Source organism: Sardina pilchardus, chromosome 7 (assembly GCF_963854185.1).
Source record: "Sardina pilchardus chromosome 7, fSarPil1.1, whole genome shotgun sequence".
In the NCBI taxonomy this organism is placed as follows: domain Eukaryota; kingdom Metazoa; phylum Chordata; class Actinopteri; order Clupeiformes; family Clupeidae; genus Sardina; species Sardina pilchardus.
Window position 1 is genome coordinate 35,514,617 of NC_085000.1, and position 62,500 is coordinate 35,577,116.

Sequence of the window (62,500 nt, forward strand, 5' to 3'; positions counted from 1 at the left end):
AGTTACTCCCTCCCCCTTCCCTCCCTGGCACAAGCACATCCTAGCAGCAGGTTCCAACCTTAATGGCAAGTAGGGTTGGAGGGGGGGGCAGGTTATGGGATAAGGGGGGTGAGGTATGGCTAGTTCCAGAGGCTATTGTCTGTTCAGTGTCCGTATGGCCCAAGGGAAGAAACTGTTTGTAAGTCTGGTGGTACGTGCCCTCATGGACCTGTAACGTCTCCCAGAGGGGAGCAGGTGAAACAGTTGGTGGACAGGGTGGGAAACATCCTTGAGGATGCATCCTGTCCTGGTAATGCAGCGGTGGTTGGCAAGATCCTCCAAAGGAGGCAGGGGGCAGCCTATGATCTTCTGGGCTGTGCCTATAACCCTCTGCATAGCCCTCCGTTCTGCCGCTGTAGTTCCTGAATACCAGGCTGTGATGCAATATGTGAGGATGCTTTCAATGACTGACCGGTAGAAGGACACCAGCAGCTTCTGTTCAAGATGGTTTTTCCTGAGAATTCTCAGGAAGTGAAGTCGCTGCTGGGCCTTCTTTGTTATTGCTGTGGTGTTTGTGGACCATGACAGTTGCTCGGAGATGTGTACCCCTAGGAATTTGAATGAGGAGACCCTTTCCACACAATCCCCATTCAGGTTGAGTGGAGCAGGTGCTGGGCTATTGCGTCTGAAGTCTATGATGATCTCTTTGGTTTGTTTGTATTCAGCAGAAGGTTGTTGGAGGCACACAGAGCTGACACACACACACACACACACACACACACACACACACACACACACCACGTTGACAGCTTCAGAACCTCATCCCTGTACTGTGTCTCGTCACCGCCAGAGATCAGTCCGATCACAGTGGTGTCATCTGCAAATTTTATGATGAGGTTGGAAGAGTGGTAGGGGGTAAGATAACTCAAACAGTTAAGGATGGGATTTTCAGGAAAGGTCTGAAATGACCCACGGAACAAACGATTAAATGGGAGTTATCCAGGAGCCTAGGTCTGCGCTCTCGGAGTGTTTTTTTTAGTTTTGTAGGACTCACTTGCACCATGTCGCTTCACATCGTATTCTTCACCATGCCCCAGAGAAAAACGCAAATGCAAAATGCCCTCTCTGCTTCGCCGTCTACAGGTCTTTGCCAAGAGTATGTTGCGGTCCATTCGCTAAAAGTGCATCTTCTCTTTCTCGTGGCCACACTGGCCATGGCTGCTTAACCTGACCGAAGAGCGTGCTCTCCAATTTGAGATCTTTGACAACGTTGCGGAGGCGTTCGTGCACCAGGCAACAGTTTGATTGACGTACGACTCAGCCTATCGACTACCGATTTTATTGCTCTCCTTTGAACTATTGGACATAAGTTAACACTACGCCTGTGGGCGTGTCTGTGTATTTATTTTCAATTGGCCAGGGTCGAACGAAAAAGCGGGACAGATGCTCAATTTGCGTGAGGCGGGACAAAGGGTAAAATTGCTGTACAGTACAACGTAAAGCGGGACAGGTGGTCACCCTAAGGTGACTGCACCTAAAATAAAAAAAATAAAAAAACGCTGTTCAACCCATGGTTATAATTAACCACCCACGGCTAGCCTATATTTAAACACGTTGGGCAGGACCATGCAAACTGAAAACACTCTGAGACAGGAACAATGAGACCAGTTTAGAACATGAGCATAGAAAATGTTGCCTGGACTGTACCATTTGTTAAATTGTTGAATTGAGTAAGGCTACTTAGGCTAAATAGCAACATGGTGTTCTTGAACAGTCCAATCATTGTAACATGGGATCAGGTGCTCTTGAACGTTTATCCAGGCCTGAAGGCAAGAGATCCTCCATCGTTAGCGTGAAATCTTTCAGAACTCTGTCCACATTCGTCTAGCAGGACAGCTCAGCAACGGCACTTCAAGTTCTGGACAGACACTGTTGTAACAGATGCCAGCTACAGTAGTTAGCTGTGCTTGTCGAACGTAGTAAAACCTTGCTGGATTGTTAGCGCACTCGACTCCCGATCCGAGGTGCTGCTGTTTCGCGGGTTCGAGTCCGGGCGTGTGCAGGGCTGGACCATGGTGGTTCCACACAACACAGGTTACACTGTGTCCACATGACTGTCTACTTTGCCTGTCATTTGAATTAAGGCCCAAAGTGCAAGTGGTATACTCTTCTGATCCCTCTTGATTTAAGTACCAGACAGCATGAAGGATGGGCATGAGATTTTCCAGACTCCAGTTAAACCTGCTGAGGTGAATATTGGACATAATGTGGAGATTCCTGACAGCGCTGACCACAGCTGTGTCTCTTCCTCGTTTCTGTGGGATATCCGGGCATCTCTGTGGTCCCGCAGAGTACGAAGTTCAAGAGGAATGCTGTCCTATGTGTGGCCCTGGTAAGCCTCACCTACAGTATGACACAACATACTCACTAACACATGACTCATGGACAACATGCGTACATCTGAGACTCATATTCAACTCATCATTTAACGCTGTGTTTTCCCTCTTCACTGTCTAGGATATTATGTGCATAGACACTGCACAGAGATCACCAGCACTTCATGTGCTCCTTGTCCCTCATCAACCTACATAGAAGTACCCAGTGGGCTGGTGAAATGCAGAGCATGCACAGTGTGTGACTCCAGTAAGTCCATATGTCCGTATTAGTCATTGAAATAAATACATATACAAATACATAACATACATACATACCTTAAAGCAACATTTAAGAGTTTTTCGTACCTTAAAATAATGTTTCCAAAATCATTTCAGCAGTTCATCAACTCGTAACAGGGTGAACGGCACTTCTGCATTCACTTTGCGGTCCTCTATCGGCTATAACTGCACTATGTAGCCTAACTTTACCAGATCGGGTAGCATATCTGTAGTTTGATGAGATGAGACATAAGAAACTACAAATTTGACTTGCCTCAATGTCGCAATACATCATACTTTAACAAAAATGACAAAATCATGCAACAAACTCGACCTTGTCTGTGGACATCGTTATATGCTGGATAAACAAATAGCATGTATGCGACAGAGGAAAAGTGCTTTAGTGTTGCTTTAAACAATATGTGAAAATATATAATAAATAAAAATAATGAATTGATATTTTAATTTGATCTGAAATAAGGACTGATTCATAACACTATTGAATGCAATATGTTTACTCATCGTGGATATGTTGTCATATTTGCTATTGGCACCCCAGGACCGTGGCTAGCTACTAAACCAAGCGTGCTTAGCACTCAGGAAATGGGCTAACTATGTTTTAACAGTATAGCTGTTTCCTTTACTGCACACCCTAACTCTAACTTACCGTCCCCAGGTGCAGGTCTAAGAGAGAAGAAGGCGTGTAGCTCCACCTCAGACATACTGTGTGAGCCTCTGGAAGGTCACTACTGCACTGACCCAATCAAAGATGGCTGCAGAGGAGCTGTGGAACACACCAAGTGCTCACCAGGACAATACATCAAACAAAATGGTCAGCACTTTTTTGAGTAGTTAATTTCATGTAATGAGCTCTATGTTCAGTATTCATGAGCAAATCCAATATGTTGCAGGTTCAGCATCTTCAGATACTGTGTGTGGTGACTGTGGTGATAACACATACTCAGATGGATCATTCACATCCTGCAGACCTCACAGACAGTAAGCACGTCTGAACATCTGCCACTTCTGCCACAGCACTTTTCAATGTTCTTCTGTATTCTACAAAGATTGTTACTTGAGCAACTTTGTGTCTATGGCCTAACATCCCTGCTGAAAACAGCCTGGCCAGCTGGTGGTTTGCTGGTTGACCAGCTTGTTTGACCACCCTATGATGGTTGACCAGCTAGACTCTTGCGAAAACACACCTTCAGCTGGTTTACCCAGCTTACAATGTAATTTAGCTGGTTTCAATTGTCATACCACCTCAAGCTGGTCATTTTAGTTGGTGTTGCTGGTCTACATTGCTGGTTGTTACTGGCCATGCCAGCTTATGTTGGTCAGCCTAAAAAACAGCATGACCATCTTACACCAACTATGTCAAACAGGCTGGTCACCAGCATGACCATCTTACACCAGCTGTATCCCACATGACAGGCTGGTCACACTAGCATGACCAGCTTCCTCAGATGGTCACGCCAGCATGTCCAGCTGGTGGCCTAACCAGCTACACCAGCAAAGACCAGCAAAAGCTGGAAGAAAACCAGCTAAGACCAGCTGAAACCAGCTACCAGCATACATTTCATGTCTTGCAGGTGTGGACCAGGATATCAGCTTATAAAGGAAGGGACATCATCATCTGATACTGAATGTAAAAACTCTTTGAATGTCATAATTCCAGTCACCGTCATAGTGGCCTTGATCATTATCACAATAGCAGCAGTATTCATTTTTAAAAGTAAGAAAGGTATTTTTTTTTAAATCTAATAGCATTGTTATTTAATGCAAATATGTCATGATGTCAAGATTTTGGGAAGAACCCTATTATTGCAGCTTCTTCTTCAGTTCAATGAGGAAAAGAGTGTTTTATCTCTTTCAGAGAACAGGAGAAGTACTGATGAACCTGCAAGAAATTATAGGTGAGATTGTGTATTTCGCTATCCCTGTGTTTGTGTGTGTGTGTGTGTGTGTGTGTGTGTGTGTGTGTGTGTGTGTGTGTGTGTGTGTGTGTGTGTGTGTGTGTATGTGACAGAAAGTGGTCACATAACATCTAAGGAAACCTACTGTAATCACATTCTCTTGGACAGAGACACCTTGAAGCGGTGGGAGTGTGTCTATGTTCCCACAGCCCTGTATGTTCCATCATGTCCAAGGGCTTTATCATCAATTGGCATCAGATTTTATCCCCATTCACTAACTCACTGACACCCCTAACCCTAACCCTATCTTTGAAATTAGAAAAATCTTGAAAGCACAGAGGACAGTGGGAACATAGGACAGTGGGAACATAGGGCCTGATTTTCACAATGTTCAGTAAAAAAAAAAAAATAGAAATGTGGGAACGTAGGGCTGTGGAAACATAGGGCTGACCCCGAAGCTAAAGTTTGAAGCTTGAAAGCTTATTTTCTACCTCCATGCATGCACAGTGTCATGTGTGAATATGTGTAGCCAGTGTAGTGGTGTTAACTATCTGATGTTGCAAACATACAGGGAATTATGAAGATGTGAAGAATGACATCTAACAGAGTAAGAGAATAAAAGCTGGTGTTGACTTACCACAGAAATCTGTGATCATGAATGTTGAGTCCTTCCTCCTCCTGTCCGTGTTTTGGACCCAACACCAGTGAGTCCTGCTCAGCAACCTCATGAAGAAAAGATGAGAACCATTAAATCCCCATGCTGGTTTTGATTGTCCTACCACCTCAAGCTGGTCATTTTAGTTGGTGTTGCTGGTCATATTGCTGTTTTTTACTGCCCATGCCAGCTTATGTTGGTCATTCTAGAAAACCAGCTTGACCATCTTTGTCAAGCTTGACAGGCTGGTCACCAGCATGACCATCTTAAACCAGCTGTATCCCAAACGACAGGCTGGTCACACCAGCACGACCAGCTTCCTCAGATGGTCACGCCAGCATGTCTAGCTGGTGGCCTAACCAGCTACACCAGCAAAGACCAGCTAAAACCAACTAAAACCAGCTACCATCCTAAGCTGGTTTCTTGCTGTTTTTTTTCGGCAGGGAAGTCTCTTGCGAAAACACACCTTCAGCTGGTTTACCCAGCTTACAATGGTAATTTAGCTGGTTTCGATTGTCATACCACCTCAAGCTGGTCATTTTAGTTGGTATTGCTGGTCTACATTGCTGGTTGTTACTGGCCATGCCAGCTTATGTTGGTCAGCCTAACAAACCAGCATGACTGTTGAGTGTTGAGCCCTTCCTCCTCCTGTGTCCGTGTTTTGGACCCAACACCAGTGAGTCCTGCTCAGCAACCTCATGAAGAAAAGATGAGAACCATTAAATCCCCATGCTGTTCCACATACTCACTGCTGAAACCTGCAGACAACTGTGCATGGGACAGTAAGAACTGTATGAACTATAATACAGGAGTGTGTGGAAACAGTGTTCAGTACTGAGGAACTCTACAGGAGTGTGTGGAAACAGTGTTCAGTACTGAGGAACTCTACAGGAGTGTGTGGAAACAGTGTTCAGTACTGAGGAACTATACAGGAGTGTGTGGAAACAGTGTTCAGTACTGAGGAACTCTACAGGAGTGTGTGGAAACAGTGTTCAGTACTGAGGAACTATACAGGAGTGTGTGGAAACAGTGTTCAGTACTGAGGAACTATACAGGAGTGTGTGGAAACAGTGTTCAGTACTGAGGAACTCTACAGGAGTGTGTGGAAACAGTGTTCAGTACTGAGGAACTCTACAGGAGTGTGTGGAAACAGTGTTCAGTACTGAGGAACTCTACAGGAGTGTGTGGAAACAGTGTTCAGTACTGAGGAACTAATACAGGACTGAGGAACCACTCTGTTTATGATGCTTTTCATTTAAGATTACAATGAGAACCAGCTGAACCAGCATACATTTGCCATGTGCTAATAATGGTATTATGACTTTTCACATCTCCTCATAATAGTAGTCTCATTAGCACTCCATGCACTTTACATATTATACATTATATGTTAAAATGTTGTCTGTCCACATTCCTTTATCCTATACAGTATGCTTGACTACAGAATATGCAGCATGTAACATTGCTATATGATGTAGGCCTAATATCTGTGTACTCCAGACTGATGTGTGTTAAATAATTACCTCCACCCCTTCTTCCTGTGCTTCCTCCTTCCATCTCTCCACCCATCTGACCAAAGGTTTCTTTCACTGATAAAGGATTTATTCTCCTGACACTGTTGCTTATGTCCTCTATTAGGTATACAGTACAAAGCTATAAATCTTGAATTTCCCCTTGGGGATCAATAAAGTATCTATCTATTAATCTATCTATCTATCTATCTATCTAAAGCACCTCACCAGAGTGTTGAATGTTTAGGGCTCTGAGGAATGCATGGAATTTATTAGATATCTTTATCTTCAAAACCCAACCCTTCTGAGAGTAGCTCCACTCTCAACTACCCAACACACAACACCTCTACCACCATCCCCCCTACCTACTCAACACATAATTACCTACCACCATCTCCTCTACCTACCCAACACATAACTACCACCATCTCCTCTACTCAACACATAACTACCACCATCTCCTCTACCTACCCCTACTGTAGTCACGTTTAACACACATGTAGCCTCCCTGCTGAAAAAAACAGCCTGACCAGCTTAAGGTACATGCCTCAAATTCTTATCAGCTAAATTATCTCCAGCCTACCTGTTCAAGCTGCATCATTTGGTTTGATAATTTGCTTCTAACTCACCACCTCCCCTCCAAACTCTTGTCCTCCTTAGAAACAGCATAAGGGGTGTACACCTGGATCCTTTTTTACCCATGTAAGATGTCACATCTTTGTGTGTTGGTGATGAAAGCTGCATGCTTTTAATAGGTGCAGTTGTTTTATTTCATCCACTTTGAGGTACACAGGTCATAGATATTTTCCTCAAAACCATCAAGTTCACAGCTCCCAAGTATCTGAACCTCACTGTAAAAAGATAAGATGAATGAATCTCACAAAACTGTTGGATGAGACTGCACCTTTACCTCTAGTTGGGAAAAGTAACAGATCCACTGATAAAATACTGTTGTCTGATGCATGTTTTTGTATACAGAACATTTCGATTCCAACTTCTGATTGAAATCAAAATTAAATGGAAATAATCTGAATATACTCAGACTTCTGTCATGTTGTCTGAGTTCTCTCTCCTCTTCTCTCAAGTTCAAGTTCAAGTGTGCTTTATTAGCATGACAAATGTTATTGCATTGCTAAAGCAGAACATTTAACATGTAGACATACATTTACATAAGGAATACTTGTAATGCAGTACATGGCAAGTAGATATGCATCTAAAATAAACAAACAAACTGTGTGTGTGTGTGTGTGTGTGTGTGTGTGTGTGTGTGTGTGTGTGCGTGCGTGTGCGTGCGTGTGCGCATGCGTGTGTGTGTGAGTGTTATTATTTAACCACTGTCCCTTGCCTCTCTCTACCACACACACACACACACACACGCACAGTGGTTTGGCCATTTTTTCACATGCTTCTTGTTGATGCTAAGCATTCTTTCACTTTCCATTGTATTTTGAGTATCTCATATCCTCTTGAGCTGGACACCTGCATCATATCACATGACTCTGTGATGAATCCAGCCTGGTCAGTAGAATTGGTTCTTGTTTCATATTCACTGTGTAATTCCATTTACAGAGATGGGACAAACCCACAGGAGTTGATTTATGGATGTTATCATTATCAATGCCGCGGCTTAACCGCAGAGAACGTACGCTGTGGTTCTTCAATTTACATGCTATTTATCACACCTTTCTCCGCCCCCTACCACAATTTGAGAATGTTCGCAACTGAACGGCATACTTCAGTCACAAGTGCAGTTGAATGAAATAAACTGATGACACCAAGGAATCAAACATTTAGCGATCATGAAATAATACAATACGTGATAAGATGTCAACAAGCAGACAGGGAGATAATGAAGAGCAGTAGTTCTACTCAAACTACTTGTGCACATAGGCTATGGCAGATTTAATTGTCAAATCTAGCAAGTAGGAAAGTGTAAGTGGATGATGGGAAAGTAAGACATTAGAAGGGGGGGGGGTAGGGGTCAAAGGACTTTGTGAAAAATGTTTTGAGGTGCTTTTGAACATGGGCAGGGACGGGGCAGAGCGATCATGGAGTGGTAGGGTATTCCAGTGTGGGAGCATTGACAGAAAAAGCCCTGTCCCCTAAAGTCTGCAACCTGGTGCAGGGGAATGGCCAGCAGGTCCTTGTCAGAGGACCGAAGGTAGCGTGACTGACTGTAGGGGTGGAGGGGATAAGTGAGGTATTGAGGTGAGAGTCCATGGATAGATTTGTAGGTGAGCAGGAGGATCTTGTAGGCGATGCGTGACTTGACTGGCAACCAATGAAGCTGTTGGAGAACGGGAGTTATATGCTGCCGAGGCTTTGTGTGGGTTAGAACCCTGGCAGCTGAGTTCTGAACATACTGGAGTCTGCTAAGAGCCTTGGTGGGCAGTCCAGACAGAACACCATTGCAGTAGTCCAGGCGGGAGGTTATGAAGGCATGGATGAGTGTCTCGGTTACTGAGGGTGTGAGTCTGGAATACCTAATTAGGTGCATTTGATGCTTCTCCTCCCACCTGTTTACACAAAACTCCCACGTCCCCCTGACCCTATAAATGCATACGCAGGACACGCAAACTCCCACGTACCCCTGACCCTATAAATGCATACGCAGGACAAAACTCCCACGTCCCCCTGACCCTGTAAATGCATACGCAGGACAAAACTCCCACGTACCCCTGACCCTATACATGCATACGCAGGACACGTACCCCTGACCCTATAAATGCATACGCAGGACAAAACTCCCACGTACCCCTGACCCTATACATGCATACGCAGGACACGTACCCCTGACCCTATACATGCATACGCAGGACACGTACCCCTGACCCTATAAATGCATACGCAGGACACGGAAACTCCCACGTACCCCTGACCCTGTAAATGCATACGCAGGACACGTACCCCTGACCCTGTAAATGCATACGCAGGACACGTACCCCTGACCCTATACATGCATACGCAGGACAAAACTCCCACGTACCCCTGACCCTATACATGCATACGCAGGACACGTACCCCTGACCCTATACATGCATACGCAGGACACGTAAACTCCCACGTACTCCTGACCCTATACATGCATACGCAGGACATGTACTCCTGACCCTATACATGCATACGCAGGACACGTACCCCTGACCCTATACATGCATACGCAGGACACGTACCCCTGACCCTATACATGCATACGCAGGACACGTACCCCTGACCCTATACATGCATACGCAGGACACGTCCCCCTGACCCTATACATGCATACGCAGGACACGTCCCCCTGACCCTATACATGCATACGCAGGACACGTACCCCTGACCCTATACATGCATACGCAGGACACGTCCCCCTGACCCTATACATGCATACGCAGGACACGTACCCCTGAGCCTATAAATGCATACGCAGGACACGTACCCCTGACCCTATACATGCATACGCAGGACACGCAAGAGTGCAAATTGCCATTTTCAGCTCCTGCAACAGACAGTCTGCGGTTTTACCCAACAGCGGCCTGTTTGTACCCTACATACCACGTCATGTATTTACGCGCATGTTACAAAACAAATACACCTCAAGTGGGCTCAAAAGTACAAGACAGTACATCTACCCCACAGTGTTTTGCTTAATGAGTAGTTCATAGAATGGACATCTGGGCATATGCTACGGGCCATGCGTATGGAAAACTTTTGAATGTTGTTGCTATTTATCATGGCTGCTATGTCTTTTTTTTTTTTAATTTGCTGACAATTTGTAGGGCCACAGTGATGAAACCCTTTTAGGTTCACCATGCCCTCAGGGTTAAGACAAGTACACCAACAAGAAGATGAAAAGCTGTACGGCACCTTTAAGCCCCTCTGTCTTCGTCTTAGTGCCCCCCCCCCCTTCCGACATCTCGCTTCATATGCCCATGCTGCGCCCTAGTGGCCGACCCTGTTACTGCCCTGATAGAGATAGAGTCTTTATTGTCCTATAAGGATATTCTTCTTCACACATCAGTCAATACATTCCATAAAAGAGATAGCAGCATTTGATGTTCACATCACATATAACATATCACACATCACACATCACACATCGTACATTGCACATCACACATAACATGTGTTGCTGAAGTGTGATAGGCCCATGCTGCACACTCATTGGTCTGGCCACCACGTCCTGATGTGGCCATGTGTGTGTAAGCTCGGCCTTTAGTGGGACAGCAGACCGCAGATGCTCTGACTGAAGGATGCCTAACAGTATCACTCTCACCAAAAACAGATGACTTCAGAATCATGTGATCAATGTATGAGCACTATCTTCCTGACTTGGCGTGTTAAATTGCTCTGTTGAGCTCGGGGGCAAAAGTACCTATTTGGTCTGATACTGTTACTGTTAGAGGTGTAATTCTATTAAAACTAATCTCTTAGGTAGAATGTGAAACATAAAAGTCCACCAATCCAACCTCGGGGATTCTGAAACCTCAGTGATATGAAAATGTTGGTGCCTCATAGTGTGGTAAAAAGTTTAACCAGAAGGCAACTCAGGGAGGAGTGTAAAGAGGTACCATCTTTAATCCCAATCGAAGATGAAAATCACGACTGAGGAGGACATGTCACCATCAACAAAGCTCCAGCAGCAGATCTGAAGTTTTGTGTATGTAAACCATATACTGTACATAATAATTACAAATGTAATGTTCAACATATTCAATTAGTAAACAATGTAAATAATGTGAAGTAAAGCGTAACCTACTGTATACACATTTACTCATTTCCATTCACTGAGTGTTCCTGTAACCTATACACATTTACTCATTCCCATTCACTGAGTGTTCCTGTAACCTATACACATTTACTCATTCCCATTCACTGAGTGTTCCTGTAACCTACAGTATACACATTTACTCATTCCCATTCACTGAGTGTTCCTGTATAACTTAAAAACAAACACTCAATAAAAGCTCAGCTGTTTGAGTATGAATTATCTCTTGTGTTTTATGTGTGCTTTGATCATTTTGTGCCTTGTACTTTGAGTGTGTTGTGATGCTTAAATATGAATATAGTGTGTGTGCTTTGATCATTTTGTGCCTTGTATTGTGATGCTTACAGTAAATATGAATATAGTGTGTGTTTTGATCACGTTGTTCCTCAGCGTGGGAAATGGGTGCTGTCTTCATGCTGTGCGGTGATGTGCTGAAAGTGTCACCTTAAACACCACCACACAATCTAAACAAGGAACCCCACCTGGTTTAAGTGTCACCTTAAACACCATCACACAATCTAAACAAGGAACCCCACCTGGTTTAAGTGTCACCTTAAACACCATCACACAATCTAAACAAGGAACCCCACCTGGTTTAAGTGTCACCTTAAACACCATCACACAATCTAAACAATGAACCCCACCTGGGTCACCTTAAACACCACCACACAATCTAAACAATGAACCCCACCTGGTTTAAGTTGTGTAATCTTGGCCAACTGAAATGGACATTGGTGTTTTCAGCCATCTTTGTACGTTTTGGTACTATTAGTTGTGCTAATATAGCAAAAGATTTTGGACAAAATAGTACAGTTATATGCTTGTATATTGTGTCATCATAACATGTTGTGTCTACACACACCTCACACACACTGGAGCAACATGTGTGTGTTCCCCCCTCTCTGCATGTTTACGTCTACACACGCCTACTCCTGGCACAACCCCCCGTTTTGGTCCAACCCACCAGACGCCCACACGTGCCGTCAGGCTCCAGTCTCCACATGCCCGTGTGTGTGAGCATGTGCAGTAGGTCTTTTTTATTTTCTCCTCAGTTTTTCTGTCGGCCTCACTAGATCCAAGCCATAGCCTTCTTGAGACAGAGTTTTCTGGATTGATTGCATGTTTCTGACTTTTACAATACAACCATCAACTCTTTAAGAGCTACTCTGAGTTTTTAGGAACCCATTCCATCAAGTGATGAGATCTGGCAATAGTGCTGAACTGTATGTAGAGTGTGTTACTCTCTTCAGATCAGCAGAGGGTAATTTAACTCTTAAAATATTAAAATGAACTCTTAAATGGGACTTTGGAATATACATTTTAACTAATCTTACACTTGTGACTTTATTGTGCATAAATTGTAAAATAGAGGTTCATATCAAGACGCTTGCATTGAAACCCAACTCTGTTATGACTGTGACTCTATTAGCGCTATAAGGCCATAAAAGCTGTAGTTCGATCAGGGAGACTATGTCACGTTATACATTTATTCATGATCTGACCAATAAAGTGACTTGGCACCCTGAAGTCTGAATTGAAAAGATTATGGCGGACTTGAGAGTTTCCACGGTAACTAGCAGGTAACTCTGTGAGATGAAACAAGCTTTTTCTCTCACTCCTCCCAGGTTCTATGAAAACAACTGTTGTGACCTCTGCAAATTCAACATGTCGCTGTGTGACACTGGGCTGCAGTTGGTTTTTGTTTACATGTTGATTTGCAACAAATACGCTACTATCAGTATCAGTGAAGCTGTAGAAACTGGAGCAAGGTGTGAACTTCTGTCCTCTCTGCATGATTTCACCCACACACCCTGGGAAAATCACAGCTTCTTGCCATCGGATCAGATTGAAGGCAGATCACTATGTAAGGAATGTCTTCACATTTAATAACCGTGGGATCATTTGGACTCATTGCTTCTAGATCAGTGACATAGACAGTTGCAGTTTATCTTGACTCTTTATTTGATGTCATTTTTATTGATTTGTTTACAACAGGGCCACAATGGAGAGGACTTTTTATGATCATGCCTACAGAGATTCCTCAAGTAGAAAAGAAATACTACACCCCTCCCCCCTTTGTAATTTGGCCCAGCCCTTTTTACTATGCCATGGCCATGTGCCACAAGGGTTCCATTGCCACGTGGGAGCATGCACAGAAGGCAGTTTTTTAATCTCCTTTACTGAATATTTCTCTCTGCTTTGCCAGATCCAAGCCATAGCCTTATTGAGACAGAGTTTTTACTTTTGACTGCATGTTTCGGAGCTTTGCTGTAGCCACAGTCACATGTGTTGGACCCTGACTGTGTGAGAGATGTGGCTTGGTTGGCATACTGTTCTTTGTTCTTTTGTATAGTTGGGGTTTCCCTCTTGCTCTGCTGATGGAGTTCTCCCATGGTCTCCATATTTGGACTGGAGTAATCATATCCTATTTTGTGGAAGCTGATATGGAATTAACTATTAACCAAATCGGTAAGCCTATATCCTCTTAACTCTACACTGTTACTGTTATCCTCTTAACTCTTACACTGTTAGAGTCTACAGTGTACACAGGAAAATCAGCAAGCTTTCAGTTAACCCTTTTAGAGCTAGTTTTAACACTATTCGGAGTTTATATTAAAGGGACGCTTCACCAATTAGCATTACTGTAAGCTTTGTATCTTTAGAAAACCAGTCATGTTTTTGAATGGTCGTGCATCATTCCCTCAGTTTGCCTTGAGATGGGAGAAATACGGATTTCAACGTTGGACTTTCTGCTTTTAGTGATGTAAAAATCATCATTTTACATCATTGAAAGCAGGAAGTCCTATATCATAGTTCACTGCATTGAAACTACAAATGCTTTCCTCATTTATCCAAGAGGGGGCGCTAAAATATATAGCCGCCATCTTTGTTGGAGGCAAAGCTAATGTGCTAGGCTCCTTATAGGTCGAAAGTTGAATGAACTATTATCTATGGCCCTTTGGTTTCTCACAGGCTTGGTCGTTGTTTTCCATAACACACTAGCATCCTGCTAATGAATAACGTAATTGACACGTTTGAAAGGCTTTTTAGAACAATTAAGGGACTTAAAAAATCTAATACTCAGCCATGTGTATTTTCTTTGACCCCCCTTTCGCATACAATATTCCGATTTCTACACAAAAACATATATCCAGAAAAAAGTGGATTTTAGGAGAAACTCCATTCACCTCCATTCATTCTCCACTTGCTCGCGATCGCCCTCTAGTTGCAGTACCATGCGGAAGTATTTAGCGAGTGGTCGTTCTCCCCCTATTAGACATTCTCTGGTAAGGCAGTGAAAGGCAGTGAAAGGCAAGGAATTCTGGGAGTTGTTGGCTTTTATCCACATGACCCAAAAATATATTTTCGGCTTTTTTCTCCCATCTCAGGGGAAAATGAGGGAATGATGCACGACCATTAAAAAATATGACCCGGTTTCTAACAATATAAAGCTTCATGCAAATGGGTGAAATGCTCCTTTAACCCATTCAATCAAGTGTTAAATTTGTTCTGACAATAGTTGTCTACTGTATGAGTGTTACTCTCTTCAGATCAGTATAGGGGTAATTTAACTCTTAAAGTATTCAAATCAATTCATAATTTATATATATACTGTATATATATTTATATATATAGAGAGAGTTGTAAAATACAACCTGTTCTTAAGAAGATGAATTGAAACCAGCTCCGATATGAACATTAGAGGAGAATAAGGAAATGAAAGTTTCATGACCATGATCATTCATGATTTGACCAATCACAATCACTTGTGGCCCAACCTAGTGTTCTTCTGCTTTAAAGGGAAACTATGCATCCCGGTGGCACAAAACTTGCATGCGTGGTTTATCCGCTCAGAGGCGCTAGGGGGAAGCGAGACAGCTGTCATTCAACCCGAAATAAGTCAAATAACCATTCCAATGACTCCGAAGCTGATAAGTTAAGGCAAATTAAGCTAAACAATCTTGCACAGTTCACCTCAAAGGTGCCAGCATCTTGATGACCTCTAAACTGTCTTTGAAGATTAAAATGGTTTACATTCACTCTTCCTTCTTTTGTGAGAAAATATTTTAATTTTACAATGCTAGAAGTAAATGTTCAGTGTCTTTATGCACCAGAATGAGAGTTTTCAGACTACAAGAGGCACTGTTCTGCTGAGCTGGAGATGTGGAGAGGGAACCGACAGGAAACAATGTCACCAGCAGCACTCATCATAACTGCCATAACTCTGTCTGGCTGCTCTGCCATCTGCTTGGGTCACCTGTGTGGACCTGCGGAGTATGAAGTGGACAACGAGTGCTGTCCCATGTGTGCCCCTGGTGAGTATACTCAACGAGTGCTGTCCTATGTGTGCCCCTGGTGAGTATACTCAACGAGTGCTGTCCTATGTGTGCCCCTGGTGAGCCAATTATATTCATTATTCAAGTATACTCAACGAGTGCTGTCCCATGTGTGCCCCTGGTGAGCCAATTATATTCATTATTCAAGTATACTCAACGAGTGCTGTCCTATGTGTGCCCCTGGTGAGACATGCAGAATTGTTGACTGCCTTCTTTTTCTTTGTCCCTCCTCTATAACTGTTTATTTTTATTCATTTATATGGGCCATTCTACAGAATTTGGTGCAAATTCACATTTCAAAATTTCTTGAGAAAAATGTGTTTTTTCCTGCAAGTTTTGTAGTCATAAACATAGTAGAGCATCTAAGGAACACTATTATACTGATTGGACACTTTAATTTCCTATCGTGTTTTTATACAGTTTTGAAACTTTTTCTCTCTCCCAAAATGTGTCACTACCGAAACGCAACAACATTTGCTATAAAAATGAGTTTTTAAACATTAAAATTAAATATTCTTTACATTAACCTTCTAAATATATTTTTTAATTTTTTTTTAAAGACAGTGTTATGGTTCTATTGATTAGAAATAGCATTTTAACAAAACCATAAGGGTGGTCCATCAAATTAAATTCATTTTGAAAGTGATATTTCTCTGTAAATGCCATATGCACTGATACAAATTTCAAATTCAAGGATTCATTAGTTTAAATTTTTATCTCACTAAGTAAAATTCTGTAATCTTTTCTGATGGCAAAACATATTTTATTTTTCCAGAATAATATGTGTTTCGGTCGTGACTTCAAATGTTCGGTAGTGACGAACATATTTGACTGTCGATATTTTGTGTAAAAAAAAGTAATTAGTTAGTCAAAATTGGTTGGCATCATGCAGCCAAAACATACAGAACAAAGAGGACCTAAAGCAACACCACATAAAAGCACTTTGCACTGACATTACGCTGAGGAGCTGGCGGATAGTTCCGACCTTGAAGGGAGGCAAGATTCTGTGTTGATTTTCACATCTCTTGAGAAAAAGATGACATAATGTAGGCTGGATAAACCCAGCCTGATCTGCCGGCGATTGGGATTTCGCTCTGCAGCTCAGGCTGGAAACCTGCACATCTATCTCCTGCTTCCTGTCCACGTTTGCTGGGTCCAATCACAAACTGGCTTATCCTCCAGACGAACCCGGATCGTTGGTCTGATTGGTTGACGGACTATCCAAGGGTACAGGGTCATTTGAGCTATGCCCATTGATCACGTCTCTAATGCAGTAGAAAGTGCAGACTCCCCAGGCCCCCAGACTAATGTTCAATCTTAAAAGATCTTAAAAGATTGAGCTTAGTATGGTGATAGCCAATACCTTTCTCTGTGGGGACCTCATGTGCTCTGTTTCAGAAACAGAAACTTTTTATTTGTGTTATAATAAACAATATATCAAAAGGATGCAGAAAAAAGTAATATTTAACACAACTGACATCTTGTTCAAAACTGAGGAAGCGATGCCAACAAATTTTCTCATCAAAGAGCCAAGTCTGTATTTCCTCAGTAATCTGGATGTGAGCACTCTTCTGAGAGCATGTTTCTCTTTGTAGCTAACCGATTTGTATGAGGGTGAAGAAAGGGTCTTTCTTACACAGGGCCGGAGTGGGATACTTAATTTTAGTGGTAAATTACAAGTTCCAGCGGCCCTTTGTGGTGGTGGGGGGGATAGACTACATCACATGGCCACTACCACACTATCTGTAAGAGATTGTTGGACCCTATACCTGTGAGCCTGCTTCAGTACATCAGCCCAACCAGCCATCATACATGTGATCAATGCTTCCAACAGCGTTCAAACCGGCCCGGGTTACACCTTTACTTGAGAGAACTTCACTCAACCCTTCTCAAATTGAGAAGCACCATTCTGTCTCACTCCTGCTTTTCCTATCCAAAGGTATAAAGCAAGCAGTTTCCAAACAAGTCTTTGAATTTCTTTCACAGAACAATTATCTGGATCCAATTCAATATGGGTTCAAAAGCCGTTCAAAAGCTCTACTGAAACGGCTCTGCTGTTTGTAACGGAAGCCTTAAAGGAAGCCAGGGTGACTATTCGGTCATCAGTACTCATTCTGCTTGACGTATCAGCTGTCTTTGACATGGTTAATCATCGCATCCTTCTCTCTATACTCTCAAACACGGGCATCTCCAGCTCTGCTCTCTCCTGTTTTGAATCCTACCTCACAGGACACTCATTTAACGTATCATGCCATGGACAACCGTCCACAGCTGTCACCACAGGGGTCCCCCAGGGCTCAGTACTGGGCCAGCTTCTCTTTGCTATCTGCTCCACCTCTTTGGGACAGATCAATCGTTCACATGGCTTCTTATACCACTGCTATGCAGATGACACACAGCTCTATCTGCCCTTTCCAACACATGACCCCTTGGTCCCGACACAGATCTCAGATTGCAGACATATCAACATGGATGAAGGCACACCAACTCCAGCTAAACCTCTCAAAAACTTGGTCCTCCCAGCCAAACCTACCATACATCATGACATCAACATCAGAATTGACTCCTTGTCTATTGCATCTGCCAGGACTGCAAGAAATGTAGGAGTCGACAACCAACTAACTTTCTCCGATCATGTTGCCTCAATAGCCTGGTTGTGCCATCATCACGCACTCTACAACATACGGACAATCAGGATTTACTTGACTCAAGATGCTACCCAACTCCTGGTAGAGGCAATAGTCATCTCACAACTTGACAACTTGAGTAATGCCCTCCTGACAGGTCTTCCAGCCTGCACAGTGAAACCCCTTCAGATGATCCAGAACGCAGCAGCGTGCTTGATCTACAACCAGCCTAAAAGGGCACATGTCACCCCATTGCTCATCCAACCACACTGGCCACCGTTGGCTGCCCGCATCAAATGCTTGCCTACAAAGTCATCTCCGGCTCTGCTCCCACCTATTTGAATGCTACCACATGACCGCTGCACTCCTTAGGTGAACGACGTCTAGCTCTGCCACTTATTTTAGATGGTAGTCCTAATCAAATCACATAAAACATTACAGAAATATGTCTGACAAATTATTTGCACTGAAAAAGAATATTTGTGCACTTGAAAGTTTCTATTTATTTATCAAAATAAAGAAATAAGTGTAATTTTGTCACTACCGATATAATCACGTCACAACCGAAATATCAACAAATGTTTCGGTTGTGATAGTTTTGGTAGTGACGAAATAAGCTGATTTTGATCCTACCACTAAGATGCTAGTCAGTACGTAGTTAGCTAGCACAGTTCTCAATGTTGAAACATGAGTAAAACCTACATGACCAGTAGAAACAATCAAAAAAACGTAATTAATCATTGGAAATGTGTGTTCGGTAGTGACTTTCTTAAATGTTACACACTGATTTCCAAACTTTCGATCACATTTACTTCAAAACAGTGGGCCTGATCTACTCACCAAGCTACCATGAGGGAGAGAGGTGCAGGCAAAACTTCCTGGTCCATAAAGGAGGGGAGTGGCTTAAAGCAGTATCATATTATTGACCAAACTGTGCAATGTTTCGGTAGTGACGTGAAAATGCGGGACAGCTTGACATGATTATTCATGATTTTTCCTGAAAATATCGAATAAATATATTTTTTTTGTTTTAATTATCAGAAGTATTCAAAAAGATACTTCTAAAAACAATGATTAAAAAAATAAAAAAAAATATTTTATATTTATTTTTCAATGGTAAAATTCAGACCTTAGCGTTCGGGACAACCACCTCTCAATAGAAAGCACCATATAAATGATGATATTTTATATATAAAGCTTGCAGCTACATCAAATATTACTTTGGGTTTTGATTGGTATTTGCTTGTATTATTTTATTATCAAAGAATTTCCTACATTACTGCTTTTTAAATTAGTTTTTTGGTTCCGGGACAGCAATTTGCACGAATTCTGTAGAATCGCCCATATATTAACATAATTTATGTATTATTGTTCTGTCTAGGGTATCATGTGCATACACACTGCACAGAGCACATCAGCACATCATGTGCTCCTTGCCCCTCCTCTACCTACACCGATGCCCCCAACGGACTCCAGTCATGTAGAGCCTGCACAGTGTGTGACTCCAGTAAGGCAGATCAGTTTAGTTTTGTTTCCCGAATCTATTCAGTCCTTATACTGATCACTTAGTCTGCACTGATAGAGAACAAAAATATATTGAAATGTATTTTTAAATATATTGAAATATGTGTTTAAGTGTAAAAAAATACATTTGTGGGCCAATTTTGAATATTTACATATACGTATTTCAAAAATATTGAGAAAATATATTGCAAATATATCTTTGTTGTGTTGGGCCTATATGGGCATACATAATAAAAATATATTTAAATATATTTCAAGTGTCAAAAATATATTTTTCTAGCAAATTTTGAATATGTATGTATATTTCAAAATATATTTTCACAATATCTACCACTTCCATGGTCTCCTAATTTAATGAGGCTTGATAGTTAAGTCACTTTGGAGCGAGGTCTTTCCCAAAGCAATGTTAATATGTTCTACTGAAATAAGCTTGACAGTTGTTTTCCTCACATACCCTAACTACAATCCCCAGGTGCAGCCCTAAGAGTGAAGAGGGTGTGCAGTTCCACCTCAGACACACTGTGTGAGCCTCTGGAAGGACACTACTGCACTGACCCAATCAAAGATGGCTGCAGAGGAGCTGTGGAACACACTATGTGCTCAGCAGGACAATACATCAAACAAAAAGGTTATATTTAAGGTCAAATTCAACACAGCAGTCAATATTGTTTCCACTCAAAGCAACTTCAGTTAGTACAGTATGCTTCGTTAAAGTCTGTCAATCTTCATCTGTCCATCCAATCTCATCTTCAGGTTCTCCTTCTTCAGATACCGTGTGTGGTGACTGTGTAGGGGACTCCTACTCAGAGGGCACATTCACCTCCTGTAGACCACACACACCGTAAGCACCCTTCATACACTAAACATTGGGGGCTTGTTGCCTTACGAACACTGTTGGTGGGTAAAGTGCAATGTCTATTGATAACCAAGAGTTCTCATTTATATTGTGTGCCATGTAGCAGCATTAGGCTATGCTGAATTAGCAGATTGTTAAAGATGCTCTAAGCGATGTTGGGTAGTCACTTCTGTTGATGTTCAAACAAAACAGAGAGCTAGCTCACTACTCCATCCTCCTCCCTCCTGTGCAATTGATCTTGCCAGTGATTGGCTGGAATGGCTTGTTATGTTTTTATGGTCCAGGTTGGAACAAGTTGTTTTTGTTTTTGGTTCCTGCATGTGCTGTCCACAGAGACCACCTTTTTTTACGGTGTATTTAGGGCACAGGCAGCTAGTGGATGATGAGGACATGTTTGCAAGATTTAACTGAAATGTTTGAGCTTAGAAACTGTGTAACATTGCTTAGAGTACCATTCAATTAAATTATAATGGCAAATTGTTAAATTAGCTTTGTTTAGATGCAAGACTTTGCTCTTTGCCTATCATTCATATTAGGCCTGTATGTGTACCTTGGCAGGTGCAAATCACTTGGACAGGATGTGATCCGAGAGGGAACGGCATCCTCTGATGCTGAGTGTGGGAGAAGTCTCATGATCAGAAGTGTGACTGTCACAGTGGTGGTGATTCTGGCAGCAACGACCATGATGATACTCGTCTGCCAAAGGAACAGAGCAGGTACAATGACTAGCACTAATAGATAGATACACAGATAGATAGATACATAGATACATAGATAGATAGATAGATAGATAGATACATATATAGATAGATACATACATAGATAGATAGATAGATAGAGAGATACATAGATAGATACAGTATAGATAGATAGATAGATAGATAGATAGATAGATAGATAGATAGATAGATAGATACAGTTTGATCCCCAAGGGGAAATTCAAGATGCGTTTGTTGTTGCTACTACGGCTACTACCGCTACTAACAATAGTAGCTTCATTTATTTATTTTCCCAGGTGGAGATAATATGACAGATACCACGGATGGAACTTTAACCATGACTAGGAAGGTAGACAGGTATGTGTATTTTCCCTCCAACAATCATACATTTCTTTTTTTGTTACAATTGAGTTACTGTTTCTAATGGACACTGTTTTCCACTTATATTGGAAGTATTGGAAGTTGTAAGTAAGATGCTGTTGCCGTTTCTCCAGAAGGGCATCAGATGGAGGACAGGAGCAGGAGCATTAATGGCATGAGCTGAAAGGTTGGAAGATGGAGAATCATTCTTTCCATTTTACACTTCATTTCACACTTTAACCTGTTAATGCAGAAGGAGATTTCCGCCTAATTTTGATGAATTTGTACTTGCACACTTTAACACTCATTATCTCAAGTTTTACATACAGTACAATGATCATTTAGGGGAGACAGCATTTTTAATTGATCTAGCACTACAGAGCAAGCAACGACATAAGCTAGAGCCCAAAATCACAAACAGTGGATTAGCGAAATTTCAAATTTCAAAATACCATTTTCTAACCAGTAATACCAGTTAATCAGTTTTTGTGGAATGTTGGGAGTATTTGTGTGTAAATTGGATGAGGAGAAAAATAATTCAATCAATTTTATGATGAGTCTGGAACATAACAAAATGTGATGAAAGTGAAGTCTCTCAGTGAGTCCAACAGCTTGGGTCACGTGGCCAGAAACACTCAGAATGAATATGAAATGTATATATACTATATTCTGAGGTAAAGTTGCACATATTAAAGTTAAACATATAGGGCCAATTGCTCTGTCAGTTAGCATTGCGCTAGCTGTGCTACGCTTTAAAACCGTGCTCCTTAAAACGGAGGTTTTGGAGTTTAACACGCAGCTGCGCACGAAGTTGAACGTGATTGCTGTGTAACAAATGAGACAGGATCAGCTGGTTCCTAGTAAACTGGGGTTAAACTGCCTGGAAGCCGGAAGTACGCTGTTTCGAGTTTTACCCCAGCAGATGCAGTTGTAATTTAACAGTCTTAACGCATTTCAGGATCTTAACGGGATACTTTTTTATCTTGTAACTCTTGTGGCTAAATGCGCTATAGGCTAAGTGCCAAAAAACATTGGAAATGTAAAGTACATTTGAATAAAACGCAAATAATGTTGAAATGAAACAGTCTAGGCTACTTTTGTGGAAATCTGAATCTGCCCTCATCTTATCCAGTATGTCACAAATTAAATAGAACATTACACAGAGGAGCAAAAATAATAGCCTATTAATCGCCACACTTCAGCCCAACTATGGACAAACTATGCTGGGCACTACACCCACATTCCATGGCTCTGTGCGCATTCCAGCCTTTACGAATCTATGTGGTTAAGACTACGTATTTTGTCTGCCTAAACCGGCCTACATCAGGCAAAATGCATCTGTGCGGTGTAGGCTACATAATGTCACAACTGTCTTTAATGCATGTGAAATGCATGTTAGTGGGTCAGATAGGGGCAGACGTTTTCAAATCATATTACTAAGTAATAGCATTCCTTTTCATATATATATATATATATATATATATATATATATATATATATATAATATTGCCGTTTCTGATGTTAACCTACAGCTCTAAACTCTCAAATGGTTTGCGATAACAACGCATTCGCAATGTTGTAGCGAGATGGCCCGGCTGTAGGCTATGCATAATAACTCATCGCTGCAGCCACCAGGCTCAATTTGAAGAAGGGGCGAGATTAACCATTTCGGTTAACTGCATAGCACGGTCAAATGAGAATTTACCTTTTATGTTCCATAAGTAGGCCTACCGATAATAAAAAAAAAACTCCATCTAGGCTATGCAATAAGGTTTCACAGCGCACAGTCAATGAATGAAAGCGAATCAAAGAGCCTCCCGCAAACAGCGGGTGGAAATCCCTTTCCAATCCCCAAACTAAACCGAAAACTACTGCTTTTAATAGCCTACCAGTGCCGCCAGAAACATGTCTTTCTGGTCTCACAATAAAACGCACGTAACAAATAGTTCCTGCCTGGAAGTCTGCCTCAAGGCCTTTGCTTTGCGCAGCCTAAGTAGCCTAAATAAAGACCATAATTGAGGGTTGATGGTAAGATCTACCGTGCGTTAGGCTATTTATGTTATGAATAGGCTACTCCTTCTTTGTCAATTTTTAGTTAGACATTTGCTTACTTAAGCAACTGCTATCTTGCAGCCTTTATTGTAGCATACTGTGTATGTTGTAATAAGTCCAAACTAGCCAACAGTGTGTGTGTGTGTGTGTGTGTGTCGGTTTATGAAGCGTAAGCTGTCACCTATCTAGCTATCCTGCAAACTATGGTTTAGTCTACCGTAAAACCATGTCCGTTTCGAGATTAGACTACCACGTACTAAGTGCGCCCTCTAGTGGGTGACTTGAATTTCCTTGAAATTCCTCAGCAGCAGGTTAAACCACAGGTTCATATGACACAGCAATGGAGCTTAAGTCGTCACGTGAATTCTTACGTCACCACCGAGTTTAAAACCGTGTTAAACTCCAAACTAACGACAGAGCAATTGCCCCATTGTGTTCTTGTTTTTATCTTCCCAGATCTATCGTGGCGTTGCTGGAGTGGTGGAAAATGTGTTGGTGGCACTCGCTGAAATGAATGTGAAGAATCAACAGCAGCGTAGTTGACACAAGTCCCTGCTGAAAAAAACAGCAAGAAACCAGCTTAGGCTGGTAGCTGGTTTTAGCTGGTTTTAGCTGGTCTTTGCCCAAAACACAGTTATTATTGCTGGTCTTTGCTGGTGTAGCTGGTTAGGCCACCAGCTAGACATGCTGGCGTGACCATCTGAGGAAGCTGGTCGTGCTGGTGTGACCAGCCTGTCGTTTGGGATACAGCTGGTTTAAGATGGTCATGCTGGTGACCAGCCTGTCCAGCTTGACAAAGATGGTCAAGCTGGTTTTCTAGAATAACCAACATAAGCTGGCGTGGCCAGTAAAAACCAGCAATGTAGACCAGCAACACCAACTAAAATGACCAGCTTAAGGTGGTACGACAATCAAAACCAGCTGAATTACCATCATAAACTGGGTAAACCAGCTGAAGGTGTGTTTTCGCGAGAGTTTTGCTGGTCTAGCTGGTTAACCATCAAAGGGTGGTCAAATAAGCTGGTTAACAAACTGGTCAACCAGCAAACCACCTTTAGCTGGTCAGGCTGGTTTTTTCAGCAGGGGTGTCAGTCTGCGTTATTCATGTTTCATTCATGTTTCATTTTGAATAGGCAACATAATGACACAATAAGTGCTAAATATGGATTGAATAGCAGTAATAATATTTAGAGGTTTTGTGTACATCCGGGGGGGGGGGGGGGGGGGTTGAGTTACGCTCTCAACATTAGCATTAACTGGACCAGCACAGCTGTGGTGCAGCTTTAGCAGTGCTGGTGCGTGCTGTCTGCGTACGGCTACTGTAGTTTTTATGCACTGAATTATTTATTTTGGTTTTAACCTGAACTGGATGTCCAAGGTGTGTGACGATTATTATGAGTATTAGTGATATCTTTCCCAAAAAACAGAACCCACAAACGCTTCAACTAGAACAAATCTTCAATGTGCATATCTGTGTGTAGGAATACATGAACAACAACAACTGGTGCTACTGTGTGATGTTTACAAGAATCTGAAACTCAATGTGATGTTAAGAATCTGAAACACAGCCCCCTCAATGCACTAGAGTTCAGATGCACTAGAATGCAGAGTTCATAAAAGATTCTTATTCTTAGTATGGTGATAGTCAGACTAATTGGACTGGGTACCCATATGTGGATTAAGCCTATAGTCTTAAGGGCAGCTCCATGACTAGTCTAAGTCTAGTCTTAATCCATGTCCATCTGGCCCTAAGGAGGGTCCATGTTTCACCACCCTGACTTGACTGATATGAATACCAACGCTATTCATATCTATTGATGAACTTTAACACATATTTTCCTGATGTATTGAATGATTATTGGCCTGGTATTGAATGTTTCCTGGTAACAAGCAAAGTGTTTTATTTTTAGGTCAAGTGTGATTATTTCACATAACTCAAGAGATACTCCAGAGACTCAGTGTTAGGACTGAATGGATGATCACTCGGGCATAATCATCATGTTTACATTTTTAACTGGAGGTTCATGGGTCTAGGACATTTGATCCTGATTGCTTTGTTTTTTGTATTTAATTTTTTTTATAAAAAATGTATTTTCATCCATTTTTTATAATACTTGTTAATCTTGTTTTTTTTTAAAAAAAACGTTTTTACTTACAAGACTTTGCATTTGGTTGTATTAGTGTAATGATGTAATAATAATAAAAATAACAAAATAAGTTGTTCAATTGTTGTAATGACTCACCAAACAACTGAATGTGGTGGTACACACATGCACTGATCTTATTAGGACAGAGGCCGCAACCAACACTTCAAAGGGGCTTTCCTGATCCGAGACAAGAATTAGGAGAATAGAGAAGAAGAGAGAAGGCACACGACATGACGCCTCTGAGTTGAAATTAGGACAGCTTTTGAGTGGGGTGGTGTGTGTGTGTTTGGGGGTGTGGTTTGTGTGATAACTGAAGCAGCAGATGAGCCAGAGATGTTGACGCTAAATATCACATCCAAAGTTTGACTCTTCACTGTCAAAAACGGCAGAAAAAGGCAGCAATAAAGAACATGATGCATACCTCAGATTCGGTGTTGAACTGGACAATAGTCTACATATCCAATACTTACGCTGCCAAATGTCAATACACATTTCAATGTAAACTGAAATCGATGACAGTTTTTACACAATAATGCATGTGGTCTGTAATCACATGTAATCACTGACATTCTGTCTGCATGTTTGTGAGGGCCCTAGTCTGGCAGTGATGTCTCCGTGTTATAAAGGCTATTCTCCAGCTCAGGAGAATTCACTCTTCAAGGTCCGAGGCCTTTCAGAGACTCTGAGGCAGTTTGCTACAACTTTAAGTTGAACTGAAACTGAACTGAAAACATCCATGCAAAAGTGACACATATGGTTAGAAGTCCTCAGCAATAAGAAAATCAGAGTGAATGTTAAGACATTAGTTTTTATTTAAATAAAGTGTAGCCTAAACACAACCTTACAAAATCCTATTCTCAAAGGTCAAAGCCTCAAACTTTATTTAAAAAAAAAACACTAGCCTATAAATATATCTGGCCAAGACTTTTGAAGTCTGCATGACGTGACGGCGGTCTGCTAACTGCCACATAGGCCTATAGGGAGGGAAAGGAAACTCATCGCCCCCTACTGGTTGCGTTCCCTTATAAGCAATTTTGTGGCATGTACACAATGCAAGAGCCTACCATTTTGGGTGAAGTGTACTGTACAGACCTCATGGCACACCGGTGTGCTGTTGCACAGTTTGGGAAACGGTGGATTAGTGAACGGTGGAATGCAGCTTGTTTTTGTATTATGGTTGTTAAGCATAGCTTCATCTTGTAAGGGTAAAGTACTGTGATTTTTTGCAGATGTGTATGATGCTAAATAAAAGCGTTTAAACATCTTCTGTTCTCACCTCTTCTTCTCTATTGCTGCCCACTAAAAGGCCTAATAACCTCAGCCTTTTGCTAATGTTGTGGTTTGTGATTTTACTGCTAGCTGCTTGTGCCTGTTCATGCTGTTTCTCTGAGAGTCTCTGACTGCACAACAGTGTCTGCATAGTGAACTGCAGCATGACTTGTGCAGCAGGCTACAGGCTGTGACAACATGTTCTGTGAAAGGATGAATGGTCCTAATCACATGTCACCCCACTGCTGATCTGAGGGTGTAATTATGTGATCTGAGGTGTAATCTGTGATCGTGAGGGTGTGATCTGAGGGTGTAATATGTGATCATGAGGGTGTAATATGTGATTTGAGGTGTAATCTGTGATCTGAGGGTGTAATATGTGATCATGAGGGTGTAATCTGTGATCTGAGGGTGTAATATGTGATCTGAGGGTGTAATATGTGATCTGAGGGTGTAATCTGTGATCATGAGGGTGTATTATGTGATCATGCTGAAGTTGGAGCATTCCATAGTTGCAGTAGGGGTGCAGTGCAGTGCAGTGGGGGCTTTACGTTAGCTGTGGTGGTTTCACATATCAGCTCATCCACAGATCTGTTGATTCCTGGAAGGTAAATGCGGTAATGAGCCTTAATGTTAAAGAAGGGTCAGTGCTGTTAGAAATGAATGCCTGTATTTTGTAAAAGTCTTTAATAGGCATTCTGACCCCACAGTTCTCCCCATAATCTTTCAGTCCTCAGGAACACTTGACCCAACTGTGAAGCTCTGTTTGCGCTGTGACAAAGAAGATCAAAGCAATATTCAAATGCTCCTACCAGCAGCACAACTCCTGATATTGACCCAGAACTAACTTCAAGGCAGTTAATGTTCAACTGTCATAACATAATGTGTATATGTCTATGTATATTTGTAAGTGTATGTGGGTATATATTTATTCATTTGTCCAATTTAGTATTGCACATTTTTACATCAGAAGCAAAGGCTTCTGTTGCTTCCCTAATTCAAGCTGTGTGCGATGACCTACTAAGTCCTGCCAAACTCCCCATCTGGGTACACATTAATTCATATGGACACCTCATATGAACATACTGTATGAACACATTAACTCATTTGAATATGAACACATTAATGCAGTTGCAAACTTAAGTTCGAGAGGAACGTGACGAAAACTTTGCCACGCCTCCACTTCCTATAAACTTGATTGCTTGGTCAACGCTCACCTGCCGGTGCTTCTGCAGTGTTTTTTCTCGCTCGCAACCCACCACCTCCCCATTCGCCTCCCGCTTGCCTCCCGTCTCGCTTATGACGGGGGGTGCTCACAGAGATCACACCAAATGCTGCCGGCGCGGTCTGGTTGGTGTGATACAGCGGTGCACTTCAGGACCCCAGCCTGCGACCTTGCCCAACTTGCTATCTCCGCTTAATTATAATCATAATGTTTCTGCTACTTAAATTGCAATATAGTCTCCAAGCTCAGGTCTAGTCTGGTCCCCTTATTCGTGCTGCATTTATCCGTCGTCTGGCATCTTGCCTGGCCTCCGCTGCAGGTCAGGCACGATATCATGTTAAGCTTCACGGGTGCGCACGGTCGTCACTCCGGGCTGACGTCTGCCAGCGCAGTAAACGCCCGGCGTGATCCCATGATGCACTTCACGACCACGAGTGGTAATGCCAGCGCAGAGCCACCGTGCTCACGAGAAGCTCGTCAGGACCCTGACTAGTGACCTACACCAAGCACTCCCACATTCATTTATTTATCTGGCAAATTTTCGGATAGTGAACTTTTGAAACACATATGAACACGTTAACTCATATGAACACGTTAACTCATATGAACACATTAACTCATATGAACACCTCATATGAACATATGAACTCATAATACCACAATGAACACATGAACTCCTATGAACACTTCATATGAACTCAGGCATTCACAACCAAGAGGATCTCGGCCTCCGCTAGTCTCACGCTAACACTACTGACCAATACACGCCACCCCAAGGGAATAACCTACTGATTACCCCCAGGGAGATGAGGGTAAGCTACCCACACAGGGAGGTGAAGGTAAGCTACCCACACAGGGAGATGAAGGTAAGCTACCCACACAGGGAGATGAAGGTGAGATACCCACACAGGTTCAAATGCACTACACAGGGAGATGAAGGTAAGCTACACACACAGGGAGATGAAGGTAAGCTACCCACACAGGGAGATGAAGGTAAGCTACCCACACAGGTTCAAATGCACTACACAGGGAGATGAAGGTAAGCTACTCACACAGGGAGATGAAGGTAAGCTACTCACACAGGGAGATGAGGGTAAGCTACACACACAGGGAGATGAAGGTAAGCTACACACACAGGGAGGTGAAGGTAAGCTACACACACAGGGAGATGAAGGTAAGCTACCCACACAGGGAGATGAAGGTAAGCTACCCACACAGGGAGATGAGGGTAAGCTACACACACAGGTTCAAAAGCACTACACAGGGAGATGAAGGTAAGCTACACACACAGGTTCAAAAGCACTACACAGGGAGATGAAGGTAAACTACCCACACAGGGAGATGAAGGTAAGCTACCCACACAGGGAGATGAAGGTAAGCTACACACACAGGTTCAAATGCACTACACAGGGAGATGAGGGTAAGCTACACACACAGGTTCAAAAGCACTACACAGGGAGATGAAGGTAAGCTACACACACAGGTTCAAAAGCACTACACAGGGAGATGAGGGTAAGCTACTCACACAGGTTCAAAAGCACTACACAGGGAGATGAAGGTAAACTACCCACACAGGGAGATGAGGGTAAGGTACACACACAGGGAGATGAAGGTCAGCTACACACACAGGTTCAAATGCACTACACAGGGAGATGAGGGTAAGGTACACACACAGGGAGATGAAGGTAAACTACTCACACAGGTTCAAATGCACTACACAGGGAGATGAAGGTAAGCTACCCACACACAGGGAGATGAAGGTAAACTACCCACACAAGGAGATGAGGGTAAGCTACCCACACAGGTTCAAATGCACTACACAGAAAAGGTGGACTCTATTTGGATGAGAGTTTCTTGATGGTAAAGGAGGGGGATGGGGAACTGAAGATCTAGTAAGAAGACAACCTGAAAGACTGGCTCAAGTGAAGAAAAATACCAAATACATATTTATTAAATATTGTGATGTGGCAAACTCTTAACATTACATCTTACAGTTCTTACACGGGAGTCTAGACAGGGGCTGGGCCTGAAACACCTTAATACTCAAAGATAGCTAGACAGGCGTTTACCTGAGAGAGGCACACTTCTGCAGGTGTGCTCAAAGTCCACACCAACCACACGTGCACACACCTCTAGAACCCAATCCCCAGTGAACAGGGCACGGAACCACACAGCACAGCACCTCACAGCTCTACACAACACAGCAGTAGCCCAACACAGATATCAGCTTAGAACATAACATTAGGATTAGTGTACACAATAATGTCAACATAATCATCATTGGTATTTTTTAGTGGAAACTGAGTCTGTAACAAAATGGCATTGCTCTCTAGACAGAAGTCACTGCTCTCTAGACAGATGTCACTGCTGTGCTCTCTAGACAGAAGTTGTTGCTTTTGTCTAGTCAGTGTAGTCGTTGTCAGTGATGGCTGGAATGATAGCTGTTTTTGTCTAGTCAGTGTAGTCGTTGTCAGTGATGGCTGGAATGATGGCTGTTTTTGTCTGGTCAATGTAGTCGTTGTCAGTGATGGCTGGAATGATAGCTGCTTTTCTCTGGCCAGTGATCGCTGGGAGGATAGCTGCTTTTCTCTGGCCAGTGATCGCTGGGATGATAGCTGTTTTTGTCTGGCCAGTGCATTGCTCCTGGTTTTGCTAGCTTCTCTTCTGACCGGTCATCTTCACTGGGCAGCACGATCAGAGGGAGTTTGATGAGTGGGTCTTTGGTCAATGAGACACTCAGGACTGCCTGCACACACAGATGAGCAGGTTAAAGCAACTCTTCTGGGCAGTTTAGGTGCAGCTCGCATAAGCAGCTGTGTGCTTGTTGTTAAACATGAACACATCTGTCCAAAAGCTGCACGTTACTTTGAATGCTCATACCTGTGTCATTACTCCCGGTACACAAACATGAACACATCTGTCCAAAAGCTGCACGTTACTTTGAATGCTCATACCTGTGTCATTACTCCCGGTACACAAACATGAAGACATCTGTCCAAAAGCTGCACGTTACTTTGAATGCTCATACCTGTGTCATTACTCCCGGTACACAAACATGAACACATCTGTCCAAAAGCTGCACGCTACTTTGAATGCTCATACCTGTGTCATTACTCCCGGTACCCAAACATGAACACATCTGTCCAAAAGCTGCACGTTACTTTGAATGCTCATACCTGTGTCATCACTCCCGGTACTTTGGTAGAATGTTGAAGTTGATTACACAACACTATAACTCACCTTGATCCTGTACTCCACCTTAAGGATACGGCAGTTGAGGATAGAGGGGGTGACCTCTTGAGGAACGGCCATCTTTTGTGTCACTGTCTCTCTAGTAGAGGACCCTAACGGACATTGCCATTTCTCTTTCAGGATGTCTTTGGTGGAAACCCGCCTCCTCCCTCGAGCAAAAAAGCTCTGCTTCTGGTATATGTAGAATTTGGGGACAACCTCACGTGTTGAGCTGTTGACAATTTCTGCGATGACAGGCACTTCTTCGCCTGTTAGAGAATAACAGATGGGTGTACGGTTTAATTAAGTTAAATATGTCATAGTGAGCTTCATGGCAGTCATTTTGAATGTAAACCATTTTTAACATTGTTATTAACAGTACATTTATGTTGGTTGTTTATTCTTACCTTGGTGGTAGCCCATTCTCTCAGTGAAGATGTTCATGGAAATGTTTCCAGAGGCGAAGAATGACACTTCCTTGTCTTTGGTACCGTACTGAGGAGACTGCAACAGAACAGGAAGTGTTGTAGACAAAGAGAGACCCCAGAGAAAGCTATGGGCTGATATTGACTCCTAGCAAATCAGGGCCATTCTTAAGCCCATGGCATGTACCTCTTTATTTTCAAATATCAGAGTAGATGTTAATTCCTTGTGCTTTAGGTATGAGGTTATAGGAGAGATCTTTAATTGCTAGTGCTTTAGGTAAGATATTTCACACACTTGAGATCTTTAATTGCTAGTGCTTTAGGTAAGATATTTCACACTGTTGAGATCTTTAATAGCTAGTGCTTTAGGTAAGATATTTCACACTGTTGAGATCTTTAATTCCTAGTGCTTTAGGTAAGAGATTTCACACAGGAGAGATCTTTAATTGTTAGTGCTTTAGGTAAGATATTTCACACAGTTGAGATCTTTAACTCCTAGTGCTTTAGGTAAGATATTTCACACAGTTGAGATCTTCAATAGCTAGTGCTTTAGGTAAGATATTTCACACAGTTGAGATCTTTAATAGCTAGTGCTTTAGGTAAGATATTTCACACAGCGGCTAATCAGCAACTAACAGCAACAGAACAACACCACCACAGCAACTAACAGCACCACCACAGCAACTAACAGCACCACCACAGCACCACCACAGCACCAGAACAGCACCACCACAGCAACTAACAGCACCACCACCACAGCAACAGAACAGCACCACCACAGCAACAGAACAGCCTCCACGCACATTTGAACGGGGTTATCAAGCAGGCACATAAGACATCATAATTGATCTTCACCATGTACTTTACCAATTCAAATCTGCTAGTATTGGCTCATACAATAAACTGCTTACCATGAGCTCTGGATAGGCCGTGTTTGCCTTTGGGACGAAGGTGAAGAGAGTCTTGGCTTTCTTTGAAACAGCCATAGATCTGCTAAGCTTTGCCGAAAGTCTGTATCTGATTTTTCCATGGCAGCCTTTGAAGGACGGCGGCATGTCTCTGTATAATGAGAAAAGTGTTGAGTTTGTTACATTGAGAATCATCGTGTTCAGACAGGTTGATGAGGTGTGTGTGTGTGTGTGTGTGTGTGTGTGTGTGTTGAGCTCACTGTGTTAAAACAGGTTGATGAGATATGAGACATGGGAGGCGCAGTGCAGATATGTAGTCACACACCAACTGAGTTTGGTGGACATGCAGCCATCTGACATGAGCTTTTACCATTTCAAAACAGGTGCTATTGTCCTCATTCAGTTGTAGATAAAAAAAATATTCGTATCGACAAAATGTGGAAATCTGTGGCTTCACCAAATGGCCATCATCATTCCCTGATTTAATCACAGTACAGTATTGCTCTTACTCTTGCACTCACAGTACAGTACAGTACAGTATTGCTCTTACTCTTGCACTCACAGTACAGTACAGTATTGCTCTTACTCTTGCACTCACAGTACAGTATTGCTCTTAATCTTGCACTCACAGTACAGTACAGTATTGCTCTTATTCTTGCACTCACAGTACAGTACAGTATTGCTTTTACTCTTGCACTCACAGTACAGTATTGCTCTTACTCTTGCACTCACAGTACAGTACAGTATTGCTCTTACTCTTGCACTCACAGTACAGTACAGTATTGCTCTTACTCTTGCACTCACAGTACAGTACAGTATTGCTCTTATTCTTGCACTCACAGTACAGTACAGTATTGCTTTTACTCTTGCACTCACAGTACAGTATTGCTCTTACTCTTGCACTCACAGTACAGTATTGCTCTTACTCTTGCACTCACAGTACAGTATTGCTCTTACTCTTGCACTCACAGTACAGTATTGCTCTTACTCTTGCACTCACAGTACAGTACAGTATTGCTCTTACTCTTGCACTCACAGTACAGTACAGTATTGCTCTTACTCTTGCACTCACAGTACAGTATTGCTCTTACTCTTGCACTCACAGTACAGTATTGCTCTTACTCTTGCACTCACAGTACAGTACAGTATTGCTCTTACTCTTGCACTCACAGTACAGTATACTCACAGTACAGTACAGTATTGTTCTTACTCTTGCACTCACAGTACAGTACAGTATTGCTCTTACTCTTGCACTCACAGTACAGTACAGTACAGTATTGCTCTTACTCTTGCACTCACAGTACAGTACAGTACAGTATTGCTCTTACTCTTGCACTCACAGTACAGTACAGTACAGTATTGCTCTTACTCTTGCACTCACAGTACAGTACAGTATTGCTCTTACTCTTGCACTCACAGTACAGTACAGTATTGCTCTTACTCTTGCACTCACAGTACAGTACAGTATTGCTCTTACTCTTGCACTCACAGTACAGTACAGTACAGTATTGCTCTTACTCTTGCACTCACAGTACAGTACAGTATTGCTTTTACTCTTGCACTCACAGTACAGTATTGCTCTTACTCTTGCACTCACAGTACAGTACAGTATTGCTCTTACTCTTGCACTCACAGTACAGTATTGCTCTTACTCTTGCACTCACAGTACAGTACAGTATTGCTCTTACTCTTGCACTCACAGTACAGTATTGCTCTTACTCTTGCACTCACAGTACAGTACAGTATTGCTCTTACTCTTGCACTCACAGTACAGTACAGTATTGCTCTTACTCTTGCACTCACAGTACAGTATTGCTCTTACTCTTGCACTCACAGTACAGTACAGCAGTGATGGGCAGTAACGCGTTAGAAGTAACGCGTTACTGTAATCCAATTACTTTTTTCAAGTAACGAGTAAAGTAAGGGATTACAATGGCAAAATCAGTAATTAGATTACCGTTACTTTAGGCTGCGTTACTGCGTTACTAAACTGCGATTTTAATTGCTTTTTGAGACTGTCTGGTGACAATCAGTATAATGTCCAACGCATTGCCAGAGATGTAAACAACAGACGAGACAACAGAGTGCGGGAGAGAGCATGACCATGCTACATTTAATAGCCTACGTGAGTTGGGGTTTTCCTAAACTTTTCCCATAGTTCGGGACTTGGACTTCTTTTGCTTATCTTTACTTCACTTTTATTGTTCTTTCTAATTTCATTTCATTCGATGACTTATGCTTTCACTCTGGACTGATGCTTCAACTCAAATGTCTTTTCAAATTCGAAATTGGGGTCGTTGACGTTCGAACTTGTTTTCGGTGGACATAATTAAGTTTGTACCGTTGGAGTCTTTGCGAGACAATGAGCAAAATGTCCGTAAATAATAGAGCCTGTATCATCTGCGTTCTCTGTAGTCGCTTTCAGACATAACCCCTGCGGTAGCCTATGAGGTTTGCCAGACGGAGGTCCGACTCTTCGGTTAATTATAGGCTACAGAATCTATGTATGTTTGAGTGAGGGGTGGCGCAGAATGCGGCCGCTGTCACAGGACTTACTGTTTTTATTTTACCACCGACAGCGCGCCCGTTCCGAATATTGTTGCAACAATGCAGCATGTATTCTGTTACATCCGCAGCATCGATGAAATATTGGAGCGTGACATGCAGGTTAACTGCGCAACGTTTCATTGAAACTCAGCAGTGACGCTCGTTGTTCATTTCACATAATCTGAACGAATTCACGTTCTTTATTTACAAATGTGTTGCATGCCGTTCATAGTTCACAAGAACTCGTTTATGCACAACACTGCATTTGATTCTATTTTATATGATGGAATATGCAGGAAGAATAAAATTAGGCTGAAAGGTGTATTGCTTTATAGTATATTTTACATTTTGTACTGTACATATTTATTGCTGGTCACTAGAATTTAATCTTGCACTGTTGCACTGTTGGACTTATTTGCACTACCAACTTGACACATACCTCATACTGGATCACAGTACCAATCCTCAGTACATTCATGCACATCTTATCCATAGTATTTTACTGCTCCTTTAGTCATGTTGATTTGTTGATTTGCTTTGTATTTTCCTGTTTACATTGTATTGTATGTTGTGTGTGGTGTCTTAAGCTGCTGGGACCTTGAATTTCCCCTTGGGGATCAATAAAGTATTTATCCATCTATCTATCTATCTATTCAGGTTGTGTAGCCTAGTTAGTGTGTTTTTGAAAAGTAACTAAGTAAAGTAATTGTAAAGTAACTAATTACTTTCGGGAAAAAGTAATCAGTAAAGTAACAGGATTACTTTCTTGGACAAGTAATCAGTAACTAATTACTTTTTCCAAGTAACTTGACCAACACTGCAGTACAGTATTGCTCTTACTCTTGCACTCACAGTACAGTACAGTACAGTATTGCTCTTACTCTTGCACTCACAGTACAGTACAGTATTGCTCTTACTCTTGCACTCACAGTACAGTACAGTATTGCTCTTATTCTTGCACTCACAGTACAGTACAGTATTGCTCTTACTCTTGCACTCACAGTACAGTATTGCTCTTACTCTTGCACTCACAGTACAGTACAGTATTGCTCTTACTCTTGCACTCACAGTACAGTATTGCTCTTACTCTTGCACTCACAGTACAGTACAGTATTGCTCTTACTCTTGCACTCACAGTACAGTACAGTACAGTATTGCTCTTACTCTTGCACTCACAGTACAGTACAGTATTGCTCTTACTCTTGCACTCACAGTACAGTACAGTATTGCTCTTACTCTTGCACTCACAGTACAGTACAGTACAGTATTGCTTTTACTCTTGCACTCACAGTACAGTACAGTATTGCTCTTACTCTTGCACTCACAGTACAGTACAGTATTGCTCTTACTCTTGCACTCACAGTACAGTACAGTATTGCTCTTACTCTTGCACTCACAGTACAGTACAGTATTGCTCTTACTCTTGCACTCACAGTACAGTACAGTATTGCTTTTACTCTTGCACTCACAGTACAGTACAGTATTGCTTTTACTCTTGCACTCACAGTACAGTATTGCTCTTACTCTTGCACTCACAGTACAGGACAGTATTGCTTTTACTCTTGCACTCACAGTATTGCTCTTACTTTTGCATGAGATGCAGGTGGAGAATGATTCTCTGATTATGTTGTTATCATGTTGCCATTAGTTTGAGTTCTATGATCTTATCATTCAGAGTAAGTGAGTAAATCACACACACGCACACACACACACACACATTTGATCAGCAAGACTTACTTGTTGGGGATCTGGAATGTAAATGGGTAAACATGCCTTCCAGGTCCAAGATTTAGAGCCCCTGTTGATGTGAGATAAAATATGTAAGGGATAATCAACGACGCGCCTTGCGTTTATGGGAAAATAATGCACGTTCGAAGTGGTAATAAGGACCCGACGCCGCAGGCGGAGGGGACTTTACACTTCGATAAGTGCATTATTTTCCTAAACGCACGGCGCGGAGTTGATTATCCCGCTTATACCACTGCTACTATCACTTTCGTTTATATTGCCGCTGTCTTAGGTACAACGTTGTTGTTTTTACCGTTACATTCACATTGGCGAATTAATATTCAAGTGTAATAAGCCCAAAAGAAGGGAACTACTTCATAGCCGTGCGGTATATCGAAAAATAATGCACGTTCCAAATAGCGCATCACAATAGGAAATTTGACCAAGCAGTGGTATAATAAGAAATATGAAATAAATTCATGTTTAACCCTAACCCTAGCACCTTCCAGGCAGTGCTGCCTTGAGGACATCATTGGAGGCTCAAAACACCAAGAAATGGAAAAGGACCCCATAACAAATAGAGTATAGATTGGAGCAGAGGAGAGGGGAGCAAAGAACACCTGTAAGCTTTGCTGTGAGAACACAAAAGCCCACCATTCTGTCCAAGATGACCTCATGCCAGACATAAGATACTCATTAAAAAGCATGACTATTGGACAGACCTCTAAAATGTACAGTTTTATCACCTGCTCATGAACTGAATGTGAAGGTTGGTGTCGGTAGTATGAAGTTTAACAATTGTCTGAAAATAATTTGAATTAAAGAAACATTAGGTCTACATACAGTGGAGGAAATCTTAAATATTTCACCTAAACTCATTAATAATGTCTAGCATCCGTATTTTTGTTAAGAAGAGTAAGACTTTTGTGAGGGTCGCCTGCTGAAGAGACCTTTATTGCTGTTTCAGCGAGAGAGCTCACACCAGTGAAATACATTACCATGAGAACTCTGCCCCTCCCTCAGTAGGTGCTGCTCCTGGGAGTAGTATTTCTCTTTATCATAATACACCACGGTGGTCTGGTGATAGTGCTCAGTCCAGAGGACCTTAGCTTTCCCCTTTGCCTTGATAGTCAGTGACTGGATCCTTGTTTGACTTGAAACATCGACGGTGACTCGTCCACTTATGTAGTCGCCGTTGGAGAAAGTGTTGCGTTGATTGATTGCATCGTAATCAACAGAAATGCTTTGGATTCCCATTATCTTCTCCTGTCCTGCTGAATTCAGCAAAGTGTGGTTCGGCTTGATGTTGTTCCTCAAAACCTCTTCTCATTCTGGTCTCTCCACACCAGCGCAACACATTTCTACACCAATACTTGTCAAACCTGATCGACCAGTTCAACACACAATAAGCAAGCCAGTGTGACTCATCACACAAAAGCGTCACAAGACTCTGAGTGCTCACGACCACATTGGTGACAATATACCACTGGAACATTGTAGTATACAGTATATATATATATACTGTATATACAGAACCAGTGAGTGCACGCATTGAAACGTGAGCGGTATGTATCAACTCGTCTTAGTTAAGGGAATAACATACTGTAGTTTAATGTGAAAACACGGTGAAGTGTTCCTTTAAGTGGTAAATATAAGAGCATGCCATTTTCATGAATGCATTTTGTTCAGGTGGTGGACATCAACACAAGGAGGGAATCTGTTCTTAGATGTTTAGTCCTCTACTTTGGCAAATCTGTTCACCATCTCAGCAAGGAACTTCAGGTACATGCATTGCTCAACCATCCATGAACAAACACATACACTATATTGCCAAAAGTATTCGCTCACCTGCCTTGACTCACATATGAACTTTGGTCACATCCCATCCTTAACCTCAACCCAATAGAACACCTTTGGGATGAATGAGAGAGGATCCTGAGAGCCAGTCGTCTCACTTGCGCTTCTGAAAGAATGGTCAAAAAAGTGTAAACAGTCAGCCCTAAAAATCGGATATGAGAGGGAATCAGATTTGCATCAGATCCGTCTGCAGTCTGAACGCGGCCTTAGTTCCCTTAGTTCCAGGCAAATGTGTTTCTGAATGAATGGTCAAAAAATCCCAGAAACACACTCCTAAACCTTGTGGAAAGTCTTCCGAAAAGAGTTGAGGCTGTTATCGCTGCAAAGAGTGGACCGACGTCATAATAAACCCTATGGATGAAGGATGGGATGTGACTTAAGTTCATATGTGAGTAAAGACAGGTGAGCGAATACTTCAGGCAATATAGTATATTGCCAAAAGTATTCGCTCACCTGCCTTGACTTAGGTCACATCCCATAATCCATTGGGTTTATGATTAAGTCGGTCCACTCTTTGCAGCTATAACAGCTTCAACTCTACTGGGAAGACTTTCCACAAGGTTTAGGAGTGTGTTTATGGGTTTTTTGACCATTCTGTAAGAAGCGCATTTGTGAGGTCACACACTGATGTTGGACGAGGCGACTGGCTCTCAGGATCCGCTCTAATTCACCTTTGGGATGAATTAGAGCGGATCCTGAGAGCCAGTCGTCGTAGTAGTATACATACTGTTCATGTAATACCTGTTTGGGTATTTTGGCCTCCTTTTGCATGAATTGCTGCATCATTTTGCGAGTGCAAATTTACAATTTTCAAGCACAAAATGACATGTCGTAAAGCAAAATTTTACAAGTATCGATGCCAATTCACAAAGTGCAGAATCTAATGGAAAGGGTGGTTCAATACACAGGACGTAGCCTATTTGTACAGTATGTTTCATGTTTTTCCAAAGAATGTTCTCTAATGATGACGTAAGGTGATTCCTTCATATCATATAACTTTACGTCATATCTGTCATTAGCCTGTGGTAAAATAGTTCACAGGATTGTATTTTTGTTTTATGACATGTAATTGTATGCTCAGACATTGTAAATTTGTAGTCTGGCTATCACCATACTAAGATCAATCTTTCAAGATTGATCATTAGTCTGAGGAGTCAAGAGGCGTGTTCAATGGGCAAATGGTTCAATTGACTACGCTAGGATAGTCCTTCAACCAATCAGACCAATGATCCGGGTGTGTCTTTTGGATAAGCATTCACGAGTCTGGTGGTCGGCATTCCTTACTATCTTTTGTGTTGCCAGGATATGCCAGCATTCCTTACTATCTTTTGTGTCGCCAGGATATGCCAGCATTCCAGGGACACAGACACCAGGGCTCTGATGGAGGGAATGGCCGTCGTGATCAGGGACACACAGGGTGTCCGCGGGGTCTTAAAAAGTCTAAAATTATACATTTTCAATTTTAGGCCTAAAAAAGTCTAAAATATAGAGATATTTTGCACTCTAAGTCTAAAATTGAGTTTGAGTAATTTAAGACCTACGTTTTTGTTTTACGTCGTTTTCCACGCCGTTCTGTTTTTGTCTTTTTCTGTTATGGTGGCAGTTATGACATGTCGCTGTTAGTGGAATGTAGCCTCCAACTCTACAGATGTGGAACAGAAATGTAATGTCGTCACAGGATGCAGTAGCACGTATTTTGATTCTCTGTGTGTGAGCAAGGCGGGAATAGTTATGAAGTAGGCTAACGTCTGAATGGCAGGAGATGTATACATGTTTGTTTCATTGACAAAAAATGTCAATTGACCGCAATCTGGCTTCGTTATGCCTTTTTTTAATACTTTGTGAAGGTCTTAAATTTAACCCAGGATGGTCTAAAAAAGGTCTAAAAAAGTCTAAAATTGCACTTGTTAAAACCTGCAGACACCCTGGACACAGACACCAGGGCTCTGATGGAGGGAATGGCGTTGTGATCAGGAACACAGACACCAGGGCTCTGATGGAGGGAATGGCGTTGTGATCAGGAACACAGACACCAGGGCTCTGATGGAGGGAATGGCGTTGTGATCAGGGACACAGACACCAGGGCTCTGATGGAGGGCACAGAGGTCCTCAGGAACTTGCCCTCAACTACAACTGCAGTGGCAATGCCATTTGGACTGACGTATGTGCTTAACCTCCAATATCCACAGGATTTAAAATTCACGTTTGAGTTTATCCATAAAGTACTGATGAAACTTGAGCCCAGGAAGATAGTACGTCGCCTCTTTACACAGCTGCACAGTCAGTGACTGTTCTGCAAAGCTGAAATATTGCTGTCAGTCATTGACATTGCAGACATTGACACACACACACACACACACACACACACACACACACACACACACACACACAGGATGGGAGTCCAGTCTCCACTCTACTGCTTTTGTTGTAGAAATGCAGTTGTTTGTTCACTGCTATAGTGTATATAATATATTATACTAGTTGTTTTTAGGGATTTGTTATCCTTATTCTTATTTTGACAAGAAATGATGTTGATGTTACAGTAGTAATCAGCCTCAAGCTATCTTCTATGTGTTATTTCACATCAAGGCTTGTGTTTTTCTCATGCCATGCCACGCCAATCTAGACCGATTTGAACATGAAGTCCTGACAATAAGTTTTTATTTTCCTTCCACTGGTAATGCTTGTATCAAATGATTCTCCTCTCCAGCTATTTGCCCGTAAAGTTTCTTATTGTGGTTTCCGCCAATCTGAGTTAACATATGGCAATTTAAGTCCCTATTCCATCTTTCTCCAAGACAAGTTACAGTATACGCTCCCCAATACCACTTATAGCTGATTTTGATCCATGTTCATTTGCATGTGTGAAAAATATTGTTCTGTTTATTTTTGCATGCCCATTCTTTGTGATTCATGGCCAATAAAATAAAAAATATAGGCTACTGAAGACAATTTTCTACAGTTGCTAAATTGTCACACTAATTAATGGGGTATAGGTTGACAAGTTATTCCCAAGACAGTTATTCCCATATGTTTTTTAATAAGAGGAATCCCATGGCAAGTGAGTTTCAAGGTGTGTGTGTTTCGGAAGGGAGGAAGGCTGCGTGTCAGGTATGGGTTGAAACCGTCTAGTAGTCTACCTGTCGAGCTGTCAGGTGACTTCAGTCAAAGTCAGTGCGTAAATAAACTTTTTAAAAAAAATTTATCTATCTGTCTCTCGCTTGCTCTCTTTCATACAATACCCATATGATTTAATGTGGAATCGTAGCAATATTTTGTACTGTTGTACTGTTACTGTTGCTGTATGTACTGTATTGTACAATGTAGGAAAATGTTGTACTGTATGTTGTATGAATTTGTATTTCTAACTAATGTATTTGTTGTTTTGCCAAAAAAGTGCTTAAAAACTGTGCTTTTCATACATTTAATAACTATTTAAAAGAATGTTTGGTCTGCTTGACTTTTTAGGTAAAAATAATATTGAGAGAATTTAAAATGGTTAGATTATGCCAATTACGGAGCCTTTTATATTACTTGTAATGAGTACATATAGCATATTGAACAAAACTAAATTTAGATCATGTGGGTTAAAAAGCTTTCTTTCCATTCAAGCCAATTTAAAATTTTAATTTGCACCGACTTCAGAAAAGAGTTTGCATGAAATCCATGCATTTGTTTTTTTTTTTATTTAAGTCAATGTAAAAGATTGATTTACACCAAATTAAGAAAATGCAGAAAATTTGTTTAAGCCAATTTAAAAGATTGATTTACACCAAATTAAGAAAATGCAGAAAATTAGTTGAATGGTTTCTGAACCTTAGATCAATGTAAAATTGGTATTGTTAAAAGCTGACCTAATTTTATTAATTGATCCAATGACTTTCTTTTTACAGTGTTGTTTTCATGGATCCAGATATGCATCCTGATAAAGTTACCTTGACCGTTGGAACTAAAATAGTCCCACATCATCACACACCCTTCACCATACCTAGAGATTGGCATGGTGTTTTGTTCGGTTTTGTTCAGTTAGTCTATTAGCCTGTTTGATTAGCATCACACAGGCTAATAGGCTAACCAAACAAAACCAAACAAAACACCTAGAAGAAAGGAGGCACTTAAAGGCCACATGTAGAAATGTGTGTGGGCTCCGACCTTTCCTGATCGTCCGCATTCTTCTTCCAATCACACTGTCTTCATCACCATGACTGATTGTCTCCATGATAGTGGAGGGACCACAGCCTGAGTGTGCCTGAACTAGACAAACCTGTCAAACACATTTGCACCCATTCTCAATATCCATTCAGATACCCTGTTACCCTGGCTTTGCGACCAAATAACTTAAAATACATATTCTGTAAGTATCTTCTGATAACTCTAATTATTGCATAATGCAAGCTGTAGAATTTCAGACTTGTATTTTGTTTTATGTAATTTCATAGTTTCATGGTTAAAAAAATGAATATGGGATATACAGTTCTGCTAGTTGCTATTTCTAAGAGCATTGTTGTTGAATGGTGATTGCTATTTCTAAGAGCATTGTTGTTGAATGGTGATTGCTATGTAGAAGAGCATTGGTGTTGAATGGTGATTGCCAGAAGAGCATTGATGCTGAATGGTGATTGCTATTTATAAGAGCATTGGTGTTGAATGGTGATGTAGAAGAGCATTGGTGTTGAATGGTGATGTAGAAGAGCATTGATGCTGAATGGTGATTCAATGTTTTCTTTTATCTACTTTGTAGGTCCTGATATACAGAATTTATATCACCCTATAGCAGCCAATCAGAAAAGAGTGTTTTTTGTTTCCAGGGTAAATGTTTCCTGTGAAAATGTCTGGACCTGCTGCCGGAGCTGCTTGGTGGACTTTCAGCCATGTACATAGCTGGATACACACACACACACACACACACACACACACACACTTATGTACAGTATATGCCGCCATGTACAGCTGCCTCCACATGTATTGGCACCCCCACAGTAAATATGAGCACAGAGGAAAAATCTAATGAAACAGAAAACAAAATACCCCCCAAAAGTAGTGTTGAAGTGCAAAATACCCCCAAAAAGTAGTGTTGAAGTACAATGGAATCTAATTAAACAGAGAAAACAAAATACTCCCCAAAAGTAGCGTTTAAGTACAATGGAAAGCAACACACAAAGAAGCCCAATTCTATCTGGAAATGTTTAGGTTGAGCTTTGACAGCAACTAGTTCTGGCATTTCACCAGCAGAAGGCCAACTGATTGAAGCTGCCTTGTTGCAGTAAAGCCTGCCCAGGAAGCCTGCTCCTCTAAAATGAGAGACCCTTTCCAGTTCTGGACTATCTCTTCATCAAGAGTCAAGACCTCCACCTGTTGTAGCTCTGCCAGATAAGTATCTATTGTCTACACATAACCAACTCTTTTATGTATGGCCTAGGACTCGCAACACTCAGTGATTTCATACTTTCCCAACACCTTCCATAATGCTGGGTGCAGTGCAGCTCTGTCCTGCATGTCTGTGATGGAATCCATCCACCAATATACAGTTTGATTTGTCTGGTTTTGTTCTTGCATGAAAAGACATGAGCATGACATGAAAATATGATACGATTAAAAGATGATATGGAACTACACATGATAAAATATGACGGTTTTGTACATTCCGATATGAATGACTCTTTTATAACTGTATTGGCTATTTGTCATTATTTGCTAGTTTAGACCAGTATATCCAATCCATTCTGAGAGCAATCACTTGAGTGCAACATACCATGCAACATAGTACAGTGCTGCCGCCTAGTGGCTGACCAAACCATCACAATCAAAAGTTGTTCTCAGTCGCTTTGGTACATCATTCGGATCATCCTTGAGATTAGCAAAACAGGAAGTGCATTTCTCAAAACAATTTGTACAAATAGCAGAACACCATGATTACCTGCAAAAGTTTCTGGCTCAAAGTCTTTAGTTCATCTCTCAAAACTACATTTCTGTGTCAATGAACATGTCAGTGCAAAGTCCTTGTGTCATTGTGTACGGATAAGACAGTCAAATGGCTTAAATTGTATGTTACACCTTAGTGTAGGCTATGTGGGAGTTTGATCGACTATATTCACATTTATGCTTTTACTGTTTTGTTTACTGTAATTTGTTGACAGACCCTGTCATTGTAATACAGGAAGGAAAAGATAGCACTGCATAATACAAAGAAAAGAAATAAAAATAAAGTAGAAGTTTTAGAAATGTACGAAAGCAACTGAAAAAAAACAGAAGTGGCTGTAGTTTGACTCCCAGATACAACTTTCACTGAACTGCTGTCTTCTCTTCAACATTCAAGATGATATTGTAACCCAATACAATGCAATACAATGTTAACCATCAGAAATGTGAATATGACAGCCTTGTTAACATTTCTTCAGTCAATACATTTCAATTTCAATTTAATCTAACTTATAGAGCGCCAACACATTACACATGTCTCATGTTTCTGCTTGACAGCCATGTATTCTACTGTGATATTAGGTTGATAGCTACCAAATATCTTTTTTTTTTAAATGAAAAAACAGTAGAAAAGCGCCTTGAATGTGTTGATAATGACGGCTACACCATGGACAGGTATAAATGAAGCAAAACTAGAGAAGCACTCAGAGAGCACAGCTACCTCCGCCTGCCTTCTTCCTAGGTTGTCATTGAACCTAAACTCTTCAGATAGCCACCACGTGGCCATACCATGCCATTACACCATTAAGCTAAATACATAAACGGCTCCGGAATCCCGACGGAATTACTTGGGTCATGCCTGACATTCGCTGAAAATTTCAGCGAAATCCATCCATTACTTTTTTTTCTTTTTAAGTTAGAAGTGACCAAACACCTCCATGTTTATCCCTTATTAAAATACAGTTACACGAGTAGTCACACGACCAAGTATGGTGAGACAAAATAAAACGTGGTGCATTTCTAAGCAGGTAAAAGGGATAACTATATTGTGTGGCGGAATAATATTGGGGGCACGACTCTGCGCAGTAATATCCTCACTCCAAAGTGAAACTGAAAGTGCAAGAGTGAGTATATTACTGCGCCACACACAGTTATCCATCTTACCTGCTTAGAAATCATGCACCACGTTTTATTTTGTCTCACTATACTTGGTCATGTGACTACTCATGTAACTGTGTTTTAATAGGGAAAACATGGACGTGTTTGGTCGCTTCTAACTTTGGATCCTAATGAATGCATTGGGCTAGCTAAATGCTATCAAAGTTGCGCCGCGCGCCAGAGTCAGTGAGTGCACGCATTGAAACGTGAAAGGTAGCCTATGTATCAACTCGTCTTAATTAGGGGAATAACGTAGTTTAATATGAAAAAACGGTGAAGTGTTCCTTTAATAGCCTAGTATTACACCTTGTGGACAGACATAGGCCTGAATTCTAGGAAATAATATCTGTAGAGTTAACGTCCGATTGAAACCATAGCAACACAAGTGTTACAGCTGGAGCTGATGCACCTGACTGGTGACCGTCTGACTGGATCCTCCAGATGCGTTGTGAGGGTATAACCTCCACAACAACTTCCTCAGGAAGCTCATGTTAGACATGTGTCATGAAAACGGCCTCTTAGTCAAACAGACACACACCTGTGAGTGCAAACAGGATATGGGGAAACCACACTCAGGCCTGGGGAACACCAGGGGATGAAGATCACATCAACTCAACACTATAGCATAGACAGAGGGGCTGTTCCTCCATTTCCCCACTAGTAGGCTATAATCTATAGGCCACTGTAGGCTACTTTCAATGTCTTCTTTCTTCAGAGCAGCCCCTCTGAAGTCTCTGAGCAACAATTCAAAGGCATATTCTCCTACATTGTATTCAACAGTAGTAGGCTAATCTAAAATTCACATGTGCAACAATGGAAAATAGCATAGCCCACGTCGTGGCCTAGGCTATATCGTTTTGTTAAAAAAAAAAAAAAAAAAAAACTTCAGTAAGATATCTTACTGATAACGTTTTTTTTTTTAAAGTAGGCCTGAGGGGCTACCGCACGAAAGCTTGCGATGACAGGATGACACTCAATTGGCTGAACACCATAGCGCCATGGGAGGGCGGTGCATTGAGCACTTCAGTCGGTCCCTCGCATCACCCCCAATATGAGCGGGCTATTACCACCCCCAGCGCAGATACACAGTAGGAAATAGTCGAAGCTTTTGCCAGTGATGGGAGAAACAGCGAACAAGGCAGGAGATTACGGACCATTTCATTGTTGTCTCAGCTTTCGTACTCCTCAGGCACATACAGAGGAAAGGACATAGACAAGTGAGTATTTTTACCTTAACTGTTGTTTCTTGTTGATGGGGAAGGCTATTTGCTGTAAGTCTATGGGCTATTGTCATGCACATGTCCGTGATACCACCAGCGAGACGCGGGGAGCAGCATCCGAATCATCATTGCTGTCAAGTGCCGCGATCAGGCGGCCCTGATGAGCTGATGTGGGCTAGGACGTATCGCCTACTCCTAACGTTAATGCACCTGTCGTAACGTTATATCACCGCTCATGAATTCTCTTGTCGTTTGGGTGAGTAGTGCCGGTGTGTGGTCTTGCCTTCAATCGTGTCACCATGCTGGTCTCCGGCGGGTTCGCCAGGATATTCAGTAGGCTAGACTCATCATGAACGCTTGCATTGTCTATCGGAGCCTAATCCGCGATGAATTGGCACGTGGGCTGCCGTTATCACAGTAATAAAGCTGTTCTGCATTAACCACACCAACGGCATTAGCATGTTAAGAAATAGCCTACGTGTACACTACATATTGACATTATCGTGTGAAATGTCGGTCAGTTTAGCGTCGTTTGGATGCCGTCTGTTATTCTAGATGCATCATTTGCTGTTGTAAAATGTTTGAAAAAAATGCCTCACAAGTGCGCTTTATGAAAATGGCTAGCATCAGGGTGTGTCAATTCATGACAGTTTGGGATGTAGGGATACTTCACACGAGATTACCATGCCAGTGGTACGTACAGGTGGACAATTGCCTCTGAAATCTATAATTTGGTGTTTATGTGGTTTTATAATAAAGGAGTAGCCTTTCGTAGCATCAGTAGCCTTGGAGGTCTAGGAGTTCTCACATGTTGCTACATTGATGCTGCGCCCGAAGCCCACGGAGCATTTTAGTACAAGGTGTTGATACTCATGCTAACGGGAACTCATGTGGATTCAGCCGACCCCCGAGAGAAGAGTATTTCAGAGCAGTCTGATTTGTTTTTCATTTCAGGTAGGCTGATACATCCCAAGAATCCTACAAAATAAATACTGTAGCAGCTGGAGTAACTTTCACACTTGGTTAACAATAGGAGACTCAGTATAGGCTATCCTTTGTGAGTTAGGCTGTATTCTGAGCTTTACAAGCTGAATGTTTTGCATGAGGATGGCAGTTCTCATTAACCTTTAGAGATGAATTTCCACAGAAGCAAACTGTTGCTATGACAAGTAGCCCAGTGACGGCACAAGCAGACAAGATGTGGGCTATTGGCTCACTTCCTCTCAGAGGGGCTGAGTGATGTGTGGAGTGGAGTGGGGGCATGCGATTCATTCATATGTAATGCACACTATAATCTCTTGTGTGTACTTGCTCTGAGTCAAGCGTCTCTGACCCAGCCCTGAGTGCCCTCACAGATCAACACTAACTCTCCAGATCAACACTAACGCAAATATATTATCAACACTAACGCACATATCAACACGTGACCCCTAACTCTCCAGATCAACACTAACTCTCCAGATCAACACTAACGCAAATATCAAAACTAGCGCACAGATCAACACGTGACCCCTAACTCTCCAGATCAAAACTAAAGCACAGATCAACACTGACGTATCAACACTAACGCACAGATCAACACTGACGCACATATCAGCACTAACACACATATCAACACTAACACGCATATCAACACTAACACACAGATCAAGACTAACGCATATCAACACTAACACACATATCAACATTAACACACATATCAACAATAACTCACAGATCAACACTAATGCACAGATCAACACTAACACACATATCAACGCTAACGCACAGATCAACACTAACGCACATATCAACACTAACGCACTGACGCACAGATCAACACTAACGCACAGATCAACACTAACGCACAGATCAACACTAACGTACAGATCAACACTAACGTACAGATCAGCGCTACCGTACAGATCAACATTAACGTACAGATCAACATTAACGCACAGATCAACGCTAACGCGCAGATCAACACTAACGTATATCAACACTAACGTACAGATCAGCACTAACGCACAGATCAACACTAACGCGCAGATCAACACTAACGCACAGATCAACACTAACGCGCAGATCAACACTAACGTGCAGATCAACACTAATGCACAGATCAACACTAACGCGCAGATCAACACTAACGCACATATCAACACTAATGCTGCGGTGGCCCCTAGCTCTCCAACTGTGTGCTATCGTTGTTGCTCTCCTGGTGTGATGGGTGAAACCAATAAAGATCCTCTTTAGAGACCCCCCCCCCCCCCCCCCCCCCCCCCAGCTCTTAGTGGTGTGGTCCAGCTGGTCGGGGCATAAGGTCATCCTATAGCCACATTTGAGGTCAGGGTGGGTTTAATGTATAGCATGTCTTTTTCCCTGTTGTGAGTGAATGAGGCACACTGCAATATCCTCTACGAGTCAACACTAACGCATGGGCTGGACAGTCTGTGCTAACCCTGTTTCAGCACTAACGCATGGGCTGGACGCTGGTGTGTAATCTGTGCTAACCCTGTTTCAACACTAACGTATGGGCTGGACGCTGGTGTGTAATCTGTGCTAACCTTTTCAACACTAACGTATGGGCTGGACGGTTGGGCATAGGAGAGTGGAAAGGGCCGCTGGTGTTTAATCTGTGCTAACCCTGTTTCAGCAGGGCTGTGAAGACGCTGGACTTTGCTGGGCGGCTGCTTGTGGCCTTCCCTTAAGTAGATCCCCGGTCCTGAATCAGCTTCTGTTTCTGCTTAGAGAAAAGCCCTCTGTGTGCGCCCTGTGGATAGCCGGATATTATGGGCCCTGCTACAGCTGGTTCAGATGGAGGCTCCTCTCCCTGATCACTCTCAGATGCCACACAACATCAGCATAGAATAGAACAGAATAGAATAGAAATTGAATCAGGCCTGATGCTCTCTACCAAAATGTGTTCATTGATAGTTCAGAGGTCATGGTTTCTAGTTGTTGTTCATTTTTTTCTGATCTTCCTTTAGTCTCACTTTGGTTGATTCTCTGGTGCAATCTCTCTCTCTCTCTCTCTCCCTCTCCATCTCTCCATCTCTCTTTCCCTCTCCCTCTCTCTATGTCTCTCTCTCCTTCACAATCTCTCTCTCCATCCTCTATCTCTATTTCTCTCTCTCCCTCTCCATATCTCTCTTTGTCTCTCTTTCCATCTCTCTCTCTCTCTCTCTCTGTCTCTCCTGTCCAGTATTAGCTGGGAGGTTGTTGCTAATAGTGGCTGGGTAGGAGGGGTTATGGTGTGGGCTTGTGACATCAAGTGACTCAGCCCTTTCTGCTGTCTGGGTGGAGGAGAGAGTGTATCAGGCCTCTCTGCTGTCTGGGTGGAGGAGTGTGTGTATCAGGCCTCTCTGCTGTCTGGGTGGAGGAGAGTGTGTATCAGGACTCTCTGCTGTCTGGGTGGAGGAGAGTGTGTATCAGGAGGAGAGTGTGTATCAGGCCTCTGCTGTCTGGGTGGAGGAGAGTGTATCAGGCCTCTCTGCTGTCCAAGTGGAGGAGAGTGTGTATCAGGCCTCTCTGCTGTCCAAGTGGAGGAGAGTGTGTATCAGGCCTCTGCTGTCTGGGTGGAGGAGAGTGTATCAGGCCTCTCTGCTGTCAGGGTGGAGGAGTGTGTATCAGGCCTCTCTACTGTCTGGGTGGAGGAGAGTGTGTACAGTATCAGGCCTCTCTGCTGTCTGGGTGGAGGGAGGAGAGTGTGTATCAGGAGGAGTGTGTGTATCAGGCCTCTCTGCTGTCTGGGTGGAGGAGAGTGTATCAGGCCTCTCTGCTGTCTGGGTGGAGGAGAGTGTGTATCAGGACTCTCTGCTGTCTGGGTGGAGGAGTGTGTGTATCAGGCCTCTCTGCTGCCTGGGTGGAGGAGAGTGTATCAGGCCTCTGCTGTCTGGGTGGAGGAGAGTGTGCATCAGACCTCTCTGCTGTCTGGGTGGAGGATCTGCTGTCTGGGTGGAGGAGAGTGTGTATCAGACCTCTCTGCTGTCTGGGTGGAGGAGAGTGTGTATCAGACCTCTCTGCTGTCTGGGTGGAGGATCTGCTGTCTGGGTGGAGGAGAGTGTGTATCAGACCTCTCTGCTGTCTGGGTGGAGGAGAGTGTGTATCAGGACTCTCTGCTGTCTGGGTGGAGGAGAGTGTGTATCAGGACTCTCTGCTGTCTGGGTGGAGGAGAGTGTGTATCAGGCCTCTCTGCTGTCTGGGTGGAGGAGAGTGTGTATCAGGACTCTCTACTGTCTGGGTGGAGGAGAGTGTGTATCAGGCCTCAGATGGATGCCCAGTCTAATCCATAATCAAATCTAATCTAATCTAGTCTATATCCATATTAGTCCGGGAGCCAAATGCCATAATTTAGGTGAACCTGGCTTTGTCGGTTAAAGTTTTTTTTTTTGCAGAATCTAGTAGACTAGGGGTACCTCTTTAAGATTTAAGAGGGTGCCCGGTGATATCCCTTGGGCAATTTCATATATTAAGCCTTTCTTGTCCAATGTGTTGACTATAAGGCGGATATACTGCAGGTGAATAGGGTAAAAAAATTAACAAGCAGATATCACTATGAAACTTCACCAGTTGATTACTTAGATCAATATGAAAAATAAATGTATTACAAGTTTTCTGAAATGTAATGTTTGAATATGCAAATTAGGTATGATGTAATTAAATATGCGCTGATTTGCATAAACGTAAAAAGATCAAATCTGAACATTGGACAAAGCCAGCTTAAATTTTTTTCTTTTCATTTTGTTGACATAAGAGATGAAAAGTATTTTAGAGAGGGAATTATAGATATCTCATTTAGTTATTCAGTAAATCAGAAAATACTATACCAGCCTTTAAAAAATCCATTTTCGCCATGTTTTTTGGAATAAAATGTCATGTAAATCAGGCTAAGAATCATATATCAACAAACCCCTCTGCAAAATCCTTCTAAACATGGTTAGGTATAAGACTGAAAAGTTTGGTGTATGTAGATGCTTGTGAAGTGGAGATTTTGTTCTTCGAGTGAGAGAAGAAACTCATCCATATCCGCCTTATATTCAACACATTGGACAAGAAAGGCTTAATATACAAAATTGCCCAAGGGATATCACCGGGCACCCTCTTAAATCTTAAAGAGGTACACCTACTCTACTAGATTCAGCAAAAAAAAAAACTTTAACCAACAAAACCAGGTCGGACCTGGGTTGGTTGCAACCTGACCCCATGGCTTAGTGACTGGTCTGGTCTGCCAAAAGCTCACGAGAACCTTAAAGGCACTCTTCACTTTTGTCGGTTAAAGTTTTTTTTTTTGCTGAATCTAGTAGAGTAGGTGTACCTCTTTAAGATTTAAGAGGGTGCCCGGTGATATCCCTTGGGCAATTTCGTATATGAAGCCTTTCTTGTCCAATGTGTTGAATATAAGGCGGATGGATGAGTTTCCTCTCTCACTCGGAGAACAAAATCTCCACTTCACAAGCATCTACATACACCAAACTTTTCAGTCTTGTACCTAACCATGTTTAGAAGGATTATGCAGAGGGTTTGTTGATATATTATTCTTAGCCTGATTTACATGACATTTTATTCCAAAAAACATGGCGAAAATGGATTTTTTAAAGGCTGGTATAGTATTTTCTGATTTACTGAATAACTAAATGAGATATCCATAATTCCCTCTCTAAAATACTTTTCATCTCTTATGTCAACAAAATGAAAAGAAAAAAATTGAAACTGGCTTTACCCAATGTTCAGATTTGATCTTTTTACGTTTATGCAAATCAGCGCATATTTAATTACATCATACCTAATTTGCATATTCAAACATTAAATTTCAGAAAACTTGTAATACATTTATTTTCCATATTGATCTAAGTAATCAACTGGTGAAGTTTCATAGTGATATCTGCTTGTTAATTTTTTTACCCTATTCACCTGTAGTCAACACATTGGACAAGAAAGGCTTAATATACGAAATTGCCCAAGGGATATCACCGGGCACCCTCTTAAATCTTAAAGAGGTACCCCTAGTCTACTAGATTCTGCAAAAAAGAAAACTTTAACCGACAAAGCCAGGTCTGACCCCATGGCTCCCTGACTTATATCATGTCTTTTCTCTGAATGAAGCTGACTGGTTTAACATACAGCAGGCCCATTCCTCTGAATGAAGCTTACTGGTCTGGAGTCGAAATCCCCCCCTGGGGATTTGAAAAACGGTTCCAAACACACATCTCAATCTTTTCTTGTTTTTTGTCCTAGACATATAAGTGACACCATTAGAAACATTTAATCAACTAGTTTCCAAATATATACTGTATGCTTTAAAAGAGAATGTACCAATGGCATTTTGTAAAAACAGTAAAAGAAAATCCTAGGATTTCAGACCTCTCACCTGCAGCAGGCCCATTCAAAAAGCCCATTCAACTTAAAGGTCCCAGAGAATGGAAATCATTTTTTTCTTGGTTTTCATGAATTATGAGAGGTTGTGCATAAACAAAGAGCTATCATGAACATGAGGCATGGTTGTGCCCTCCTTCATATGGAAATCTTGAACTTAGAAATAGACACTAAAAAACGGGCGATTCAGCAAAACTGCTTGCTTGTGATGTCAGACCTCGCAAAGCCATTGAAGTTCAATTGGGGTTGCCAAAGAGGGCGCCATTTAGTCAAACAGACCATTTCAATACCCAGCCTAAATATATGGTTTTAATTAGTCTTGTAAAATTGCAATTGAGTTTATTTTTTTAAATCAAAGTTGAATATAAACTATTTTAACATCAGAGAACACAGTGCAATACTCAATTCATCCATTCTCTGGGACCTTTAATTTGCATTAGAAAGAGACACTCACTAAGTGACCCATTTAGTCAGACTTTTTTCTAAAAATAAGAATAATAAGTCATTTCATTACTTCCACTTTACTCTCATATACTTATTGTGGAGGACCTCTAGAATATAACCAAATGTGTCACTTTTGCATAGATAATGTTAGTTAGATGAAAAACTCAAAAATCTCAAGATATAGCTGATATATATATATATATATGCCTCAAAGTGCATGAAAAGGCCCCGGACCTCCAAGTGTTAACATACAGCAGGCCTATTCCTCCTCTGAATGGATGGTGCTTGCAGTCATGCTTTTCACTTTGGAGTCTGTGTGAGTGGGTCTGATGTCCTGTTGGTGCATGTGTGAGTGGGTCTGATGTCCTGTTGGAGTATGTGTGAGTGGGTCTGATGTCCTGTGTGAGTATGTGTTAGGGGGTCTGATGTCCTGTGTGAGTATGTGTGAGTGGGTCTGATGTCCTGTGTGAGTATGTGTGAGTGGGTCTGATGTCCTGTTGGTGTATGTGTGAGTGGGTCTGATGTCCTGTTGGAGTATGTGTGAGTGGGTCTGGTGTCCTGTGTGAGTGGGTCTGATGTCCTGTGTGAGTGGGTCTGATGTCCTGTGTGAGTGGGTCTGATGTCCTGTTGGTGCATGTGTGAGTGGGTCTGGTGTCCTGTTGGTGTCTGTATGTGTGAGTGGGTCTGATGTCATGTTGGAGTCTGTGTGTGTGTGAGTGGGTCTGATGTCCTGTTTGAGTCTCTGCATGTGTGAGTGGGTCTGCACATGCTCACTCACAGTAGGCCTGAGAAGTGCTACATTTGAGACACAACCAGCATTTCAGAGAAGGAACTACATTCCAAACGTAATTTGGACTAGTAAGGGATCTATTGGGGAAAATAGGCTGTAGTTTGCTAGGGACCTAATGAAGACCTGAAGCATTGCAGCTTGTTGGATGAACTAACAAAATATTACATTTTATACCACTGCTTGGTCAAATTTCCTATTGTGATGCGCTATTTGGAACGTGCATTATTTTTCAATATACCGCACGGCTATGAAGTAGTTCCCTTCTTTTGGGCTTATTACACTTGAATATTAATTCGCCAATGTGAATGTAACGGTAAAAACAGCAATGTTGTATCTAAGACAGCGCCAATATAAACGAAAATGATAGTAGCAGTGGTATAAGCGGTATAATCAACTCCGCGCCGTGCGTTTTCTGGGAAAATAATGCACTTATCGAAGTGTAGAAACGCACGGCGCGTCGTTGATTATCCCTTACACATTGCATTACATTACATTTGGCTGACGCTTTTTAACCAAAGCGACTTACAACATGATGAAACATTTAGGCTTTTAAGAGCACTTTTAAGAACAAATTTAAAAATAGTGGTTTGGTGTTCAGCTGTTATCAATGAGGTATCATCAGAAAGCAAAGGCCCTGTTTACATTGTGTTTGGAATGTCTAGGAGATGTGGCGAGACACATTACAGTCTACCTGTGTGTAGACTCTGCACATTCTGTAGAAGTGCCATATAATAGTCCAGAACGCACCAGAGCACATTAGTGTTTACACTACATGTGTCTCTGACCACCTCAGTGTATGTGTGTATGTGTGTGTGTGTGTGTGTGTGTGTGTGTGTGTGTGTGTGTGTGTGTGTGTGTGCGAGTGTGCATGAGTGCATGTGTGTATGTGTGTGTTTGTGTGTGTGTGTGAGACACTACTCACCCTTACACAATATTAAGCAGAGGAGGGCTACTGACCCTTGTACAGTGTGCAGCAGAGGAGAGCTATTGACCCTTGTGCAGTGTGCAGTGTTAAGCAGAGGAGAGAGGAGGGCTATTGACCCTTGTGCAGTGTTCAGCAGAGGAGAGAGGAGGGCTACTGACCCTTGTGCAGTGTTCAGCAGAGGAGAGAGGAGGGCTACTGACCCTTGTGCAGTGTTCAGCAGAGGAGAGAGGAGGGCTACTGACCCTTGTGCAGTGTTCAGCAGAGGAGAGAGGAGGGCTACTGACCCTTGTGCAGTGTTCAGCAGAGGAGAGAGGAGGGCTACTGACCCTTGTGCAGTGTTCAGCAGAGGAGAGAGGAGGGCTACTGACCCTTGTTCAGTGTGCAGTGTTAAGCAGAGGAGAGAGGAGGGCTACTGACCCTTGTGCAGTGTTCAGCAGAGGAGAGAGGAGGGCTACTGACCCTTGTGCAGTGTGCAGCAGAGGAGAGAGGAGGGCTACTGACCCTTGTGCAGTGTGCAGCACAGGAGGGCTACTGACCCTTGTGCACAACACTAAACACTAAACCCTGCCGTGTGCAGACACAACACTAAACACTAAACCCTGCGGTGTGCAGACACAACACTAAACCCTGTCGTGTGCAGACACAACACTAAACACTAAACCCTGCCGTGTGCAGACACAACACTAAACACTAAACCCTGCGGTGTGCAGACACAACACTAAACACTAAACCCTGCCGTGTGCAGACACAACACTAAACACTAAACCCTGCCGTGTGCAGACACAACACTAAACACTAAACCCTGCCGTGTGCACAACACTAAACACTAAATACTGCCGTGTGCAGACACAACACTAAACACTAAACCCTGCCGTGTGCAGACACAACACTAAACACTAAACCCTGCCGTGTGCAGACACAACACTAAACACTAAACCCTGCGGTGTGCAGACACAACACTAAACACTAAACCCTGCCGTGTGCAGACACAACACTAAACACTAACCCTGCCGTGTGTAGACACAACACTAAACACTAAACCCTGCGGTGTGCAGACACAACACTAAACACTAACCCTGCCGTGTGCAGACACAACACTAAACACTAAACCCTGCCGTGTGCAGACACAACACTAAACACTAAACCCTGCGGTGTGCAGACACAACACTAAACACTAAACCCTGCGGTGTGCAGACACAACACTAAACACTAACCCTGCCGTGTGCAGACACAACACTAAACACTAAACCCTGCCGTGTGCAGACACAACACTAAACACTAAACCCTGCGGTGTGCAGACACAACACTAAACCCTGCCATGTGCAGACACAATCCTAGACCCTAAACCCTGCCGTATGCAGTGCTGCAGATATGTAGTGTGGAGTAATGGGGGGATGGGGGGGTGTAGTGATGGAACGGAGTGAATATTGAGGGGAGGGGGGTGAGATGGGTGAATATGAAGGGGGGGTGAGGGGGGTGGTGAATATTGAGGTCAAGAGGCACGCACGTTTAATTACCATCTCGCCTCGGCAACCTTTCGCGACCCCCAGCACACACCCCTCAGGGAGGCAGACCTGGCATCCTTACACATGATTGGCTCATTCACTAGGCAGCCCTGGCATCCTTACACATGATTGGCTCATTCACTGGGTCATCTCTTCCATTTGGGTTCACTTGCCGTCCAACAGGAGCTCGTCAGAAGAGGCCAGACGGAAGATCTAGGGCACTGAGTGTGTGTGTGCGTGCGTGCGTGTGTGTGTGTGTGTGTGTGTCGGGGGAGGGGGGGGTCGGGTATGTGTGTGTGTTGTGTGTGTGTGGTGTGTGTGTGTTTGTTGTGTGTGTGTGTGTGTGTTTGTTGTGTGTGTGTGTGTGTGTGTGTGTGTGTGCGTGTGTGTCTGTGTGTGTGTGTGTGCGTGTGTGTCTGTGTGCCTGTGTGTCGGGGGGGTTGGGTGTGTGTGTGTATGTGTGTGTTGTGTGTGTGTGGGTGTGTGTGGTTGGGTGTGTGTGTAGGTGCATGTGTCCGTAAGTGCAGGACTTTTGATTGATACCAGTTCAGTTTATTTGGTATACTGTTGCTACACTGGGTGGAAAGCTTTGGTTTGATTTGGCCTGAGCATTTTATTTCTCTATCTGACGCCATTTCTCATTTCCACTGAACAGCCTCTGTTGGGCTTTGGAGTTTACTGGATTCATACCTTCACCCTGTTATACGTACGACCCTGACCATACATCACCGGAGGAGTGGTTGGAGAGCATATTGCTCACACGTGTGTGTGTGTGTGAGTGAGAGTGTGCGCGCGCAAGTGTGTGTGTGTGTGTGTGAGAGTGTGCGCGCGCAAGTGTGTGTGTGTGTGTGTGAGAGTGTGCGCGCGCAAGTGTGTGTGTGCACTGGCACTCTTCAGGTATCTTGAGTGTTGATTGCTGAACAAAAACTCAGTAACCTGATCAAAGACGTCTGTGTGAGTGTGAGTCTGAGTGTAGCACACTAAAGCCAATATAGTGCACTAAACTGTGTTATAGCACACTAAAGCCATTAAAGTACACTAAACTGTGTTATAGCACACTAAAGCCAAGAAAGTACACTCAACTGTGTTATAACACACTAAAGCCAATATAGTGCACTAAACTGTGTTATAGCACACTAAAGCCAATAAAGTACACTTAACTGTGTTATAACACACTAAAGCCAATAAAGTACACTCAACTGTGTAATAACACACTAAGGCCAATAAAGTACACTCAACCCCAAAACTCTGGATTCGGTGCATCCCTAATCAATTCAATTCAATTCAATTCAATTCAATTCAATTCAATTCAATTCAATTCAATTCAATTCAATTCAATTCAATTCAATTCAATTCAATTCAATTCAATTCAATTTTATTTATAGAGCGCCAAAACATTACAAACCTTCAAAGAGAGCCCATGAGCAACAGGGGTAAGGAAAAACTCCCTAGAATTGGAGATACATCGGCCCCAGCCGTGGCGCAACTGGCTGGGGCACCTGCACCGCACGCCGGCGACCCGGGTTCGATTCCCGCCCCGAGGTCCTTTCCGGATCCCACCCCGACTCTCTCACCCATTCGCTTCCTGTCTCTCTCTACTGTCCTGTCAAAATTAAAGGCACAAAAGCCAAAAATATATACTTTAGAATTGGAGATACATATAGGAAGAAACCTCAGACAGATCCACGACTAAGTTACAGTAGAGTAAAGTCATTTGTAGTATCAGAAGGTTCAAACAGTCCAGTATAGGGAATAAATAGTCCATCAGTAATCCATTAGTAATTTTGGAGGGTAATGGGTCGCTGGGATGCGTGGGCCGGGGATCCTGGCAGGGAACCACAGCAGGTAATGGTAGGGCAGTCATAGGGATGCTGATGGCAATGGCACTCAGGGGGATGGGACTTCAGGTGTGATGAGGGCCAGGCACAAAGATGGCTGATGACTGGTAATGGTTCACCTCACAGGTGAGGTATAGGGGAAAGGGAAGAGAAATAAAGTGTGTTAGTATTGCTATTAGTCATGATGGTTGGTATTAATAAGTATATCAATGGGGATATAAATTATTATACTATAGAGGGAAAAGGCAGAGGGGAGAGGGAGTTGAATGACAGGACAGAGAGAGAGGGAGGAGGGAGAGTTGAGAGAGACAGAGGGAGAGGGGAGAGAGTTGTATGGCATGACACATGAGAAGTCCATGACAGTGCTATGCTATAGCAGCATAACTAAGGCATGGTGGAGGGTGGTCAGCACCAGCTCAGGTGTGGTCGGTAGCCACCATGGGAGGCATGACTGGAGCACCAGTCACACAAGCCCACAGCAGAGGTGGTCCGTTCCAGTAAGACCCTGAAGTGGTTGCAGTTCCACACTGCACCATACCTGACTATAGGAAGCACTAAAGAGATACGTTATCTGCACTGCTCGCATGCAGCCTTCACAGGTGCACCGTTCAGGAGTCTGTGCTTGTGTTGTCCACGCTGTCATATCTGCATGCGTGTAACCCATGTGTGTGTGGGTGTGTGTGCACGTGTGTGTGTGTGTGGTCGATGCATGAAATGAGCAGCCCCCCCAGGGCTACCGCTTGCCCCCTTTAGAGCCAGTGGACTGGAAAGAGCTGATCAGGCCAGTGCCTGCAGTCTGCTGGTCCTAGATCAGGAATCCACACCGCCAGTGTGTGTGTGTGTGTGTGTGTGTGTGTGTGTGTGTGTGTGTGTGTGTGTGTGTGTGTGTGTGTGTGTGTGTGTGTGTGTGTGTGTGTGTGTGTGTGTGTGTGTGTGTGTGTGTGTGTGTGTGTGTGTGTGTGTGTGTGCCTGCCGTCTGCTGTTCCTAGATCAGGCCGGGACAACTGACGCTGCTCCAGATCTCACTGTACAGAAATGAAAAGCAAATATCACCAAACATGTGATTTCAAAAAGAATTACATTGAAGCTTTTGGATTTGGTGTGTGTATGTAGGCTACTACTGTATGCTGGTGGTCTGAGACAAGCACTTTTACAGTCACAGAAACATGTGAGATGTCCTGCTTGTGTGTGTGTGTGTGTGTGTCCTGCTTGTGTGTGTGTGTGTGTGTGTGAGATGTCCTGCTTGTGTGTGTGTGTGTGTCCTGCTTGTGTGTGTGTGTGTGTGTGAGATGTCCTGCTTGTGTGTGTGTGTGTGTGTGTGTGTGTGTCCTGCTTGTGTGTGTGTGTGTGTGTGAGATGTCCTGCTTGTCAATGAAGCCTCCGCTGACGGCTCCTTGCTTCATAGCAGTGTGTGCAGGAGAGGTTGATGAGTTTCCACAACAGGGTGTGAGCGCGTGTGTGTGTGTACTGTAATCAGTGTGTTCTCAGTGTGTTCTCTGTAATCTAGTGCTCATTTATCTGGATCAGTGATTGCTGGTACTGTGTGCAGGTGTGCTGCTGGAGTAGAGGCTTCAATATAGGAATCTACACCACCTTCATTACACTGTGTGTGTGTGTGTGTGTGTGTGTGTGTGTGTGTGTGTGTGTGTGTGTGTGTGTGTGTGTGTGTGTGTGTGTGTGTGTGTGTGTGTGTGTGTGTGTGTGTGTGTGTGTGGAGGAGGTGTGCTGGAGTAGAGGCTTCAGTATAGGAATCCACACCGCCTTCATGACCCAGTGTGTGTGTGTGTGTGTGTGTGTGTGTGTGTGTGTGTAGGAGGTAGGCAGTGCTTTGAACTCTGGCCTGTGGGCTGCCAAGAAGCCTCTCACCTGGCCTGTCTATGACTCACCTGTAAACCAAAGGTGGGTCAAGGAAATGAAAATCAGAACTGGTGCAAAGTCCACCAGCAAGGCTGTATTATTTTATCATAGCTGATGACATTCCCTTAGGACAAAGTTCTCAACAGGTCCAACCCTGACGCTGCTGTCAGTTGTTGGGTGAATTCTGCTGTGTCTACATCCAGGTGAGTGAAAAGGAATAGGAAGATTAATTGTGTACGTCCAACATTCTCTCTACAGTAGTGAGCTACAGCGTGTGAGTAGTTCTGCTATAAGAGGCTTTAAGGTGGTCATTAAAGTAGTTTAGCTGGAACTCCATGGCCCAGTATGAATACCGCATGTTTCGGATGGACTTTGTGTCAACAGCATATGTGCTCAGAGATATCCAGGCACACTCAGGTGTGAGAAATCATTGCAGCTTTATTCACGATACCGGGAGCAAGTCACTGTAATGTTAAAGGGACACTTCACTGATTAGCATTAAGCTTTGTGTCTTTAGAAAACCAGTCATGTTTTTGAATGGTCGTGCATCATTCCCTCAGTTTGCCTTGAGATGGGAGAAATATGGATTTCAATGAAACCCATGAATAGGGCTTCCTGCTTTCAATGATGTAAAATGATGATTTTTACATCATTGAAAGCAGGAAGTCCAACATTGAAATCCGTATTTCTCCCATCTCAAGGCAAACTGAGGCTGATGACTGGTTTTCTAAAGATACAAAGCTTAATGCTAATCGGTGAAGTGTCCCTTTAATCACCTCTATGTCATAAAGGTTCATTAGTATTCACTTCGCTTCTAATACATATAAACTTGTAAGTAAGCACTTCTAATACATTTAAACGTATAAGTAAGCACTAAGATTTGTTGGTAACACATTACTTGACGATTCGTTCGTAACACATTCATAACAGCTGTCATGAACTGCATATGAAGCATTCATGACGGTTTCATGAAACATGAGTCAACATTCATACATTTTACTGTATTTTTTACTGTGTGCACTTTGTGTGTGTGTGTACGTACGTGTGTGCACTTTGTGTGTGTGTGTTAGTTAGCGTGTGTTAGTTAGCGTGTGTTAGTTAGCTAAAAGTTTTGTAGGCAAATGAACGTTTGTAAGTTGAGGAGCTCTGCCTGGGTCCCCATTTGTATGTTGACTGTCTTGCTGTTATTTAGTTTCATTTGTATGTGGACTGTCTT

At 42.6% G+C, this 62,500-nt stretch overlaps 2 protein-coding genes across 7 annotated transcripts; one reads left to right on the plus strand and one right to left on the minus strand.

Annotated features, from left to right (window-relative positions):
• The first annotated feature begins 13,622 nt into the window (after window positions 1–13,622).
• On the plus strand, window positions 13,623–27,062 carry LOC134088075 (tumor necrosis factor receptor superfamily member 14-like). Of its 6 annotated transcripts, none has more exons than XM_062542006.1 (9): window positions 13,623–13,931; window positions 15,578–15,778; window positions 19,808–19,933; window positions 20,423–20,578; window positions 20,704–20,791; window positions 21,365–21,522; window positions 21,822–21,882; window positions 22,023–22,072; window positions 24,394–24,758. In XM_062542006.1, exons 2-8 carry the CDS (start codon window positions 15,625–15,627, stop codon window positions 22,054–22,056), a joined length of 777 nt encoding a protein of 258 aa, XP_062397990.1. In that variant the 5' UTR covers window positions 13,623–13,931; window positions 15,578–15,624; the 3' UTR covers window positions 22,057–22,072; window positions 24,394–24,758. The 6 variants fall into 6 exon arrangements, with proteins under 6 accessions (XP_062397990.1, XP_062397985.1, XP_062397989.1 ...); XM_062542005.1 differs by having other exon boundaries at window positions 13,624–13,931; window positions 22,020–22,072; XM_062542001.1 differs by lacking the exons at window positions 22,023–22,072; window positions 24,394–24,758 and adding an exon at window positions 25,848–27,059.
• A 3,434-nt stretch (window positions 27,063–30,496) lies between these two features.
• LOC134088076 (arrestin domain-containing protein 3-like) lies at window positions 30,497–38,776 on the minus strand. The gene is made up of 6 exons (XM_062542008.1): window positions 38,416–38,776; window positions 37,427–37,487; window positions 33,146–33,293; window positions 32,217–32,313; window positions 31,819–32,078; window positions 30,497–31,324 (listed from the first exon to the last, which is right to left on the minus strand). The coding sequence occupies exons 1-6, from the start codon at window positions 38,672–38,674 to the stop codon at window positions 31,100–31,102; spliced, it is 1,050 nt and encodes a 349-aa protein (XP_062397992.1). The 5' UTR covers window positions 38,675–38,776; the 3' UTR covers window positions 30,497–31,099.
• Window positions 38,777–62,500: the final 23,724 nt, after the last annotated feature.

What these genes read in the sequence shown, in the direction of transcription:
- LOC134088076 (XM_062542008.1), bottom strand. Translation starts at nt 38,674, where the DNA reads ATGGGAATCCAAAGCATTTCTGTTGATTACGATGCAATCAATCAACGC. An exon ending in GGAGGGGCAGAGTTCTCATG is followed by an intron (nt 37,488 to 38,415) that starts GTAATGTATTTC and finishes TCACATCAACAG; the next exon opens with GGGCTCTAAATCTTGGACCT. An exon ending in AGGTGGAGTACAGGATCAAG is followed by an intron (nt 31,325 to 31,818) that starts GTGAGTTATAGT and finishes CTGTGTGTGCAG; the next exon opens with GCAGTCCTGAGTGTCTCATT.
- LOC134088075 (XM_062542001.1), top strand. Translation starts at nt 15,625, where the DNA reads ATGTGGAGAGGGAACCGACAGGAAACAATGTCACCAGCAGCACTCATC. An exon ending in CTGCACAGTGTGTGACTCCA is followed by an intron (nt 19,934 to 20,422) that starts GTAAGGCAGATC and finishes TACAATCCCCAG; the next exon opens with GTGCAGCCCTAAGAGTGAAG. An exon ending in CTGCCAAAGGAACAGAGCAG is followed by an intron (nt 21,523 to 21,821) that starts GTACAATGACTA and finishes TTATTTTCCCAG; the next exon opens with GTGGAGATAATATGACAGAT.